We start from the raw sequence: 72,089 nt of genomic DNA, 5'->3' as shown, positions 1-72,089 counted from the left end.
ATGATAAAAGTGCCACCAAACGAGCTCAATGCAACAAGCTCGCCTTGGCCATTCGCCGCTTGGGGAATGGATGTTATTGGTCCGATTGAACCTACGACTTCAAACGGACAATGGTTTATTCTGGTAGTCATTGATTACTTCACAAAATGGGTAGAAGCTGCATCTTAAAAAGCTGTAACCAAGATAGTCATCGCAGATTTTGTCAAGGATCATATTGTCTGCCGATTCGGAGTTCTTGAGTCCATTGTTACTGACAACACCGCCAAGTTCAACAGTGACCTGATGAAAGCTATATGTTAAGCTTTCAAAATAAAGCACAAGAATTCCACAGCCTACAGACCTCAGATGAATGGAGCAGTAGAAGCCGCCAACAAAAACATTAAGAAGAAACTAAGGAAACTGGTAAAGAATCACAAGCAGTGGCATGAGAAGTTACCCTTTTCTTTGTAAGGGTACTGCACCACATTTCGTATATCAACCGAGGCAACCCCCTACATACTAGTCTATGGTACCGAGGCTGTCATCCCAGCCGAGGTAGAGATTCCTTCTTTAAGAGTCATACAGGAAGTTGAGCTCCGCGATGCGGAATGGATAAGAAGTCTCTATGAGTAGTTGGCCCTTATCAATGGAAAGAGAATGAACGCAGTATGTCACGGCCAATTGTATCAGAACAGAATGTCCAGAGCTTTAAACAAAAGGGTCAAATCAAGATAGTTTGCACCAGGGCAGCTGGTATTGAAGAAGGTTTTCCCACACCGAGATGAAGCCAAAGGAAAATTCTCTCCCAACTGGCAAGGTCTGTATATGTCACAGAGTACTAACAGGAGGAGCACTCATACTTGTAGAAATGGATGGAGGAATCTGGCCAAAACCAATCAGTTTAGATGCAGTCAAGAGATACTATGCCAAGATTATTTCGCATTTTTCTTTTCTGATGTAATTGAACTACGCTTTACCTGATTCCTATTTAAGAAGGGATACATAGGCAGCCTTATGGGTTCGGTCATATCATAATAAAAATTTCATTTCCCCCAAAAAATCAGAAATTGGGGCAGAATTTTGAGGAGGGTCCTCAAAATTTTGGAACAAGTCCAGTCAGCGCCATCACATGTTAGGAAGTCAATCATTAGTCAACAACTGGGGCAGAATTTTGAGATAAATTCTCAAAATTCCGAAGAAGATTCAACAAGGTCCGTCATCCGCAAACGATTCGAAATCGTCTACCAAACTGGGGCAGAATTTTGAGGAGGTCCCTCAAAATTCCAAAATAAGAGAGTTGCAATGCCTTTGAAGTGTGTCACAGTAGCTAGTTCATCAAAAATTACTTGATATATCAATACGTTTCCAAAACAACTCTATTTTTTTCAATAATCCCATATTTTGTCGAAAATTCTATTTCCATAACAGTCAAGTGCTACCTAGGGGAACTCGAACGGGGATTCCAGAGCGGAGCAAAGCAAGGCCGATAGACGAAGCAAGAACCGACCTCCCCTTATGAAAATTACGATTTTTCTTTGAGCGCAGACACATTTGACGATAGCATTTGTACACAAAGCAAATTCACCGTCCATCCGGCTGTTAGACGTTGAACCTATCCTAGCTAAGATATACTCTACCCTTATCTGCTATTTTCTCTTTGCATGAGTCTAATCTCTGACTCTACATTTGCATGAGTCTAATTCGTGACTCTACATTTGCATGAGTCTAAGCCCTGTCTCCAATCTTGCATGAGTCTAAGCCCTAACTCCATATCTGCATAAGGCTAAGCATTGTCTTCCATTTTCATGGGACTAAGTCTTGTCCCGAATCTTGCATGAGGTTAAGCTCTACCTCCATATTTGCATAACGCTAAGCGATGCCTTCTCCTTGTATAAGACTAAGCTCTGTCTCCAATCATGCATGAGTCTAATCCTGGACTCCATATTTGCATAAGGCTAAGCACCGCCTTCTCTCTGCATGAGTCTAAGCCCTGACTCCATATTTGCATAAGGCTGATCCTTGCCTCCATACATGCATGAGTCTAAGACTTGACTCCATATTTTCCTGAGGCTAATTATTGCCTCCCTGTTTGCATAAGATTAATTCCTGTCTCCCTACTTGCACGGGACTAAACATTGTCCCCCTTTGCACCAATATTGCTCTATTTTCTACTACTATCTACCTGCTTTTCAATCGGGCTAAGCTCTGCCCTCTACTTTGAAAGACTAAACCTTGTCTTGTTACATCATATTATTGCATACCATCGGCTGAAACATCGCCAATATGTCCAAAGATGTCATAGTCTAAAAGCACCATCCTCATAGACGGAAGACATCATGCCATGGCCTGAGGATCTCTCAAATTTGCATATCATTATTCAAAGGCGTCATGGTTCGGAGGCACCATTTTCATGGCCCGCGAACATCATTTCATGGCCTGTGAATCCCTCATTAAACAAATCATGTCCCGGGATGTCATGGTCCAAAGACGTCATCTTTAACCATCTGAAGACAACCTTCATGGTCCAAAGGGAATTTGCATCATGTTTAAATTTTCGCAAATACGTTTGTAGCATCTTTTATCTGCGGGTAACCAGTAAACAACCACCATCCTAGCAGGAGAAATCTCGCTCCGGTTCACTCCAACCGTCCCGAGACTTAACCACTCGTCATAGCCGCTTCCACGTCTCGTGTCCGTCTTACAATAATTTCATCGGCATACTCCACATGTGACTCCAGAACTACACATGGCCTGATTCCTGTAAAACCAGGGATATGTAGGAAACTTAAAAATCGGGGTTTGGCCTCTGTCTTTCAAAACATCCCATCCGGTCAAAATTGGCCATAATTTCTTTACCTAAAAACTCTTTCATCTTTCCCGGGTAAATAGGGGCAGCTGTTGATACCCAATATTTTCCTATATATTTTAAATACGCATAAATACCTTCAAAATAGCATATATATGCATATATAAGCATGCACGTGATTTGTATTATTTTTCCAATATTTTGAAGGGTTTAAATTGATTTATTTTCTCCCCTTTTATTCATAAAATCCCCAATAATCAATTCCAAAATTATTGTTATAATAATTTATTTATTTAATTTCTATACTTATGCCAAAATATAATTTTTATGCATCTTTATAATTACATTTAGTATGTTTTAAGCTAAATTGCACATAATTGTAATGTTAGCCCATTTTAAGCATAAAATTGGTCCCTATATTTTTAAAATGTTAATTATTTATTTTAAATTATTTTAGCACCTTAAATTACTTTCCAAAAATTACCTATTATTTTTTATAAATTAAAATAGGAAAAATTGGCTATTTAAATAATAGCCAAATTTGGCTTTCAATTTTAGCCTAATTCAGATCCCTCCCCAGCCCAATCGCCTATTAAATAATCCGACCCAGGCTCCCAAACACTTCCTACCCGACCCAAACCCATCAGATCCTTGCCGTTTATCTAAAAGATCAATTGCCCTCCTTTGTTCTTTCCTTTTTTAATCCTAAAGACTCCCTAACCCTAATCACTTTTCTAAACTCGCCGCCTTCAGATGCTCTCGCCTCTCGCCTCTCTCAACCTAACCCTAATCACTTTTCAACCGCCGCCTCCTTCTCTGGTCATCTCCGGTGACTACCTTTCAACCTCAAGCCTCTAATGGTCACTCCACCGCCTTGCTCATCATCTCTAAGGTTTTCAAGGGTCCTGGGCCATGCCGATTTGGATCTAGGGTTTCTGTTTCTGTTACCCATGGCTTCTCCAGTGTGATTTTTGGCAAAATCACACCTTATATGTTACGATCGGTGAAGTTTACAACAGGTTATTTCGTTCTATTTGGGTTTCCCTTTTGAAACCCTAACTCTACTTTGAATCTGCTAGATCTATGTTATTTTTAACGCTTTAAGTCTGTTTCTTCCTATGATTTGCACTATTCTCGAACTTCCTCTGAAAGATCCTCAACTTTAAACCGTTTTTACTTTCTTAAAAAAATTAGGATTTTTTCGAAGTTCTTTATACACTTGTTTTAACCGATTTTCTTTATGATTAAACCTCTTTCCTTGACCGGCCTTATGTTCTTACTGCTTTTTAATTCGCATATGTCAAAAGCCCTAATTTCTAAGATTTTCTTTGCTTTGGTTCTGTGTGTTAGCCTGTTTACTTGACTCTTGTTAATCTTCCGTAGTTACCATTCTTTGAATGTGTTTTACTGAATCCTTAGCCTACTTATGTCACTTCTGTATGACTATACTCATTTTTGCTTGTACATCTCTTGCTTCTTTTTGTCAACATGGCTGACCTTGCCTGTTTGCTACGTCTGTTTGATCTTCTCTATTTATATGTTGAAAATACAGAATCATGACTCCCTTTTGATTGATTCTGATTTCCTTAATTGATGGTGATTGAAAGATTTTCTTTTAAAGCCCTAAAAGTTTTCCCCCATCTGTTTAAGCTGACTAATTTCATTACCATATTTGCTATGATACTTTATTTCTACTGAGTTGTGTCCTTAATTAAGGTTTTATGAATTTAGTCCTAATCGACTACTCTATGCTTACTGAACCTTGACTCCTTCCTTATTTAGTCATGCACTGATTTTTCTTCTTGCCTTATATAATACTGAATCTTCCCATTTGATTTGATTCCCTTAACCTAAGGGAGTACTTCCTTGATTCTCTAATTGATTTATTCTGAGTTCTTTAATTATTATGCTACTATGATTCTTACCTTATTTCGCTACCTACTATCAACTATAAATACTCTAAGTCTTTCATTAACACAGACACGAACACTTGGTTTTCAAAACTACCTCTCTTCCTAAAAATCTCTAATCTCCCCTCTGTCTTGTGCTATTTGTTGCTATTAGCCGGCTGTAAGCCAAGGCTAATCATCTGTGCTCTCTTGTTCTTTCATTCTGCTTACTTCTCTCTTCACTAGTATGTCCTAGTTTTGATTTAAAGCCTAAACAACAACATGTTTCTCTTATTGTTTCAGTTTCTCTTATATCTAGCCTGCTTCTACTTGTGGTTCTGTTGTGAATCTCCCTAGTTAAGTTACATTATCAACATGTAATTATGTTTCCCCTTCCCTTTAGATTAATGTATTCCCTTATGTGTGTTTCAAAGCATGCCTTGTCAACTACCTTTTACTTCTTATGTGCTTACAATCCTATGAGTCCCCAAATCCTATTACCCCCTTTCTATGTGTTCTTCCTGAGTGGTTTGTGATTATGCCAGTATCAACTATTTCTGAGCATGTCCAAATATTGCGACCAAAACACACGCAAGTGTACGTGATCTTCAAGTAATATAGTAATAAGTAGAATATCGTTCCCACGAGGACTTGTGATTAACTTAACGACTGATGCAAACTCAAACAATTATCGATTCAAGATAATTCATCACAAAATACATAAATAACCAATTTACAATTTAACTAGTAGACAAACAATAATACAACGCAAAGTTACTACGCCACTTATGAATTTTTCTTTTAACAATTAATAAAAGAGATATCCCGGGGTTATGGGCTTGCTAGAGATCATGCTACGTTTTTAGCTTTAAAATGATTTATTGAATTATCTGGGTTATTGATTATAGGGTTAATAATACCCATAAGAATCTGTCGATTTCTTATGCGCCTATTCAAGTTAAATTAATACCTATATTTCTATGGTATTAATATTAACTCAAATGCATTTACAAATCCTATTTCTCAACCAAACAAGGCAATTAAGTATAGTTCTATCTTAATCGCGAATCTTTCACCCGATGCCCAGGATCCAGATCTTGCTCTATTTGATTCTATATGCAATCAAGAATTTCCTTTTTCAAGTTTAACTCAAGATTCGTAAATAGTATTTCACTGTTAGCTACGCAGTAAAATAATTAACAGCAGAATCAAATAAACAACCATTAACGATAATTTCAAGATCATCAATCTAAGCTTCAAATAACATAATCATTTAACACCCATATCCCCAGAATATTTGGGTTTTTAGCTACTCATAATGATATAAACATCAACAATAAAAATCTTAAACATAATATGAGTAAATACTAGGAGAAGGTTTAGAAAAACTCTTTTAATCCTTGCTCCAAGTTGATGTTCCTCCTTGATTCTCTTCTTCAAGATGAATCTCCTTCTTCTGTTTCTCTCCAAAAACAGGTCCCCCCAATATTGGCAGTGCTTTTGCCTTTTTAATCGTGTAGGAAGGGGTTTTGACAAGTATGCCCTTTTTAGTCCGAAATAGAATAATTTTGTGATTTTTACACACTCGCGGCGTGCCACGCGGCGCCCCGTGCGACGCGTACTTAGATTGGACAAAGGCAGAATGCATTTTAACGGAGCAAAATAATGCAGCGAAAATATTTGCACTGCCGCGACGCGGTAGTACAAAATTTTGCGCTGCTTCGTTTTTTCATTTGTTTTGCTATCCGGGCTTACTTTGCGATCCCCGAACACGATCCCAACTTGATTTATTTAGCTTTTACTCAGACTTCAAAGCCCCAAATAAATCAAATTCATCCCAAAGTTAGTTCTTAAGTCGGATTAGCTTCCTGCAAGGCATAAAGCATGAATTTAGTACAATTCATTATCATTTAAGCTCAAACCTTTGTAAAATGCAATAATTAAAGTGTTGTTACAATGACTAAAACACAAGTTTTTAGCCTATGATCAACACCCCACACTTAGACCATTGCTCGTCCTCGAGCAATTAACATACATTTCACATAAGGACGACCTTTTTATCAAACAATTTCTCTAACAACACATGCCAACACTTAAGTACCAATTCATAATAGTTCAATCCTCAAGACATGACTCATAAGTGCCATGCATTTTCATAACTTGCTCACTTACTCTAACACAAAGGTCAAAACGTTTTCTTGCTTTCACAAATCATGTGCCCTCCCACAACTAATATAGACTAGTTCCTCTCAACATAGTATTCACAAATATTTAGGAACTCAAAATAGGAAGAATTTACTAACTCTCAGAATTGAAATTCATGTGCAACAGATGACATACCATATGCTTGCCCCTAGTGTAATACTCTACTAATTGAGCTTATTCAATCAAGGATCAAATAGGACTTATAATTGGTTGTAATGCAGGCTGAGGAAGGGTGTGATAAATATAGAATGTAGTAGCTACATTTCTTTGAGCACTTCATATATACACCATTTCATTTCACAATTTCAGCATTACTCTTATGTCAAACCATCTCCAACCTTTTTGAGATTTTTTCATACTAACAACAAATCCCCTTTTCTTTAAGCACCATAAGTTAGGGACTGTTACGCACAGAAAATTCACCCCCTATATATATACATATATACACATATATGAATTATTCTTCACTCTTTTTTTTAAACTCCTTTAATAAACTAACAAATCTCTTCTCAACTTTAACAATATTAAAACAAGACTAAGTGCTCATAAGAGATAGAGGTTCAAACAACTGATATATTTACATAAATTGGTAAGGTTTATAATGCGGATGCTAAAGAAATAGGATTAACAGCTCAAAAGGTTTGACTAAGATATATACAATTAGGTGGAGATAATTATCAAACTGATTCAACAAAGAAATGACTATATCATCTCCTAAACTGAATAATGCTACTATTTCGCTTTGCAAAATACTTGAGGGCAAGTTCTAGATATCAACTGTTACGCACAGAATATTTCAACAACCTCACTTACACATTGGCACACAACTCATTCAAGCTTGGGTCTTTCTTGACTCTCTAGTCAAAGACATTAAGCATAGTTATAAATACACAATTTAAGGCACTTACTTTAGAATCAAGAACTAAGATTTGAACATCATAAATAAGGTACATATAACTTCTAAAGCATGTGCATTTGAGTAGATCAACTCTGTAAGTTAGGAACTTTTTATTCAATTGAAATAAAAAATTACACTATACCCGGTTCAAATACACCCTTGGAAAAGAATCGTGGTGTAAAGAAAAACCAAGGGGAAAGTTTTAATTTAAACCAAAACTAGCATAAACTCACTGAAAATAAAACAAAATTGCAAACTCAATAATTTCGAATTTTTCTGATGGATTTTTTTTTCGACTTGATGATTTTTTTTTTTTGAATTTCGACTTTATTTTTCAACAAGAAAATCCAGGAGGGATCTATACCGAAATTAGGATTACTTACTATCTATCAACACTATATTCTAAAAGCAATTTTAACAAACTAAACAAAATCAAACAAAATAACTAAACTCAATCAAACAAAATACGAACAAATATAAAAGTAAGTACATTACAATAGGGGCCAACCACCCCACACTTAAAAAAAATTTGCATTGTCCCTAATGCGAAAAGATCAAAAATAGATCAGAAAGACTCCCTAAGGCCATTGGCCTAAGCATCATCATCCTCAAAGGTGTGCAAATATTCTTCATCATTTGAGGGAATAGAGTTCACATCTTCATTCGGTGGGATTTGTCCATGCTGAGCCATTCCTAACCACTGTTGTGTGAAAGGAGATAAAGGGTGATTTTGTTGCAACTCTTCCAAGTTCACTTCCCCTCTAGAAGTGCGAAGGTGCAAGTCAGCAAATAATATCTACAAAGTCTCTTCCACTCGGACAAACTTTTGATCGGGGTTAAGTGCAGCTGCAGGCGGATCTATCACAGTCGTGACATCAAGCGCCCTGATAGGATATGTTACTTCTATCTGCCGATCATAGTGATACTCTTCTTCAATGAAGTGCGTCCGCAATAACCGAGTAATCATACTCGGATAGTGTAGGCGGCGTCCTCGAAAAGGTCTCACCTTTGACATGTGTTCCAGCATAATTTTCCCAAGATCCACCTGCATTCCTGTTAAAAATGCATAAATCAAGCAAACCTTTAGTTTTGATACGTCTGTATCACTTTGTGTTGGCATGAGTTTGGCATTTATTATCTTCAAAATGACTCGTGCAGGACGCTGGAATGTTCCTTTTTTCATTTCCTTGTGACACTCATTTGTATCTCTAGTCCACAAGGCAAAGGAATCTTCACCACATAGCTTTCTGCGGATGTCTGGGTAATCTGGTCTACGCACGAACCTCTGGAACAACTTATGTGAATGTTCAGTTAAACCCATTATTTGATTTATGACCTTTGACGAAAATGGGATCACTCTATTTCTGACCTGACTTGATAGCTGGCATCTAAATCACCGCTCGGTTACCAATTGGTATAAAATTCTTTTACCAAGTTGATGTTCATGCTATCACCTTGGCGAAACAACCTTTCAAAACCCAAAGCTCGAATGTTAGTATATATGGCATTATACTTACGGGCAAGCTTTGCTTCATCTATGGCAACCTCTGGGGTTGGTGACACAGCAGGGACGAAGGATTGGAACCATTGTATTGTATGGGCTGGAATAGCCCTGATGCCATATTTACACTCTGGTACCTCTTCTGCATTAGGGTCAAAGTGTTCCTCTTCCTCCTCCACTGGTGCCAGAGGTGGTGCCCTTCTACCTCCACGTCGGCTAGTAGATGCAGCCTCAGTTAGGCCAGCGTTTGATCTTTTGCTTGGGCGCTGAGACATTATACCTACACAACATGATATATTAGTTAAAGATACACAAAATTATTTTAAGAACAAGTGGAGTAAATACCCAACACTTATGTTATATTATGTTGACACTTAGGATGTATAACAGAGATTCAAACTACCCTGTTCTTCAACTAGAATGATATAATGCTTATCGGCCTACCCAATCATTAAAGAGACTTGCAACAATTAAAAATAAAATAAAAATCAAAAACTAAGCTAGATTTTACAAGCTAAATTAATATTAAACATAAACATAAAAAGAAATTTGTCTAGTTTACAAAATTCAAAAGTTTATATACAAAATATACTACATAGGCACATTAGCATGAATCTTACATCTCATTTTTACATAAAGAAAGCGAAAAAATCACGGCTTGGCCTAATGTTATAGTTGTTATCAATAATAACATCTCACAATGCAATTTGTTTCTCAATTTGCAACATTACTCAATTTTATGTCACTTAGATATTTTAACAAACACATTGTAAGCATGTCTTTTTTTCTTAGAATTTCAACTTCAAAAGAGGCATAATCACCATATCAACAACACCAATATGCCTCTCATCACAACTATAACATCACCACATCTTCACAATAATATTCAATACACAATTTTTCACTTTTTTATTTGCATTTTCGGATTAGTACACTCCTTAACAATCTTCAACAAGAAACTCACTCATTTCACCTCAACACACCTTCAAATCCTCCATAACCCCAAAAAGAATATACAAGCTAAGTTTCTAATACTATTTTTAACAATATTAACAAAAGAAACTAAAAGAAGATTATGAACACAATTCTTTCTAGGGTTTATACAAATATACTTGAAAATAAAAAAGAAATACAAAATGAAATACTACTAGTTTGAAGGAAAAGAGAGAAGAGAATACTTACCTTGCAAGAAGAAGAAGGATTTATGGATGAATCTTTGAATGAATTTGTTTGGTTGGGGTGCTTGAGTTTAGTGATAGAGAAGAAGAGAGTTTGGGGAGTGAAATAATGAAATAAAGGAAGGGGGTTAGGATTTAAGCAATAAAAATTTTTTATATAAAACTGGCCTGCCGTGGCGCCCCACACAGCGCACCCCGCGGCGCGGTAGGCCAAAAATTTTAGCTGCTCCGAAAATTTTGTATTTTGCCTCATCTGTGCAATTTTTCTTGGCGCGGTGTGTGGTACGACACCCCATGCGACGCGGTAGGCCAATATTTCACAGAGTTAGCATATTTTTTGATTTTTTAGCTCACCATTCACCCCCTACATCATTGTACACTGATTTTATGCCAAATTCATGCTTGCACCTGACTAAAAACATTATACATATAAAATCTAATAATTCTAAACTACAATTAAAAGTTAGTGATGTTAGTCATTGGGTTGCCTCCCAACAAGTGCCTAATTTAACGTCGCGGCACGATTCAACACGTCATTATGCATCAACAAAATCTATCGAGGTCTTGTGACGTTTAATATCACCACCCCAATAGTGTTTTACTCGATGCTCATTCACCAAGAATGTACCACTTGAATTTATGTCCTGCAATTCAATTGTTCCATGAGGAGTCACACTTACCACAACAAAAGGGCCTGCCCAACGGGACTTAAGATTTACAGGAAAAAACTTTAGCCTTGAATTAAACAAGAGAACTTCTTGACCCGGATCAAACTTACAATGTTGTATGTGCTTGTCATGCCACCTCTTGGTCTTTTATTTATATAACTTGGCATTTTCATAAGCATGCAACCGAAACTCATCAAGTTCATTGAGTTGTAGCAGTCTTTTTTCACCGGCTAAGTCCATATCCATATTTAGCTTTTTTATTGCCCAATAAGCTTTGTGTTCTAGCTCAACGGGTAAATGACATGCCTTTCCATAAACCAACCTGTACGTAAAAGTACCTATTGGAGTCTTGTATGCAGTTCGGTAAGCCCACAATGCATCTTCTAACTTACCGGACCAGTCTTTCCTATTTGCACTCACTGTTTTCTCCAAAATCTGTTTTACCTCCCTGTTTAATACTTCAACTTGACTACTCGTTTGAGGGTGGTATGCAGTAGCAACCTTGTGTCTTACCCCATATTTTTCTAGAACATTTTTCAACAATTTGTTGCAAAAGTGTGTTCCTCAATCACTTATCAACACCCTTGGAGTTCCAAAGCGTGTGAAAATGTGCTTCTTTACGAAACTTATCACTACATTTGCATCATTAGTAGGGAGAGCAATGGCCTCAACCCACTTAGACACATAATCGACTGCAACCAAAATGTATCTGTGCCCATTAGAATATGGAAATGGTCTCATGAAATCATTTCCCCAGACATCAAAGAGCTCTACTGCCAAAATATTTTGCAAAGGCATTTCGTTCCTCTTCGTGATTATATATGTTCTTTGACACCTATCACAATTTTTAACAAAAGCATGTGCATCTTTGAACAATTTTGGCCAGTAAAAACCTGATTGCAAAACTTTTTGTGCAGTTCCATCTCCACCATGATGACCTTCATACACAGAAGGATGACAGTCATGCAATATTGCATTCATCTCCTCCTCAAGGACACACCTTCTTACCAATTGATCTGCGCATTGCTTGTATAGAAAAGGCTCGTCCCATATGTAGAACCTCACGTCATGTAAGAATCTTCTTCTATGATCAGCTATGAATTCTGGTGGAGTCACCCCACTTGCAATGAAATTCACATAATCAGCATACCACGGGGTTTCATCTGAAGTGATGGCTAGCAAATGTTCGTCAGGAAATGTTTCTTTGATTGAATTTCCTTCAGTGACATGACCTCGATTTTCCAGCCTGGATAAGTGATCTGCAACCTGATTCTCTGTCCTTTTTCGATCTCGAATCTCCAAATCAAATTTTTGCAAAAGAAGAACCTATCGGATTAACCTTGGCTTGGCATCTTTCTTTGCAAATAAATACCTGATAGCTGAGTGATCTGTGTAAACTATGACTTTGGTTCCCACTAGATATGACCTGAACTTATCCAATGCCCATACTACTACGAGCAACTCATTTTCAGTAACAGTATAATTCATTTGAGTTGGATTAAGAGTTTTGCTTGCATAATGAATGGAGTAAAAGATTTTCTCCTTCTGCTGCCCCAAAACAACTCCAATGGCTATATCACTTGCATCACACATCAACTCAAATGGAAGTTTCCAATCTGGAACAATGATAATTGGTGCAGTAACTAATCTTCTTTTCAGCTCATCAAATGCTTTCAGACAAGCATCATAAAACTTGAAGGATGTATCTTTCTCAAGAAGCCTGCACAAAGGAGATGAAATTTTTGAAAAATCTTTAATGAAACGACGATAAAAACCTGCATCGCCTAAGAAACTGCGAATGCCTCTAACTGATGTCGATGGAGGTAATTTTTCAATTGCTTTCACCTTTGCTGTATCTACCTGCAATCCATTCTTGGACACTTTATGCCCTAGGACTATGCCTTCTCTTACCATGAAATAACATTTTTCCCAATTTAGTACCAAATCTGTTTCTTCGCACCTGGCAAATACCTTGTCAAGATTCATTAAACATACATCAAAAAAACATCCAAATACAGAAAAATCATCCATAAATACTTCCACAAATCTTTCAACCATATCAGTAAAAATAGCCATTATACACCTTTGAAAAGTCGCAGGTGCATTGCAAAGACCAAATGGCATTCTTTTAAATGCATATGTCTCATAGGGACATGTAAATGTGGTATTCTCTTGGTCCTCTGGGGCTATAACAATCTGATTATATCACGAGTAACCATCCAAAAAACAGTAGTATTCTTGCCCAGCTAATCTATCAAGCATTTGGTCAATAAAGGGGAGAGGAAAATGGTCTTTTCGGGTGGCATTATTCAATTTTATATAATCTATGCAAATCCTCCACCCAGTAATAGTTCGAATGGGAATCAGATCATTGTTTTCATTTGTCACTACGGTCATTCCTCCTTTCTTTGGAACACATTGGACTGGACTTACCCATTTGCTATCAGAGATTGGAAATACAATACCTGCATCAAGCCATTTAATCACTTCTTTTCTTACCACCTTTTTCATGTTGGGATTTAGGCGGCGTTGTTGTTCTATGCTCGGCTTGTGTCATTCCTCCATGAGAATTTTATGCATGCAAAAAGCTGGACTAATACCTCTTATGTCAGACATTGTCCACCTAATTGCTCTTTTATGCTCATGTAGTACTCTCAGCAATTTTTCCTCCTGCAATTCAGACAAGTCAGAAGAAATAATAACAGGTAACGTATCAGAACTACCCAAATAAGCATAATGAAGGTGAGAAGGTAAAGGCTTTAGTTCCAATTTTGGAGCTTCTTCAATTGATGGCTTCGGAGGAGGACCATTTGGTCTGTTCAAAGGTTCAAAGGGATTTAACCTTTCATATATTCACATGATGCATTCAAAATATGCTTCATCTCTTCAACCTCATCATTAATCTCCAGACTCTCGAACAACACAATTGCTTTCTCTAAAGAATCCTTGAAATATACACTTGGGGCAATACGTTGCTCATCCATCTCCATGACAGATATCATAGACAATTCTTCATAATGGCGAGGAAGTTGAATTGTTTTGTATACATTAAAAACAGCTTCCTCGTTGTCAACTCTCATGATCATTTTTCCCTCTCTTACTTTAACTATAGCATCACCTATAGCCAAGAGAGGTATTCCCAATATAATAGGAACTTTTTCATCTGCTTCAAAATCTAAGATAATGAAATCAGCCGGGAAAATGAATTTCCCAATTTTCAGTAGCACATCTTCAATCACCCCTTCCGGGTAAGCTATGGACCTGTCTACTAGTTGCAACATCACAGTGGTGGGTTTTGGAGCTCCCAAACCCAATTTTTTGTACAAGGACAATGGCATCAAATTTATGCTTGCTCCCAAATCACAAAGTACATGGCCTACATCAATATTGCCTATTCTCACAGGGATAGTAAAGCTGCCAGGATCCTTAAGCTTTTGAGGAAGCTTATTTTGGACCCTTGAAGTGCACTCCTCAGTAAGTGAAACTGTTTCAAATTCAGTCAATCTCCTCTTGTTAGCCACAATATCTTTTATGTAATTGGTATACTTTGGAATATCACGAATCGCATCTACCAACGGAATATTCAATTGAATCTGACTCAACATAGAGAGAAACTTGTTGAACATGCGATCATCATTCTTTTTCTGCAATCTTTGTGGAAAAGGTGGTGGTGGCCTTGGAACATTCACAGGCGCTGAAACTGTATCATCTTTCTTTGCTTCCTGTGTTGCTTTGGGAATCAATTCACCCTCAGGCATAGGTTTGTCTTTTCTCTTCTTTGGAACTTCTTCTAATTCCCTTCCAGTTTTAAGTGTAATTGCACTAACTTGCGGATTTTTTCTGTATCACTTGGAAGAGCACCTGCAGGTCTAGTGTTTTGATTTGTAGCTAGTTGTCCCATTTGCCTTTCAAGATTTCTGAAATCAGTTCTAAGTTGTTGATGTCATGCAACAATTTCTTCAACAAATCATTTGTACTTTCTTCTACCTGCTGGGGTGGCCTTTGAGGTTGATTAAAATTTCCTTGGGGTCTATATTGATTCTGATTTGATTGATTTCCACCCCAAGAGAAATTAGGATGATTTCTCCAATTTGCATTGTAAGTGTTCCCATATTGTACCTGTTGGTTCATCGGACCTCTGCTTTGTTGTCCCACATAATAAATAGATTCAGGATTCGTTGGGCACATGTCACTTGTGTGATTGTCACCACACATTTCACAACAAATCAACATTTGTTGAACATGTTGCAATTGTTGTGTCTGGTTCATTGTCATTCTATTCATTTGATTTGCCAATTTTGCTATATCTGCTCTCATGGCTGAAAAATCATCAAGTTCAAGTACCCCTGTTGCTTTCTGTTTCATTGATCTCCTTGGTTCTCCCTCACCTTGCCAATTATGATCATTAGCAGTGAAGTTGTTTAGCAGAAGTTGTATTTCACTATATGGTCTCGCCATGCAACTACCTCCACAAGCTAAATCAAGATTCATCTTTGAAGTCTCATCTAATCCATCAACAAAAGTATGGCCCAATACCTCATCAGTTTGACAAAGATGTGGACATCTCAGAGTAGTTTCTTGTATCTTTCCCAAGCTTGGCGAAGAGTCTCACCATCCCATTGTTGAATCCCAAGAATCTGGCTCCGCAAAGACTTTGTCTTTTTAGGGGGAAAAACTTGATTAAGAATTTCTTTGCTAAATCATCCCAAGTATGGATTGAATTAGCAGGCCCTTTCTGCAACCATTCTTTAGCTTCCCCCAACAATGAAAAAGGAAACAAGGTTAGCCTGACATAGTCCTTGGAAACATTTGGATAGTTGTAAGTATCCGTGATTTCCAAAAAATTCTAAATGTGTCTCTACGGGTCTTCATGAGATAGACCTACATATTGCCCAGTGGACTGAATCAGCTGTACCATGTACTATTTAAGCTCAAAGTGACCAGTGATATCAGGCTTGACAATAGCCTAGGTCATATTAGCAAGATTTGGCCTTGCAGTTTCTATCACCGGACGCCCTCCATTACCTGCCATCATTGTTGGTTGTGGTTGAACTAAAATGTCCAACTTTCTTTCTGTTTTGTATCTAGCTTCCAACTCCTTCCTCGCTCTATGAAGTGTTCTTTCAATTTCAGGATCAAGAGGGAAGAGATTGCTTGTGCTTCTACTCCTCCGCATTCAAGAGAAGAGCCTGCGTGACACAAACAAAGTGAACTGAAAATTAATACTTAAACCAATAGCTGATAAAAGCTTAACTTAGTCAAGTAGCTAATTTCCAAGTCCCAGGAAACGGCGCCAAAAACATGTTGCGACCAAAACACTCACGCAAGTGTACGCGATCTTCAAGTAATATAGTAATAAGTAGAATAGCATTCCCACGAGGACTTGTGATTAACTTAACGACTGATGCAAACTCAAACAATTATCGATTCAAGCTAATTCATCACAAAATACATAAATAACCAATTTACAATTTAACTAGTAGACAAACAATAATACAACGCAAAGTTACTACGCCACTTATGAATTTTTCTTTTAACAATTAATAAAAGAGATATCCCGGGGTTATGGGCTTGCTAGAGATCATGCTACATTTTTAGCTTAAAAATGATTTATTGAATTATCTGGGTTATTGATTATAGGGTTGATAATACCCATAAGAATCTGTCGATTTCTTATGCGCCTATTCAAGTTAAATTAACTCATATATTTCTATGGTATTAATATTAACTCAAATGCATTTACAAATCCTATTTCTCAAACAAACAAGGCAATTAAGTATAGTTCTATCTTAATCGCGAATCTTTCACCCGATGCCCAGGATCCAGATCTTGCTCTATTTGATTTTATATGCAATCAAGAATTTCCTTTTTCAAGTTTAACTCAAGATTCGTAAATAGTATTTCACTGTTAACTACGCAGTAAAATAATTAACAGCAAAATCAAAAAAACAACCATTAACGATAATTTCAAGATCATCAATCTAAGCTTCAAATAACATAATCATCTAACACTCATAACCCCAGAATATTTGGGTTTTTAGCTACTCATAATGATACAAACATCAACAATAAAAATCTTAAACATAATATGAGTAAATACTAGGAGAAGGTTTAGAAAAACTCTTTTAATCCTTGCTCCAGGTTGATGTTCCTCCTTGATTCTCTTCTGCAAGATGAATCTCCTTCTTCTTTTTCTCTCCAAAAACAGGTCCCCCCAATATTGGCAGTGCTTTTGCCTTTTTAATCGTGTAGGAAGGGGTTTTGACAAGTATTCCCTTTTTAGTCCGAAATAGAATAATTTTGTGATTTTTACACACCCGTGGCACGCCCTGCGGCGCCCCGTGAAATGCTTACATGGATTGGACAGAGGCAGAATACATTTTAACGGAGCAAAACAATGCAGCGAAAATATTTGCACTGCTACGGCGCCCCCCGCGGCGCGGCAGTGCAAAATTTTGCGATGCTTCATTTTTTCATTTTGTTTTGCTATCCGGGCTTGCTTTGCGACCCCCGAACACGATCCCGACTTGATTTATTTAGCTTTTACTCAGACTTCAAAGCCTCAAATCAATCAAATTCATCCCAAAGTTAGTTCTTAAGTCAGATTAGCTTCCTGCAAGGCATAAAGCATGAATTTAGTACAATTCATTATCATTTAAGCTCAAACCTTTGTAAAATGCAATAATTAAAGTGTTGTTACAACGACTAAAACACGAGTTTTTAGCCTATGATCACCAAACCATTCCTAAGACCCTTGATGGGTTATGTGTTTGCGGTCAAATGTCTGTGTATCCCCAAACCTCTTGACCCCTATGTGACTACTAAATTCATTTGGATTCTGTAAACTAATTGTGTCTGATCATATCTTAAGGTGTTTGAGCTTTATTCACTACTCCAACCTCTTTTCAAACAATCTCTATTACTTTACTAATTGCTTTCAAAACAGACTTTCAAATCCAATCTTTAATAAACCTCTTTCAACTTGAGTCCTGCACTTTCACTTCACTCTTAGTCAATAAGTTATGCCCCCTCTAGTATGTGTACTACCTTGGGATCCTCTTAAGAGCCCTCTGAACTCTGGCATACTGAGGCTGGCCTTTCCACACTGCATTGGTTCAACTCTTGGATACTAAGACTAGGTGTAAGCATTGCCCAGGGTCTTTGAGACCCTTAGGGAACTTTGATGCACCTAGACTCTGATTTGTCTATGGGAATAAGGCTTGTGAGACCATTGGAGGCTTTGGGGAACTTGGGCCTAACTACAGGCTCCCTATAGAATAACTTCTTGATTTCTATTTCTACTTATGTAATTCATTCATTGGCCTATAATAATTTGTAAGCAGATATTTGGGGTATTTAGTAAAAGGGTAGGTAGATGTATGCTTTAAAGGGTAATATGGGTAGAAATCCTACACTTAGGACCTTATTTTTGAAGTCTACCTTCTTTACTCAATAGAAAACATGCTCATATGGTTTTCCTCTTTTAAATCTGATTGCTTTGTCTAATAGAAATCATGCCTATAGGATCTCACTTCCCATTTCATTTGCATCATGTAGAAATCATATTCGTAAGGTTCTGCATTTTGTCATGTTAGAGATCATGCTTATAGGTCCAAAACAATCGTGTTTAAATCAGTTTAAATATTGATTTCATGCATATAGGACTCAACTCCGATTCAGTCCTAATAATTCTTTCTGTATGTTGCTACAAATTGTCTTAAATCAGTAATATGCCTAGATATCATGCCTATAGGGATCCCTACTCGCAATTCTGTCTAGTAATTTAATTAGCCTTATTAATCAACTTCATTACGCCTAGTTCATTTTTTAAAAAACTGGTCTTATTAAGTGTCAAATATTTCCTGAAACAAGTTCTTTCAAAATTGCTTTAATCTCATTAGATATCATGACTATAGGTATTAAAGGGGCTATTTCGAAAACCTGTTTGTTCCTGCATTAACATAGACACAGTCTACTGTATATAGGCAAGCCTTAGGGCATTTTCAAAAATTGTATTTCCCTGAAGCTGCTTCTGTCATGTAACGTTTCTGATTCTAATAAGCTTTTAAAAGGAGTCCCTAGGCAACTACTAGGTTATAACTTCTGGGTATAAAAAGGTTTGTGTGTTTCTGCATATTCACTTAGATATCCTGCTTTAGGACTTTGATTAATAAAGACCTTAACTATGTTTGAGTTGTGCTTCATGTATGTTTGTTTTTGAGGAGGAAACTTTGAGCCTCTTAATTGCTCATATTATGTGAAAGTCCTAAGTGTTTTGACTATCGCCTTAGAGTTTTCGCCTTTCTAAACCTTAGGGGTACGTCTAGAACTACCTATAGGTAGAGGTCCTAACTCCCTCCAGGACTATTAAGAAGGGACGGGTAGCAGCACGCAATAGGTATCAATGACCAAACACTCGCTTTGCATGACTAATAAGGAGATGGGAAGGGTAGACATGGGATATAATGACTACGTGTTAATGTTATGTGTAGCCCCTTATCAAGGAGTGTTTACCGGACATCGCGTGGGGTGATCCTATAGGACAAACAACCTAGGACCCCTCTTTACCAAATCCTTTCTCTATTCAAAACTTTTCGTCTTTTACAACTTGTTCTTACTACTTGAACTATACAACGTGCTTTACTTGCAACTTATTTGATTCAACTATTTATATGGACTAATTTGTAGATATAAGTTCAGTCGGGGCCCACAGTTGTGGACTAAGAGGGGTGCCTAACACCTTTCCCTCGAGGTTACTTCGAGCCCTTACCCTAATCTCTGGTAATGCAAATCAACCCAAGAGTTAATCACTCTAGTTGTCCTAACGCACCACAATCCATTAGGTGGCGACTCTTCAAATACCAAATTCCCAAAAGGGAAATGAATCATTACACCCCGTGAATGTCGAAAACCAAACTTTCTATATGGAGGAAAAAAAGGGGGGGCTCGATATGTGGTCATTCCATGGTCATCGCGGAAATTCTTACCGATATTGTCCCCCTTTGAAGATGTTCCAACAGCCATATTTGTTGTAGCAAATTACAACCATCAAAATGCCTATATCCTTTCTTGCAGCGGTCCAAAGCTCGGTATATCTCTACTACGATCATTGGGACAATAGTGTAGGTCTGTCTCTCAATTCCTTCCACTGGGGTCTTGGTAACCATAGCTAAGTGAGTGTGAATCCTTTCTCCTTGAATTGGGAATACTAGCATCCCCAGAAAATAGACAATGAACACAAAAATCCGACGGTGGGTCCAATCCAAAGAAGTAATGCAAACTCATCATGGTAAAGGCGATATGATTTCATGTGCCCATAACATTCATAAAGGAAGTAGAAGTGTATATAAGACTTCTTCAGGTAGACTAACTCATCATTCCTTCTAAAACCCATCATTTTCAAAAACCCTCGAGAAGTGCAATTTTCCGATACCAATAGACTAGGGCTATCCCAGGGAGGTCCACCAATACCCCATATTTCCTCTAGAAGGGGAGTCATTTCTATATCACTGAAATGGAAAATAATCCTCTTTTTATCCCAGAACATAGTAGCGACCTCGATCAGTACATTGTTTGGCTGAATGTCTAGCAAAGAAGGTAAATTCCCAAGAACTCTTTTCACATGGTTTTTGTCTCTTGGTGAGAGATTTTCCCACCAATCCAGAACCAAAGGTGGGATACTTCAAACCATGTCGAACCTGGGGACTTCGTGCCTCCTTTCTGCAAAATAGATAAAGTTAGCCCTCCCCCTTCAGATTCGACTATTTATACATTAATGATTGGCATATCGGCACATTTTCTCCAAATAATGCACATATCATGATTGTGCCCATTGGGATTATGGAAATCCCGGCGAACTTTGGACAAAGCATGTCTTAGCGAGTTGTTACACAGCGTTTTAACCCGTACTAGGTTTAGACATGATGCATGAATAGTTAAAATCAGAGTGGGGTTTCTATAAGAGTTTAGACTGGTACCATCAAGCGGATAACTTGAGAGGTAAAGGCACAAAATGGTTGACTACATCGTAGATCGGCTAGTTTTACCGCAAATAAGCCTTTCCAATTTAAAGGGTGGTTTAGGAAGAGCGCAAACACTCATCAAGTGTCGCTATGGTATTAATTACGCACGAGTGGAGTATGATGGAGCATGCTTTATGTAAAGATAAAACAGCATGTTGTCAAGTATTTTGCATGATAAAAGCAGTAAATGCAGTATTAAATAAACATAAAGACTTAAAAGAAAGAAAAATAGGGAAGAAGTTATTTTGCGTAATGAAAGAATTATAATAAAGCAAATAAAGGGGTAATGTGACGATCCGGCCAGTCGTCTCATGAGTTACTGCTCTGTTTCCCCCATTTCTGCTTCTTTATGCTTTTTTCATCTATGTTTTGTGGTATCATGTTGGTCGGATCGAATCCGAAATGATTTTGGTAAGATTTGAGACACTTAGTCTCTTTTAAGGAAGCTTAAGTTGGAAAGGTCAATCGGATGTTGACTTCTGTGTTATAGGGCTCGGATGTGAGTTCCGGAGGTTCGGTTAGCTTTGAGAGGTAATTTGGGACTTAGGAGTGCAATCGGAATGGGTTTTGGAGGTTCGTAGTTGATTTAGGCTTGAATCGGCGAAGTTGAGATTTTGGCGATTTCTCGTTGATAGGCGAGATTTTGATATAGGGATCGGAATGGAATTCCGAGAGTTGCAGTAGCTTTGTTGGGTCATTTGGGATGTGTGTGCAAATTTTCAGGTCATTCGGACGTGGTTTGGTTGGGTTTTTTATCAAAAGCGGAATTCGGAAGATTTTAGAAAATTTGGCTTGAATCCGATGTGTTTTGGGTGATTTAATGTTGTTTGAGGTGTTTTGATGATTGGAACAAGTTTGAATAAGGCTTTAGGATATGTTGGTGCCTTTGTTTGAGGTCTCGGGGACCTCGGGTGAGTTTCGGGTGGTCAATCAGATCATTTTGGAGTTTAGAAAATTGCAGAAGTTGTAGGTCAGCTGTTGCAGATTTTTACTCTTCGCGTTCGCGGGTAGACCCTCGCATTCACGAAGAGTCAGAGGAGGTCAATGGAATTTTGGCCTTCGCGTTCACGAGAAGGGCTTCGCGTTCGCGGAGAGATGGGAAGTGATGCATCGCGTGAAGGGCTTTGTGTTCGCGTAGAGGAATTTGGGTCAGCTGGGTTTGAGGTCAAGTTGTTCATCGCGTTCGGGGGAGGGGGAGCGCGTTCGCGAAGGTTCGTCTGGGTAAAGCATCGCGTTTGCGAGGGCTTGGTTGCGATCGCGTGGGAGAAAAATTGGTAAAAGTAAATTTGTGCTTCGCAAATGCGAGGGTTTGACCGCGTTCGCGAAGAAGGAATAAATGCCTGGGCAGAATATTTTTAAGCTCGTCTTGTCCGCGATTTTGGGGCTTATTTCCTCCATAGTTGATCTCTTTTAGAGTGTTTTGAAGGTGATTGAAGAGGGATTCAAGGGAAAACGTTTGGAGGTAAGCATTTTGGACTAAAAACTCGATTATTATGTGAATTCCACCTAGAAAATCATGGAACTTAAGCTAAAAAAATTGAAGAACTAGGGCTTGGAAATTTGGACTTTTGATTGGGGATTTGGAGGACCATTTGGGGTCGTATTTGAGAACTTTTGAAATGTATGAACTCGTGGGAAGATAAGGAATCTATTGGTGTAAAAATTATTAAATTCCGAGACGTGGGCTTGGGGGTCGAGTTTTGGTAATTTCGGGATTTGTGCCATTTACTGATTGTTTTCGCTTGGGCTTCGTTCTCTTAGCATATTTTGATGTCCTCATTCTAATTTTGGATAGATTCGATGCACGTGGAGGCTGATTCGAGGGGCAAAGGCGTCGCGAGCTAGAGATTTAGCCGGTTCGAGGTGAGTAATGATTGTAAATGATGTTCTGTGGGTTTGAAACCCCGGATTGCACATCGTAGTGCTATATTGAGGTGAGGCACACGCTTGATGACGAGTGTGGGGTCATGCACTATTGGGGATTGTGACTTGGTCCATCCCTATTGATAATTTTACCGCGTATTTGATTGAAAACTGTTTGCTATCATCATTATTTGGGTTGAATGCCATATTAGGGCTTCGTGCCAACTGTTTGAACCATTTGGGGCTTTTTACTGATATTTCCTTACTATTTGACTTTATATTTGAACTCATTCATGCTATTTTCCCAATATTTTCATACTCAACCATGTTTACTCAGTTTTATTACTTAAATAATATTTTAAATGATGTTTGGGCCGAGGGCCTATATTGTGAGGTAACACTGATACTAATTTGAGGTCGAGGTCCTGAGATATGTACGCCACAAGGTGTCTTGATTGATTTGAGGCCGAGGGCTTAGTTTTGATGCCACGAGATGGCTTGTTATTGCGCTTGGGCCGTAAGGGGCCCCTCTAGGAGTCTGCACACCCCCAGTGAGAGCGGGTACCCATTGTGATGTGAGATTGAGACCGAGGGGCTAGTATTGTTCTATGTGATTGCCCGAGAGGCTGGTACTGTTCTAAGATGTTGCCCGAGGGGCGGATTTGTTGATACTATGCCCGAGGGGCCCACCTTTATGGGTTTACTTTTCATAATTGACTGTCCATTTACCTGCTTAAGTATTGAAAAGGTATTTTCATGAAAACACATTTGAGTTAAAAAGCTTTACCTATCTTTCACTGATTTACTGCTTTTAAATGGTTTTACTGCTTCATTATAGAATGCTCTATGCCTTACCTGATTTCTTGCTTTCAGTCTTTATTTACATTTGTTACTCACTGAGTTGGAGTACTCACTTTACTCCCTGTACCCCTGTGTGCAGACTCAGGCGTTGCTGATCCTGCTAGTGAGAGTTGAGAGCTCCCGACGTATATTTGGAGTTCACGAGGTAGTTGCTTGACGTCCGCAGACCCGTGTTTCTCCCTCTTTATCTTCTCTATCTCTTATCAGACATTTATAATAGTTTATAGACTTATCGGATTTGTAGTAGGATTTATAGATGCTCATCACTAGTGGCACCCCGATATCGGGTTGTGTTGGGTTGTTCTTCCGCGTATTTATGATATTATCTGCTACTTTGGATTATTTTATCATGTTTCGACTATTTCTAAATGCTTAATTTTGAATAAAAATTGGAAAATGGGAAGTGTCTGCTCGCCTTGTCTTCACGAGAGGCGCCATCACGACTAGGTCCGGGTTTGGGTCGTGACAGGTAAGGATTGGGGAGAGACATGATATAGCAAAACTAAAAAGTTTGGAGCAAGTGAACATAATTAGGAATAAGGGAAAATGCACATTGTAATCAATTTAAGAGAAGAGTTGCGTACGAGTTCATATAAAAGGGGAATAGGGAAGAGGATGTGCATGTAGCAATAAAAAGGGAAGATGGGAGCGGGTTATTCAACTAACAATAAAATAATAAAGACACGTTTATCAAGAGAGACTAATTCATGTAGACCAAGTTCGCAATGGTAAGATCCTAAAAATATCCCCAGTAGAGTCGCCATACTGTCGCGCCCCTTTTTGTCGCGAAATCGGGTTTCGACATTGACAACTCTTTTACGGAAGGGTTTTAAAAAGAGAGAGTCGCCACCTAACGGATTAAGGTGCATTTGGGCACCTATTTGCAGATAACTCTAGATTAACTAATTGTGCCACCAAAGATCGGGTAAGGGCTCAAATTATCTTGAAGAGAAGGTGTTAGACACTTCTCAAGATCCACAACGCTGGGTCCCGGCCAAACTTGAATTATATGAATTAGTCTAGGTGGAAGGACCAATGAATAAAATAATTGATTTTAAAACAAAGATGGGGAGGCCTAAGTTTTTTAGCCTAAAGGATCACCCCGTGCAACATAAATAATACTTCGTAACTCCCTCAAGGTGGGGTTTTACTTATATTATTCAGCGGGCGCAGACTATCATCTCTTGCTACCCGATTACTATTTTTAAGTTGTTTACCTAAAGCACACAAGTCAATTCTAAGTCGTGCCCTACGCGTGCACTACCGTCCCATGCCTATGGTCCAGGAAGCATTTGGACCTCAATCTCAGGGTGGTTCTAGACCTTAACTTAGGCTGCTCAAAAATGAAAAATACTAGGCGACATACAAAATATTTTGAACTTTCACTTATAAGCAAATAAGGGCTCAAGTAAGCCTCCGCACTTAGACAACAAATGCACGCAAAACCTGATTAACAAAGACAGTTGCAGATTTTAACAAGTTGAAGTTGGAGGAACCTATAGGTAGGATCTCTATATGATTCTGGATTTAATGAGTGGGCAGTTTACAATCTCTGAAACCTACATGATTGCCTACTGATTACAGGTATAAGAGATTAAACCTATAGGCATGATATCTAGGCATTTTTATGCAGTAACTAATAGTGGTAATCACAGGATTACGTTCAGTGTTGGTTAATTGAGTCCTATAGGTATGGTTTCTAGTGATGATAATTAGCACATCAATTGAGGATTCTTAAAGAAACGAGTAGGACAATTAAACTGATTCAAACCCTATAGGCATAAGTTCTATAATTGAAATTGATTTTAGATCCTATAGGCATGGATTCTGTAATTAAACTGGTTTTAAATCCTATAGGTATAATTTCTAACAAGCAGGCATAGAACATATTTGAACCAAAGGAACAACATATAGGCAGGATGGCTAACATATAAGAATTGAACATTATGAGCATAACAATATACCTATAGGCAAGATTTCTACAATAGCTGGAAAGTAACATGTTTTGAGCAGAGATAAAATACCTATAGGCATGATGACAGCTGAACATGTTTGAACATAATAGCACATTTTAACCAAGTAATGAACCTATAAGCAGGATTTCTACCCATTTCAGTGCAAGTATAAGATTTAAGCCCCCCTCCCAAATTTCACTAATACCCCAAAATATTATTACAAGAATTATTACAGACCCAGAATGAGTAGAATAAATTACAAAGTAGAATAGCTATAGGGAGCCTACAGTAGGCCCAAAGGTACACCTGGTCAGGACAGGCCTTCATCCTCACAGTTCATAACAGCCCCAAAATTACGTGTTCATGGACATAAGGCAGTCAGGACCTGAGGGATTCCCCAGTGGTCTTAAAACAGAATTGAGCATATAGAACTAAGACCCTAGTGCGTCAGAGTTCCCAAGGGCTTCAAGAACCCAGGGCAGTGCTCACACTAGGGAGGTTAACAGAAATAATTCAGAGGAGAAACTAGGAACCAAGTCCTAGTGTGTCAGAGTTCACAAGGGTCTCAAAGGAACCCTGAGCAGTGCTCATACTAGGGAGGTCAAAGGACAGAACCTAAGTAGCCTTGGCTTTCAGCCGACTAAGAATGGGATTCAAAGAACTTAGGCAACAAGTGAAAGAGGGGACCAAAGTTGAGAAATAGGGATTGAGGGATTTAAATAGACACGACCAAATTGAGCATATCAGGCAAACAGTTGAACAAATCACAGAATTTAAAAAGTAAGCTTAATGTAAATTGAGAAACAGGTTCAACATTTAGCACAGAAGCAGCCACATGCTAAAGGAAAAGTTGAGAAAAGAACACGTTTGCAGGATTGACTAAAGTTGTTATACACTAATGCAAGACAAGTTAAAACATGGTTGAATTATGCCAATTGCACAGCCTAATGTTATTACCAAGGAAACAGGACAGCATTGTGATGAGTCAAATAATCATAAAAAGAGTAAGGTATCATGTTAGCAAAGGGGTGAGATTACAATCATAAATTAAGACACATATACAAAATATTACTCATAATAGAAGGTAAAATCATGTCAAGTAGCAAGCATAGGCATTCAAGCATTGTTATAGTGGTCTAATTAACAAAAGATGATCCAGTTTGTATCAAAGATTTAGCCTAACATCTCAAAGCAATGATTCAAACATGATGAGATAACTATTCCAAATCACAAGCAAACACTAGAAAGGATATTTGAGTGACACCATAGCAGAGAGGCAAATTATGACTAACAATGCAGGTCTTAATACAGGTTAACACAAATGTGAGGCATCCATTAGAGGGATTCAAGACAAAGTAAGTAAACATGTTCATGAGCATTCAAGAGTTTAACATACTAACTGAATAAACCTCAAAAGAGTCCAGATTAACTAGGCTAGGAATAGATAACTTCAGAACTAGTAGCATTATGAGCAGTTAAGTGTTAAAGAGGCTAAAACATGTAGAGTTGATAGAATAATATCTAACGGGACTCAGAAGCATATTGAACCATAAATTCAGAAGTAAGAACACGTGCAAATCATAGACATATAAGAATGAAATTGATGAAGTCAAGCAACTCACCAGTTAAGCAAAAATGCACAAAAATAAGAGAAGTCCACAATATTTTGAGTAGCAAGATCCCAGAACTAAATGGCCTTGGCTTCCAGCCGGCTAAAATCAGAAAATAGAAATCAAATCAAAGTAAAGCTTTAGATTTAGTGAAGCTGTTGAGTTCTAGAAAGTCCTCCTTTAAAGGGAATGGGGGAAGGGGTTTATATAGTGGTAGAAATTAACAAGTAAACAAGGAAACACTGTAAAATTAAACATAAATAAGGAAACCATAGCATGCAGAATCAATAAAATTGGATTTAGGGAAAAATAGGTAAACCCTAATTTTAGGGAAAGCAAATATTGACAAAAATTTAACAAATATCGGTCACACGGTAGAATATAGGACGAACATAGACATAATAACACTTAAAATCAGAGAAGCGAACCAATTTTGGTTCGATCGAAAAAGATCTAAAAACCCTAATTTTAAGGTAAGTAAGAATCAACAGAAGATATACAGATATTTATACCCATAATAGAACAAGAGTGAATATAGACGGAATAGCAGAAAGGTCAAGGAAACATGGGGACTTGGGGGAAGGGAGGTGAGGAGAGTAACATAGAAAAATATTTTCACTCACCAACCAAATAAGAGAAAATAAACTATTCGTTTTCCATGAAAATATTTTCTAGGAAAATAGAAAATATTTTCCATGGAAACATTTTCCTTCGTACCAACACACCCAATATCTTATCACATTTTCCCCTGAAAGTAACTACTAACCACATCGACATATCTAATTAATAAGTAACAAAATGATATCTCATTACATTTTAATTAATCTTAGTAAATTAATTTGACAGTAACCCTCAGTTTCAAAAACGTTAAACAGATTAACCTAAAATATTATTTCATCTTCATATGAATTTAAGGATACATCTTTCATTTTTTATAATATGGTTTTTATACGTTAATGCATACCCACGATTTTAAGTCGACCATGTCAATTTTATATATATATATATATATATATATATATATATATATATATATACACTTTATTTATTTATAGATAATATATTAATTTATGACAATAATGGTGTTTACTGTTTACACCCGGAACCTACCAGTCACATCTGTTCCGGATTAGGTGTTGTACTAATCACTGCTAATGTTATGTGTTCGATATGAATATAAATATTTTCCACAGAAAAAGTTTTGCAAAAAATAAAAAATAAAAAAGAATTGATTTTTCAGTTTAGTTTTCAGTAGTTGATTGAAAAAATAAAAACTATTTTCCATGTTTGATTTTCTCTGCCCAATTTATATTTTATATTTCCTGAAATGGTAAATCGCATTTATACTTTTGCAGTAGCACATTTTTCATGCAGAATCAAAGAGAGTGAGGAGATGAGACATATTTTGGACCACTAAAATATAGCTCTAATATTTAGATATTGTTCAGTAGTCAAAGGAAAAACATTTTTTTGAGGAAAATATTTTCCTAATTATTAAATTTAATCTTTACACGAGAAATTAACATTTTGCTTCTTACTAAACACACTCTATAGGATCGTTTAATTGAAAATAAATTATTCAAAGATTAATTATCTCGAGATTAATTATCCTGAGATTGTTATTTCATCCTAGCATAGGAATAAAAATAATCTTACAATTCATAAATAAGTAATTCCAGGATTAGTTATATTACAATTTTGTTCCGACCAAACATGAAATAAACTTATTTCAAATTTAATCTCGAGATTAATTGTCCGTTATCACTCAAAAGGGCCCTATATTTTACTTTTTTGTTCTTCTGACACTGCTTATTTTGTCATAGGCTTTAGAATAAACAGAGTTTCACTTACATTTTCAAACCTTTAATCATGCTGCCCGTTTGGATCTATAAAATTTTTCACTTTTTTCGACATATTTTTATTTTTTTCAAAATTAGTGTTTGGCTATAAAAATTTTAATTTTCACATGAAGATGAATTTTGGAATTTTTCAAAAAACTGTTTTTCAAATTTTTCACTCAAATCACTCGCAAAAATGTAAAAACAATCTAAAATTTTACACTAATTTTCAAATACCATTTTTACTTGAATTTTTTTTTTTTTTTAATTTTACTATTCTTATGTTCAAACGCCCACTTAATCCGTGTCATATGAATGGTCGCCACATGTTGAAGCAGTTGGATTGAGAAACCAAAGATTTATTAATAGCTCCAACTACATTCTTTAAAAAACAACAAAGGGATAATCAAAAAAATAATGGTAAATTTAGTAATATATAGTATTGACCTTTTGGATTGTATTTAATGTCGTCTTATACACTTGTAGGATCCCTCTACATAGTCAAAGTCTTTGGTGTTTTTTTTTAATATTGTTAGTATTTTCTTCTTTTTATATATATTACTATTTTGACTATTTTGAAAAGCGCATTTTCAAGTTGGGTTATTCAATTTGAGGGGTGTGTTTGGTATGAAGGAAACATTTTTTGGAAAATACTTTTCAATTTTCTCATGTTTGGTTGGCTTAAGTGTTTTGAAAAACATTTTCCTTATGAACTCATTTTCCTTCTCAGAAAACATTTTTAGAAACTCCTTCTCAATCTTTCTCACCCTATTCTCCATCCCCACTAACCCACCCTCACACCCCACCCCCACCCCCACCCTAAATAAAAATATTATTAATACTACTTTCTTTTCATGTTATAGATAGAAAAAAAAAAAAATTGCATTTCAACAAACGAGTAGTTTTTTTACATGATATAAAAAATATTTTTTTTATTTCAACAAAAAAAAGTACTTTCTTTTCATAGAAAAAGTCGTTTCTTTCATTTCAACAAAAAACGTATTTTCTTTTCATGATGCAAAAAAATATTTTTTTTTTCATCTCAACAAAATGAGCACTTTATTTTCATGTTGTAAAAAAAGTACTTTTTTCAACCAAAAAAAAGAGTATTTTTTTTAGTTATGGAGCACAAATTTTAACATTATTTTTTGCGTAAAAAAGTAAAACAACACATTAGTTCCTTTGGGATTTTGTGAATTTTTAAAAAAATAATTAAATTCTTGAAGAAAATAAAATCTTAAAAACGTTTGGTATTTGGGGGAGGGGGAGGGGGAAGGAGGGGGTGAGCAAGGAAACATGGGGACTTGGGGGAATGGGGTGAGGAGAGTAGCCTAAAAAAATATTTCCTACTCTCTAACCAAACACTAAAAAATATTTTCCGAAACAAGTTTTTCACTCACCAACCAAACAAGCGAAAATAAGTGATAAACCACTCATTTTTCATGAAAATATTTTCTAGGAAAATGTTTTCCGTTCGTACCAAACACACCTGAAGTCACTCTCAAATTTCAGTATGGTGTCCTCCATAATACTCGAGGTACATTCTAGATTTAAACTTTATTAATTCAAAATTTTAAAATAATGATCTCAAACGTTAATAATTGAGTTCGAATTTAATAGTAGCTATTCATTTTATGGATTTTTAAATACAATAAAAAGTTAAATTTTTTTATTTTTAGCCCGCGCGAAAAAGTTTGGATCAATGTTGATGGATTAGACTGCAACAATATAATACACTTTACATTCGCCCATGAATGTGGACATGGACTTATGATTAAGTCCCAAAAATTGAATTCTCATCGACGAGAAACTTTAAAATGCATGATTGGATTTTTAACTTTTATTGGCTTCGCTTATTGTTATTTTTTGATATTAGCAAAAATAATGCATACATTAATTTTAGTATTCTTAATCCTTTGTTTGTATATTTTTTTAAGCTATGTACAACTAATACAAGTTATATACCCTATTTGGTATTATCCTACGTATAACTAATACATAGCGCTAGCAAACCATGGTATTAGTAATACAAAAACTATTACTACATGCATAAGTATGGTTAAAGACAAAATTATCCTTAAAATCCCGCAAAGCTAAAGTATGCGGAGGGTAATTTTGTAAAAAGATATGATTTTTAGAAAATATATAATGCATGTCATTTTAGTACACCACATCAAACAGTCATAAAAATTAATCTCGACTTAAAAAAAACAGCATAATTAATTCCAGCATTACTAATCCTCGCATTGCTAATACATCATATTCAGTACTATTACCAAACGACCCCTTAATATTTTCGACGATCAATTAATATTATTTCAGTGCTTTATCGAAAAATTCAGCAGCTTTATTGACCAAACAAGCAAACTAAAGTCCACTTTATCGTCCCAAGAATTTTTATTTATGGATATCTGATCTTAATCTCGTTTGTCAAAAGAAACTTATCGTGATCGTTACACTAAATCAATAAATTTGAGTCATATATCATGCTTTGCGTTAAAGTTTGATAAATGAATTATGATATTAAAATGTATAATATCTAAGGATATCTTAAGTACCGTTTAATGTTGATTTAGTTACTTAAAAAATATTAAATCTTGACAGCTTGTTTTAGCTACGCTTTGAAATATAATTGAAAGATAGTCACTTTTTATGATTAATGAAGTTGGATAAAAATATTCTTAGCTAAAAGATGAAAAAATTCTAGCACAATATAATGTTCATACACTTGTAAACACGCGAAAATCCAATACACTATGTTAGAATTTTACTTGTAGGAAATTCTCGAACTCAACCATTGTGTGTTGAAATTCACTTGTAAAAATTTCAAACTTTAGTATATTTTCGTATTTTTGCTAGGGGTAATGTTGCTCCAATTTTATTATCTATCTATTAATATAGAAAAGGAAAGATGGTTGACCAAGGGCATATATGTCATTTCCTAAAAATTTCATTTTTGCATTTCTTAAATGCAAAATACACGTGGATCCCACATTTCTCTAGCCACAACTCTCCTTTAAATGCACTATGTATGTGTTGATTATACTGTTTGTACTCATTTCCAATCTTTTTCTTATTTTGGAAATTTATTAATTTTGTTTTATTCAAATAGAAGTTTCCATAGAGAAATTAAAATTAATTTTTAAATAATACAGAAACAAAAAGAAGTATCGATATCTACAAATTTTTCATATTTACTAATACTATCTTAAAGCAATTTAAAAATAAAAATTAAATGATTTTCATCCATCCATATTATTTGAAGGCAATTTCAAACTAAATAGTTTCATATTCGTATACCGGGCCTTTCCTCATCTAGTCGTATTAACATGGGGCTAAATGTTAATATATATCGGTGAATATATATCGATTATGGTCTAAAATGGCTATTTGTTATTTTACCCAATAGAATTGAGTATTATCATTTCGGCCGAAAAGTTTTAGAATGGGGTGTCCACACTCCACATCAGAAATAGCTACTCTGAAAGGCCTGAGTCGACTTTTGAGCCCATGAAAAGATTTATACCTAAAAACGATGAGAAAATGACATTGTATAGCCGCTATAAAAATAATAGCTGAAAAATATATAAAATTTATATATTTTTTGTATATTTATACATTTGTATGTTATATATAAAATTTATACACTTTATCAGCTACTAGGTGTAAATAAATTCTGATGCGGGCTAAAAATAATAATAACCCCAAAAACAAAGATGCTAGCACTAGCCTTAATTAATTAAAGGTGTGTTATCTTTTAGAATTAAAGAACTTAATTCTAGAAGAATTAACCCAAATGATCGCACATTCAACCGCTTAAATTAAAAATATCGACACACTATATACAGTATATAAGATCGCTAAAATGATAAATAGTGAATTTGACCAATTATTGCATAAAAATTCCTTAATTCTATCCATTGGTCCAAAACGACTAACAGAAGTTCATTGGGGCAAGTGCATAAATTGCCATTCTCAGGGATGCGATTAGAGATAAGCCGGTACTTATTTTGTCCTAAAATTTCAAACTAAAAATCTTAGGGAATCTTACAGAAATGGCCCAAATAAGTCCTAACTTAACAACATCTAGCCATTGATCGTAGACTTACCAAAACTAGTCAAGCATATAGAAAAATTAAAAATCCAAATAAATAAAGTTCTTTCTCTCCAAGAATCACACGCGAAGATCTCGTTCCATATTTTTAAGTGTGATTAGCAACATTAGATGTAAGACGGAAAGAAAATTTCATGGATGAGGTAGCAAACAAGGTGATAAAATACAAAAAATATATATACAAGATTCAAAAAATCTAAGCAAAAATGACTATTTTCAATGGTTATGGTTGAAATTCATTGAAAATATATAACGAGACAATATACAAAAATTGAAGAAGATTGGCGGTGATTTGGACTGATTTGGTATCAAAATTCGTAGTTAAAATCGGGTTCAAAAAAATTCTTCTGCGACACATGTACCAAAAATATATCACGCATATATCACACACACAGGTATACATGTGATACACATTTGATACAAATATGATACATATGTGCTACACAAATAATACACAGTGTGATATACGTATAATTGTTTTCATGTTCATCTTCTACTTCAAAATTTCAATTCAAACCACCCCAAAACTCCATCAAATTATCCCAAAATTGAGATTCAAGCTCCCTAAGATGTACCTAATCTATTCTGATAACACTCATTCAAAAAAAAAAAATTATAGCTAATTGACTAATATTAATAATATCTTATGAATTGATTGATTTTTATAATAAGCTACGTATAAAAAGAGATATTGATGTTTCCTAAAATCTTATGATTCAATGATAAGAAAGGCTTCGGATTGGGCGATCCCAGCCCAACAAATGCTTAATCCATTACCCATAACCTTAAAAATTTTAATAGCTAGAGAAAATATTAGTTAGAGAAGCTGAGAAGGTGGACTTGATAGCGGTGCTTGCGGCGGAGAAGCTAGATTCCATGGATATGCCAAACAGAAGCAAAGGAACACACAAAATTTTGCACAATCGCTTTAAGGTTTTAAATTCATATTTACTTTATGTGAGCACCTGATTTTTGTCTTATGTGAAACACTCCTACAAATTAAAGAAATAGATTTTTTTAAAATTGTTTGCAATTTTTTAAGATTTTTATTAATTGTTTGCATTTCTGTGCATGTTTACTCTTATTACAATCATGAAAAAATACCATACATTGCATTTAGATTTTGTGTTCACATTTTAGGATTAGTTAATTAATTAATTGCTTTATTAAAAATAAAAATCACAAAAAATGGCTCATTTTTACATTCTTAGTTTCTAATTTCGGATTATTAATTTTTCTCTCTTAATTTAGGATCAACTAATTTTTATAAATTTTATAGTTAGATAATTAGCTTAATTTTACAATTTAAATTAATTTAGGAATTTAATTTAGGTTTTTAGTTAATCAAAAGAAAGAAAAGAAAACAAAAAGAAAAAAAAGGGAAATTGAAAAGGGTTGTTTTAAATTCAATTGGGCCAAAATTGATGCTAAGCCCAAATCCCACCCCAATTCGGCCTCAGACCCAAACCTAATATACTTTACCCGGTCCGGCCCGCCCCACTAAAGCCAAACGACCTCGTTTCTGATCCATTGAATCCCAGCCGTTGATCTCATGTGATCCAACGGCTGGGAACTAGCCTTGACTTAGCATATAACTGTCTGAAACCCTTCATCCTCCCCCCATTCGAACCCCTTCTTTACAGTCTCTCACCCAAAACCTAGCCAAATCCTAGCCGCCCTAAAACTCTCTGCCATCTTCGTCGCCAACCGCCCACCGGAAATCGCCTCACGGCTGTTCCGGTGCTTCAAACTTCCCCAAATCTTTACCAGGCAACCACCTTTCACTCCCCTTGCCAAATCCGAAACCACTTCTCCAAAATCCCCATCCAAATCCTCCAATTTTAGATCTAAGAATCAAACCCCAAACCCTAGTTGCTCCAAACTTCCTTAGATTGATACCAAGCAACCCCTGTCCCCTCCTCTTCCTAAATCCATCATCAATTTCCCCAAAAATACCCTCAAATTTCCCGAATTTTATATCTGAGAATTGGAAGAAAATCCTAATTCTTCTAATTCTGATTCTTTGCCTCCCAGAGCTCGATTTGACTCAAGACTCGTGTTAAGCAATCGTTCTCGTTGAGAACCCTTGACTAATACGAGTTTTGGCTTGTATCGAGAGTCACAGTTGCTTGACCAAACCACTGTACCCCGCCGAGTTCTTTGCCCTCCTTTGTTCGTTGGTTCAATTCAGTCACCAAGCTCTTTCCGGTTAGCCAGTACTTCACCTCTTCCTCTTTGGTTTTGTTCTTTGATTCTGTTTTTTTTTTATTTTCTTGTAATTCTAATTGTTTACTGGTCCGAATTTGTTTAAGTATTTATTTGTTCCAATTAGTTGTTATTGTCCACTTGTTTGAATTAATTGGGCGTTATTTGTTTTACCATATACTTGCTTATGTTAGTTTCTTAGTTGTTTAGGTTAGATTTATCATGAGTTCTGTTTTTATTCTAGTTCTTCTTGATTTTCTATTTCTTTTTCCTTTATTTTAATTGCATGATTTAGAGTTTAGGGTTTTATGATTCAATTTGTTAAATGCTCAGTATCCATTCATCTTTCATTGTTCGTCTCTTAGAGTTAAGTTTGTCACTAGCCGTTAAAACTGGATTTTTGAAGTTTATCATGAAATTAAATTCTTTATTATTTGTTTTAAGAGTCCAGATGTTCACCCTTTCAGTGTTGTTTACTGTTTGATTGGTTATACTCATATTTGCCTGCTTTATTTTATTTGTTAGGATTTGTAATTGTTAAACACTCCTAGGGTCTTAATTGAACAAATGAAAACTTAGGGGTTAATTTGGAAAATAGAAATAGGACTTTCAGATAAGTTTAGTGTTAGAAGCTTCTAGAATTTGGGGCAGCTGACTCAATTTTGGCCAGCACAAATGCTAAAACCAATCAAAAGCTGCCAGCTGTCCTAATTCTGTTAAAAGATGCTTGTGTAAGGGAATAATTCTTTTTGTGTTTTTGAGCACATAGCACTTGAGTTGCCTATAAGTAGGACCCCTCCCTCACTCCTTAGGCAGAGATTCAGAACCCTGGAAAATACAAAAAAGTTTCTGCATTACTTTCATTGAAAATTGGTTGGAATTGTTCCCTGATTTCTCTTTTAGTAAGAACTTAAAACTTTCTTGGGATTTCTGGATTTCTGGGTGTAAAGATAGTCTAAAGAGGCTGAATATTGATGTTGACTTGCTGCTTTGCTCATACTTCTGTTCTTGCTGAAATCCTCACTCCCTTTTGCTTTGTTTTGATATCCAGGTACTTCTTGGACCATGAATGATCACTGAAGTGCAAGCATGTATTCCATTTGAAATATGTAATTGAAATGTGAAGATCTAATGACAAATGTTGCCCTTTTAATTTTATTCACATGTTTCTTTTAAGTTCATCTAGCCTCTTTATTAGTTTTAGCTTTCTTTTATGTGTTTCTTCTCATTTCTCTCACTGTTTGTTTCCCACCTTTAAGTCTGGTTTAGGATCTGGTCTTAAGCATCTATGTTCCTTTTAATAGCTGTGATTTGAACAAAAGGTTGCAACTGTTGTTTATGAACAAAGGGACACAAAAATGATTGTGAAGTAAGGCCTTTGGCATTTTGAGGACTCTTACTGTTGAATTAGCATACTAAAAGGCCACTAGTGTGTGTTTGGAAGTGGATTGTTTTTATACGTATCTAAGGGATGCTTGATTCACGTATCATGTACGTTTGAAAGGGTGTTATCTGACTGTTGTACACTTTTAATTTAATTGCTTAGAATCTCAGTATTGTTAGGATAGTTGTACATGTAAATTCAGTATAATTAATGAGTAGTTTTAAATACCAGATGTATGCTGCTAACATTAATAGTAAAATAATGAATTAAAAGTGCATAATATGGTTGTTTAGGTGTTGTGATTTTTTGGAACATGCATATCATGTTGTTATATGTCAATTATAGTCAGTAGGGCCTCATTAGGACCTTAATGTTTGAATTATCATCGCCAAAGCATTTGGGGTTTGGAGTTGGCCCAAATGGGACCACCTAGGCTGTGGCCAGTTTCGTTTGGCTTCAGCTATTTCCGTCCTTCATTTGGGCTCAATCTCGAGCCCAACTTTCATCAGCTCTTATTTCCCCAAAACAGCTTATCTTGAGTAATGCATTGGGCCTGTTGTTAGCCCAAGTTTATGTAATTCAGGATCTAACCCCTCCCCCCCCTCCACACACATACACCAATGTATTTATAATCAGTAGTCTATATCAAAATTTAGAACTAGTTTAGATACGAGCACTCTCAGTTCGTTTATTTTGCACTTTTTCTTTAAATAAGCCGAGGTGTGTCATCCAGTCACATAGCCTATGGCCCTCACTTCAGTACTATAACTTAGATATATAAAAAATGAATGCTTGTAGTTTGCTTTATGCACGTTTAATATATCGTCGTGATTGTGGACACGTTCGCGTGACATAATTATGATTCTAAAAACAAAATTGAAGTATGTGTTCGTGCAACTTCGGTCAAACTTTCTTAATATTAACAAAGCGTTATTAATTGTGGACACGTTTGCATGACATGATTTTTGACGCGCCAAACAAATGGGTACACATACGCGTGACCTGTTTTCAAGATAATTTCTTAATTAAAATAGGCAAATATACATAGGTTCTAAAATGAGTAATTAGATAATTTTAATAAGCCAAGTATGATCAAAGCGGCCGTGATAGAACCACGGAACTTGAGAATGCCTAACACCTTCTCCCGAATTAACAGAATTTCTTACCCGGATTTCTGTGTTCGCAAACCGTAAATAGAGTCAAATTTCCTCGATTCGGGATTTTAAACCGGTGACTTGGGACACCATAAATAAGGGGTGTGCATTCGAATCGGTTTATTGATAAATTGAATCGATTATTTGTTATCGGTTTATCGATTTATCGATTTAGATTTCGAAATTTTCCTTATCGAGTTATCGATTTCGATTTTGTCCTCTTCAGTTATCGGTTTATCGATATACTATAATTTTTTTTACCTTTATTCTATAATACTCTTTCCTTTACCCTAAGTCTCTAACCCTATTATTTCATCTACCATATTTAAGAAATGATCATATTTAAAGCTCAAGGGAATGAAGTTCAAATTAATGAAAAATAGAACTAGGCGTGATGATGTATTTTTTTTATATACCGTTGGAGTGTTGGTGGCATATATTTGATCCCTTACTTTAGTTTCATTGCATGTGCTTGTTGACACAATTTTTATGTTATAAACGGTGTCCGTCTTATTTTAGCTTCTTTTTGTCCATATTAGTTAGGTGTGTTTATAGCGATATACTTTCCATCGAATCCCGCAAATTTTCTTATTGGTGTAATCGATAACCGAATCAATAAGCCCAAAAAATCGATAAATCGAAATCGAAAAAATCGAAACCTTATTGAAACGATAACGATAAGCATATGTACAAATCGATAAGTAATTATTGATAAGGGTCAAAATCGAATCGATAAATCGAATGCACACCCCTACCATAAATTATCTCAAGTAGTGACTCTGAATTTAATATAAATAATCTCGTTTCGATTATTGTCACTTTAATTGAAAAAACTCCCTTTATACCCTTTGCAGGGTAGTAAAAAGGAGGTGTGACACTTTAAATTAATTTTTTTAACCGATGCCGATGTGTTGTATATGTACTTGTTATTTTATTGAAAAATATTAGTTGCACACTTGAATATATTAATTATTTTTATTTAATTTAGTTGATAGTTAATTGTCCGATCAATTCATGTGTATCCTAAAAGGTGCCTTAAATATTGCAGACCGATATTTAAATATCCAAGTGCAGATAAATTTACCTCATTGATATAATTTAATTATCATAGTGTAGTTTAAATATTATTTTTGTTATACTTTATGTGTCATATTAAAACTTACTATTATTCTAACTTTGCATAATAAATGGGACATGTTCATAACATTACAATTCTTACATGATATTTTACAAAATAAAGTAGCGAAATTGACCGAAATGTATTGACATCAAAGGAATATCAAAATGATTGGGATAATTTTGAAAAGTTAAATTTTAATTATACACAGTAAAATAATATTGTAAGATATAAACTTCATTTTGCTAAAAATAAACACCAAATATAAACAAAAGATAAATATACTCCTAACACTACTATTTACCCTAAAGTTTGGATAACAATTAAACTTATAATGTGGTTTTAAGAATATGTGATTTCACCAAATACCAATTGATAAACGTAAAAATAAGTGATGCAAAATAACAATAATATAAAGCAAACCAGCGTTTGTACTTAGCCCTCGAGCTTGGACACCCTCGAGCTAGTTATGCAAGAATAGTTAAAGGCACAATAAGCTGATGAACATGAAAGTAAGCTGAGAAATATTATATTGCTTTGATATTCGTGAATGTAAGGTGTTTACAAGATGATTAGGGCCCTCTTTATATAACAAAGGAGTCCTAGTTATGGTACAATTCTAATTACGGAAGTAAATCCCATGATTAACTAGATAATCGCCCTGATTTGATCTGTTCCGCGATTTACACCATGATCTCCGGCCAATCACGGATATCTCGCTTTTCTATTACTGCGCTTTGCTCGAAGTTTGTCATATTTGATCTCGATCGCTGCTGGCCTCGATCTCGACATGCATCTCGATCTTCGAATTGGCTACATGTCTTCGTGCTCTGGTCTGATTCATTCCAAGGCTGACCCTCGATCCAATTAAGGTGCTCTCGATCAAATAGCATAATCGGGTTGGCCCCGCTTTAACCGTATATAGATAGTCCCCTCGTTTCTTGGAGTGTAATGAGAAGAAACTAACTGAGCTTTCGATTTTATACCTCGACCAATTATGACATCACCCTCATGACATAAGCGACAGAAGTGACCGAAGCGTTGCGTCGGTACGATTCCCAAAATCATTAATGAGTGTCAGTTGGCGGTCGGCCACTAGTGCCTTTGAACCATTGTCGTGAATCCTTAAATAGGTCTTCTTCTCACTTTCTCAAACTTTACTTTAGAATTTTCTAATACTAATCTTCAAAATCTCTTTGTGTTCTTCATGTTTGTCTGCAAATCTTCAAAGCTCTTCACATCTTCTAAACCTTTTCGTTCTGCTCTATTGCCAATTCTTCTCCAAAACACAAAACCTTGTCCTCTTCTTTTTTCTTTACACAAAAATGGCGAAGACATCAAAAACTGTTCCTCAAAAAGAAAATGCCTATTCGTCGTGGCCGGCCAGTGATAAAATGCCGGTGGACCCGCGCCCTGAGGAGTGTGTTCCCGAGGGAGGGTGTGACCTCACTTCTGACTTCAAAGTCGAGAAAACCTCCTCTATTGCCAAAGTCGAGATACATATGCTCGATAACCGAGAGTGACCTCGAGTAGGTAAAAAAGGACTGTAATTGGGACAAGAAAGAGGTGGTGTTCCCGACCCTTGAGGAAGATATCAGTACCTACATGAATGAGTTCCTAAGTGTTTACACTTACCCATTCACGCTGGGCCATGTCGACCCCGTTATCCTCGACTTCTGCCGCCAGTACCAGATAAACCTAGGCCAGATTCACCCTTCCTTCTGGTGAATCATCCTTCTATTCCGGTCTTTTACGAACAAAAAGGAAGGGACGCCTTTCACCCTTGATCATCTCATAACACTGTACAAGCCTCGTCTTTTTCGAGGCAGACTGATAAAGCTCCAACGTCGAGCTACCAAGGTATTGTTCTCGAGCATAGACAAGGACATGGACAGAGGGTGGATGGGTCGATTTATCTAAGTGAAGACTTCCAACCTAATTCCTCCCAAGAAGATGCCATTTCCTGAGAAGTGGAACATGAAGCGTAAGTTCGATCCTTCTTCTAGCTTTTTATTTACTATTTTGTTTCCTTTAATTCCTCTTACTAGCATCCCTTTCTGTGATGTAGTGGTTGCTTGGATGCCCAGCGCGATTCCAAACCTCGAGATCTGGGTTCAGACCCTAGCCTCGACCTCTTCATATGCTGAGCGCTCATGGCGTGACTTAGCAAGGGGTCGATGGGAGGCCAAAAATCACGGCAATCCTTCTTCTTTATGTACATAATGGCCTTAAAACGTTTTCCTCTTAAACTTACCTAGCTCCCTTCCGTGCAAGCCTCGGTAAAGATGCTGTTATGAGGCCCCCATCTGGGGAGGAGGAGGTTTCACCCCCGGTCCCAAAGCCGTCGAAGGAGAAGAAGAGGAAATGTTTCTCGCCCTATGATACTCCGAAGCCTAAGAAGAGCAAGGCTCATAAGTCGAAGAAAGACACTACCGCCCTGCCTGCTAATGTAGCTCAGCAATTAAGGGATGAAGAAGAGGAAAAAGAAGACGCCGACTTCGAGCTAGTAGCTCCAAAGAGGGGGAGCGTCGAAGCTTCAAAGGCAGTTGAGTTGGTGATGGTCGATGAGGCTCAGCTTCGACCAAGGGGATCTCGAAAGAAGTTCCGTGCAAAGTCCCCGAGTCATCGGAGACCGAAGACGTCTCCTGTCGTGATGAACAATCGACAAGTGTGCCCGAAGGTTGTTGTTCCAAGGCCCTTCGAAAAGGAGAGAACACCCCAAGCACCTCGCTTGGGGCAATCGATATTGATGATTCGCCGCCCCTCCCCACATTTTCTGGGGGGGAAATTCAGGAGGCCCAGGCTATGGAGACCCCCAATGTAGGAACGACCCATGAAGGGGAGTACTTATTCCGTGGTTGCTTCTTGGGGGTCGAAGATATTTCCGATCTGGATGCATCGATCATTTTTTATGAGGCTCAGCGACTCCTGAACCAGGTATACTTCAGCTCCCATTATTTAGTTTTACGTTTGCCTTTATTTTCTTTTTCCTGATTTCCTTTCTTTCTCCATAGGCCATAACGCTTCATCGGGAAGCATTTTCCAAATCCTGGGCCGAGCTGAACCGATGTGAAGCAATCTCAAAGGGCTCATGGAGGAGAGAGATGCCCTCAAACTCTTCAGCGGGCAAAAAGAAGAGGAGATCAAGGACCCCTGAGCTGAACTAGCCAAAGCTCACAAAGAGCAGACCGACCTGATCAAATAGGTAATGAAGTGTTTTCTTAGAAGTTTGATGTATCAATTCAGGGATGACGACTAATAATTTGATCCTGCAGGTTAGCAGAAGGTCGAAAAGATTGAGCAGCTTCTCGAGGAGGCCAATATGAAGGAGGCAGAGACTTTGGGGTGGAAGCAGAACATGGACCGCCTTGCCTCGGATAAAGATACTGCTCGAGTCTAGCTATCTTTGGCTGAGCGTCAACTCCAAAGCATGAAGGAGGAGAGCTTGGACCGAGCCAAGAAAATTGAGGAGCTCGAGACTCGGTTGGCCACTGAGCTTGCAAAGGCCATATCTGAGGCAAGAAGAACAAAGGTTGTAGTTGAGGCGATGGTGGTCGTCTATCGAGCTGATGCTGAAGCTACTCAAGTTCGAGCAAAGGCAGCGGCTACACAGCCCAGACTAGATCATACTGGGCCGTTGAGCATGCCAAGTTTCAATCTCGAAGATAGATTCTCGAGGAGATTCATGATCGTGGCTTCGACCTTGCCGCTGATATCGAGAATGCAAAAATACTTGAGGCCAATGCTAGAGCGCTGCTTTCTTCTGACGATGATGACTCCGGGAGCTCGAGCAGATCCAAGAGCAGAGAAGATGAAGATGAGGTTCCTGGGGAAGATTAGTCATTTTAGATTTTTTTTTGGATTTTCAGTGTAAGACCATGGGTGGTCTTTGTAAATATTTTTGCATATATGAAAGATCCCTTTTCTTTCCGATTTGTTTCTGATTTCTGTTTCGCGAAAACTCTGTTTTGCTTTTGCCTTATAATAATTCTGATATACTTTAGATCTTGTGAGAATTTTGACTCACTTCGTTGCCTTGCGAAAATTTTGTCTAAATCAGATTGGTATTCTCTATAGTCGAGTGAGTACTCGCTCGAACTCGGAGTAGAAAAAACCCTTAGGTTTCGATTGAGCGAGGGTGGATCCTCGAACTCAACAATATAATGGCCCTTGGGCTCTTGAATCGAGCCAAGATGGCCTTAAAGGAGTGGTTTTTCCCTTTTTCGGCTTAAAAAGTTTTTATCATATAAAAGGTTGTTATGCCTTAGCACGAGATAAATCTGTACCCATTAGGATTCAGCGTTATCGAAACTTTGTTATGCCTTAGCATAAGTTTGTTCGAGAGTTCGAACAATTTGGTACCTCTTAAGGTTTTTGAGGGTTGATGTTATCATAACCCTTTGTAACTTTGCCGAGGGTAGCCTTTTCTAACCGGCTTTATGAAAATATTTGAAGGCCTGTTTGATTACAGAATTCGGACGTCTCCGAACCCTCTTGGTTTGGCTGTAGCCTTTAACTCGAGATTTCGCCTTTTTAAAGTTTTATGATTTTGAAGTTTAATAATTCGAGCATGTCGATTTTCGGACGGCAGTCCTCGAGTACGGGATTAATTGCTCGAGCTTTATTTGCAATTGGCTCTTGAGCCGGGTTCCGCAATAGATCATAAGTATGAAATTGTAAAGTAGAAATTTTACTAAGGCATGGAATATCCGATAAGGAAAAAATACTTCTTTCAATAGATCATTCATGCGTACATGTTTTGTCATTAGGGCTCGGGTAATCTACATGAGCACGACTCATTTGATCGTTTTGCCCTTTACAAAATTTACCTATCGAGACCCGTTGACACGAATCATTTTCCTTGAAAACATAACATACGAGGGTGATGCCCCCCAATATTCAAGGTTGATTGTGAAGAGGCCTAGGATACTGTTGAATTGCTCTAAGTTAGCACGAACAATTGCCGGAAAAACCCATTTGGGATAAAAACCGGTCGAAGAGAAAAAGAGTGCAACACGTGCTTTCAAGCCTAAGGACTTTGTTTTCGGAGAGATCTTCGTCGTCTTCGACCAAAGACCTGCAATAAGTTAGTATAAAACACGAATGAAAAAAGGAGAAAACCATACCTTAGCAATAATATCTTTTGAGGAGTGATATGTTCCAATTATTTGGTAATTGTTCGTCGTTCATCGTGCCAAGTTTGTAAGATCCTTTTCCAATGATGCTAAGGACCTGATACGGTCCCTTCAAATTTGGACCGGGCTTTCCCTCATTTGGATCTCGAGTGTTGATGGTGACCTTTCTCAAAACTAAGTCCCCAATTTTGAAGTGTTGAAGATTGGCTATTCGATTGTAATATCTTTCGATTTGCTATTTCTAGGTGGCCATTCGAACGAGGGCCACTTTTTATTTTTCATCTAGCAATTCGAGGCTTGTATTCATAGTCTCATGATTTGATTCTTTCGTTGTGTACCGAAACCTGACGCTTGGTTCCCCAACTTCGGTCGGGATCAGAGCTTCGGCGCCATGTACTAAGGAGAACAGTGTTGCCCTCGTACTGGATTTTGTCATTGTTCGATATGCCCAAAGGACTTTGAGCAAAATTTCTCTCCATTTTCCCTTAGCGTCGTTCAACCTTTTCTTTAGGTTCTGAATGATGGTCTTGTTTGTTGATTCGGCCTGTCTATTCCCACTAGGATGATATTGCGTCGACAATATCCTTTTTATCTTGTGATCTTTGAGGAACTTTGTTATTTTGATGCCGACAAATTGTTTTCCATTGTCGCATACGATCTCGGCGGGTATCCCGAATCGGCATATGATGTGATCCCAAATGAAGTCTATGACTTCTTTTTCTTTGACTTTCTCGAAGGCTTGTGCTTCAACCCACTTAGAGAAATAGTCAGTCATAAATGAATGAATTTAGTTTTACCTGGGGCTGATGGTAGACGGATGACGATGTCCATTCCCTATTTTATGAATGGCCATGGGGATATGACTTAATGAAGTTGTTCTCTGGGCTGGTGGATCATTGGTGCATGTCTTTGGCATTTGTCGCATTTTCGAACGAACACTTTAGTATCTTTTTCCATATTGACCCAATAGTACCGTGCTCGGATGAACTTGTGAACCAGTGATTCAGCACCGAAATGGTTCCCCCAAATACCCTCATGAATTTCTCGTAGGACGTAGTCGATGTCTTAGGACGTAGTCGATGTCTTCTAGACCCAAACATATTGCTAATGGCCCATCGAACATCCTTCTGGACAATGTTCCATCCTAGGCCAATATGAATCGTGCAGCTTTCGTTCGCAAAGTCCTTGATTCCTTAGGGTCCGATGGAAGCTTCGCGTTCTTTAAATACTCGATATATTTGTTCCTCGAATCCCAAGTTAAACTTGTGGAGTTTATTTCGGCGTGGCCTTCTTCGACTACTTACTTTGAGAGTTGTACGACAGTCCCCAATCTAATTTCATCGTCTTCGACCGATGACCCCAAATTTGCAAGGGCATCGACCTCACTGTTCTGCTCTCGAGGTACATGTTGTAGGGTCGATTCTTTGAACCGGTGTAGGGTTACATGCAATTTGTCCAAGTACCTCTGCATTCGATCCTCTCGAACCTCGAAGGTCTTGTTGGCTTGATTAACCACAAGTAGGGAATCACACTTGGCCTCGATGACCTTTGCTCCTAGGCTTTAAGCCAGCTCGAGACCTGCAATCATGGCCTCATACTCGGTCTCATTGTTAGTAAACTTAGGGGTTTTGATAGATTGTCTAATTGTACTTCTTGTGGGCGGCTTCAAACTGATGCCTAGACCGAACCCCTTCACATTTGAAGCACCATTTGTGAAAAGGGTCCACACCCCCGAAGACGTACCTGCTTTTATCAAAAGTTCCTTTTCGACCTTGGGTATGAGGGCTGGCGTGAAGTCGGCCACGAAGTCTGCTAAGATTTAAGATTTGATGGCCATTCGAGGTTGATATTCGATATCCTACCCACTTATTTCGACGACCCATTTGGCCAGTCGGCCTGAGAGTTCGGGCTTGTGCAAAATGTTACGAAGGGGGTAAGTGGTTATGACACAGATTGTGTGACACTGAAAATACGGTTTTAATTTCCTAAAGGCACTTATTAGAGCAAGTGCTAATTTTTTTAAGTGTGGGTACCGGGTCTCAGCTTTACCTAAAGTTCGGTTAACATAATAAACAAGAAATTGTATACCTTGATCTTCTTAAACTAGGACACCACTTACTACAACTTTCGAGACTGTCAAATATAAGTAGAGCTGCTCATCCGCTTTTGGAGTATGAAGCAATGGCGGGCTCGAAAGATACTGCTTTAGTTCTTCCAATGCCTGTTGGCATTCCGGAGTACAAGTGAAATTGTTCTTCTTTTTGAGCAGTGAGAAGAACCTGTGACTTCGATCCGAAGACCTTGAGATGAATCAGCCTAAAGCGGCTATCCGCCCTGTTAATCTTTGTACGGCCTTGACGTTGTCCACAACTGTGATGTCTTCGATTGCCTTGATTTTATCGGGGTTGATCTCGATTCCCAGATTTGACACCATAAAGCCGAGAAACTTGCCTGAACCGACTTCGAATGCACATTTCTCGGGGTTAAGCTTCATGTTGTACTTTCTCAATATGTTGAAGGTTTCCTGCAAATGTTTAAAATGTTCCTCTACGTGAAGGGACTCAACTAGTATGTTATCAATATAAACCTCCATTGATTTACCTATTTGTTCTTCAAACATTCGGTTTAATAGGCGTTGATAAGTAGCACCAGCATTTTTTAGCTCAAATGGCATTACATTATAGCAATAAGTACCATACTTAATATTAAATGAAGTTTTTTCCTGATCCTCTGGGTTCATTTGTATTTGGTTGTACCCGGAGTAGGCATTGAGAAAACTCAGGATCTCGTGGCCGTCCATGGCATTGATCATGCGATCGATATTCGACAGAGGAAAAGAGTCCTTAGGGCATGATTTATTTAAGTCCTTGTAGTCTACGCACATTCTAAGTTTATTCCCCTTCTTGGGGACTATGACTGCATTTTCTAACCATTCGGAATATTTTATTTCCTGGATGGATCTTATTTTGAGAAGTTTGGTTACCTCGTCCTTGATGAATTTATGTTTTACCTCGGACTATGGCCTTCTCTTTTGCTTTACCGGTCTGAACTTTAGGTCCAACTAAATCGATGAGTGGTACTCCGGTGTGATCCCTGTTATGTCAAGGTGGGACCAAGCAAAACAATCTATATTTTTAATAAGGAATTTAACGAGTTTTTTCCTGAGCTCAAGAGTTAACCCCATGCCTAGGTATACCTTTCGATCAGGCAGATGCTCGATCAGTATGACTTGTTCCAGCTCTTCGACCGTTGACTTCGTGGCATCGGAATCATCGGGAATTACGAAGGTTCGAGGTATCACATAATCATCATCCTCGAAGGTTTCCTGCTGTTCCGATCTGGTCGAAGCTAGCGACTGTGGTTACTATTTGACTTCCTGCTTTTCTTTTGATTCTGATCCGTTTGGTGATGTTAGTGTCGATACTTGTATTACCTCATTAATTGCAAACATCTCATTAGCCGCTGGTTATTCACTGTACACCATTTTTATTCCTTCCGGTGTTGGAAATTTCAAGACTTGATGAAACGTTCAAGGTACCGCCCACATATTATAGATCCAAGGTCTCCCGAGCAGCCGTTGTACCCCATATCACCTTCGATTACATGGAACTTTATTTCCTAGATAGTTCCGGCCACGTTTACTAGCAACATGATTTCCCCTTTGGTGGTTTCACTTGCCATGTTAAAATCGTTGAGCACCCGAGCTGCAGGCACAAATTGATCCTCGAGGCCAAGTTGCTCTACGACTCTTGATCGGATAATATTTGCCGAGCTACCTGGATCAACCAACACACGTTTAACTTGAATTTTATTCATAAGGATAGATATTACCAGTGCGTCGTTGTGAGGTTGTTCTATTCCTTCTGCATCCTCAGAGTTGAAAGATAAGGTGTCCTCTAGTAAGTAATCCCGAGTACTCTCCCTTGTGATCGTCACTTTGGTGCGTTTGAATATCGGGCCTTGAGAAATATCGACCTCACCAACGATCATATGAATCATGTGCTGCAGTTCTTCCTGTTCGTTTTTCCTGTTTGCGTCCCTATCTTTGAAATGATTTCTAGCTCGGTCACTCAAGAACTCTCGAAGGTGACCCTCGTTGAGAAAACGAGCTACTTCCTCCCTTAACTGTATGTAATCTTCGATTCTGTGACTATGGGTTCCATGGTACTTGCACATTTGATTTGGATTCCTTTGAGCTGGATCGGTCTGTAGGGGTCTGGGACATCTAGTATACTTGATTCGTCCCAATGGCTTACACAATATCTGAAGCATCGACGCTCAAGTTGTATTCCGATAACCGTGGTGCTTCTTTAGGCTCGACATGTTTATCGACGCCACTCTTACTCATGAGCCCTCGGGAATTTTGACCTCAATCATTCCTTCGAACATTTCGAACAGAATTACGTCCCGGTCCGTTGCTTCTACGAGCTGTACTATATGGTTGGTACTGATCTCTGTTCGATCGAGGCTCTTTGTCGATGTTTCTTTGAATCCTGCCTTCGGATCTATTCAGGTAAGCAGAACCGGAAGGGGCTCCCAACTGATCATCCTCGACTCTGACCTTTGACTGGCATCGATTATGCACATCGGCCCAGGTCACCGCTGGATATTCAATCAAATTCTACTTTAGTTGATGTGATGTTTCCGAACGTTGCTCGTTCAAACCCTGAGTAAAGGCTTGGACAACTCAATCATCGGTAACCGGGGGTAGGTCCATGCGTTCCATCTGAAATCGAGATACGAATTCCTTTAGCATTTCATTGTCTTTTTGTCTCACTTTGAAGAGGTCTGACTTCCTAGCCGCGACCTTTATTTCTTTATGAACGAATCAGCAACCATGGCGAAAGAATCGATGGAGTTGGGCGGCAAATTGTGGTACCATATCATTGCCCTACTCGATAAAGTTTCTCCAAATTTTTTCAATAGAACATATTCAATTTCATTGTCTTCTAAATCATTTCCTTTTATTGCGCATGTATAAGAAGTGACATGCTCATTAGAATCAGTGGTTCCATTGTACTTGGGAATTTTCAGCACACGGAATTTCTTCAGAATGGGCTTCGGAGCTGCACTTGGTTGAAAAGGTTTCTGTACAAACTTCTTTGAATCCAAACCCTTCAGAATCGGGGGTTCCCCCGGTATTTGATCGACCCGTGAGTTGTACATTTCTACATTTTTATCATTAGCCTCGATTTTCTTTTTTCCTGATTCAATCCGTTTAGTGAGCTCCTCGAGCATCTTCATGATGGCGGGGTCAGCTTCCGATCCATTATCGTTCAATTTCTCCTGTACAGTCTCGACCATATGAACAACTTCCTGTGATGTATCGAGTTCGATTGTGTTTGGTGCTCGATTCAGATTTTGGAGTTGCGCTATCGCAGCCTGCTGAGTTTGTAACATGTCAAATATCATTCGAAGGCTAATCCCACCTTCTTCACCATCTTGTGTGTTCTGATCGACTACCCGGGCGTCTCTGCGGATGCTACTTTCATATTCGACGCCTAAATCTCCACGAATGGCAACACGAGAACTGACATCGAATGGATCTACGACCTATGGTACGTCGGGATTGATTGGAGGTACTCTGTTTCCCGGAGCGACTACGTGTATGGAGACCAAGGCCAGTATCTGTGTGTGTGGGTACTGCTTGAGAGTTCGACATATCGATTTTTAAAATCAAAAACACTTACGAGAACAAGCATAAAAGCAGTGTATGTTATGAGGATTAATACTAGGCAATCACTATTATCCTTAGCTCCACGGTGGGCGCCAAACTATTTACCCTAAAATTTGTTATATTTGGATAACAATTAAACTTATAATGTGGTTTAAGGATATGTGATTTCACTTAATACCAATTGATAAACGTAAAGATAAATGATGCAAAATGGCAACAATATAAAGCAAATCAGTATTTGGACAAAGCCCTCGAGCTAGTTATGCAAAAATAGTTAGAGGCACAATAAGCCGATGAACAAGAAAGTAAGTTGAGAAATATTATATTGCTTTGATATTCGTGAATGTAAGGTGTTTATAAGATGATTAAGGCCCTCTTTATATAGCAGAGGTGTCCTAGTTATGATACAATTCTAATTACAAAAGTAAATCACATGATTAACTAGATAACCGCCCTTAATTTGATTTATTCCGAGATTTACGCTATGATCTCCGGTCAATCACGGATATCTCGTTTTCCCGTTATTGCACTTTGCTCGAAATTTGTCATATTTGATCTCGATCGCTACTGGCCTCGATCTCGACAGGCATCGAGAATCTTCAAATTGGCTACATGTCTTCGTGCTCTGGTTTGATTCATTACGAGACTGACGTTCGATCCAATTCCGTGCTCTTGATCAGCATAATCGGATAGGCCCGACTTTAACCGTATACAATTACGAATGTAAATATACATTTTCGTTTTTCTTCTGAGTATGACTGGAAAGTACATAAACAACTCTCCTCATCCGTTACCCGTAGAATACCTACTACACAATCTAGTATCTATCATCTCGCATCAGAAATGTACAATAAACCGGCCCCGACTCCGGTTCTTCCTTTTTCCCTCTAAAATTTCTACTACTTCACTAAAATAAAAAGTCCACAAACCTACTTTTAATTCCAATAAAAAAAAAACCCTACCATGTTAAAGTTAATTCTTCAAAAATTCTGAACCGGATAGAGCCAAACCGCCGCCTTCTACTTCCATCTTCCGCCGCATCTCTAAAACTTTCCGGTGATTGTTGGAATGTAGCTCGCTCGAAAACGTCGGGCTGCAAGCCGGCCGGTACTCCGGCAAAAGCCGACCGGATTTAAACCGGACCCCACATGCATTGCAAAGAGTTTTTGCACCCATTGGACCGGCCCGCCACTGTGGGGTCTTCTGAACACCGCAATGGCTACACCGCCGTGGTTGAACCACACCTCCCGCCGTCTTCTTCCTCCTCTTATTCACCGCCGCCGGCTTCCGTACTATCGACTCAGCTGTATGAATGAAACAAGGTGATGACAAGAACGATGTCGTTGTAGTGGAGGAAGAGGAAGTGGAAGTGGAAGCTGACTCGGTCAATGGAAGTGACCAAACTCGGGCGGCGGCTGTATGTTTGGTTCTTGCCCCGGTTTGAACCGGAGTGGCGAAGCATGATTTATTGTCTTGGACCGACTGGTTCAGTAATTTTCCGGCAGTATGCGTGAATGAGTCTTCAACAAAATGAGCTAGCCATTCGAGGTTATCCTCGTCATTTTCCTGAAAAATAAAAACAGCTCTCATTAATTCTTGTAGATAATAAAAAACGTTTCTTTTCACAAAATAAACCGTAACGTAAAATAGTTCTTACCGGAAAATTGAGTTCACTAAACTCTTGTTTTCCAGATAAATTGGTAATATTTTCAGCTTCAACTTTCTCTGGTTTTTTACCGTTATACCCCGGTGGGTGTTCTTCTTCTTCGTCTTCAGCGGAACCATTATTGGAGAAGTCAAGGAATTCGTCAACCAAAAATTCATCGAAGGTACCGTCCATGCCCTATTCAACGCCCAAACCAAAAAACCATTACATATGCAAGGGTATGCAGACCTTACTCCTACGTTGTAAAAGAAAAAAATTTATTTTCGATAAACACTAAACTCAAAAAAATCGTTACATAAATTCACAACAAAAAAATCATCAAAAGAGAAGGAGAGATTAGAAAAGTACCTCTGCATAGAAGAAGAGTGAAGGGAAGGTAAAAGAGAGAAGTAGAGAGTTTGGTAAGGAATTCAATGAGAGATAAAAGAGTGAGGTAAAATGATTGTGTTGCTTTCTTAAAAAGCGTTCCCTTATCGTACCCAAAAAAATATTTTCATTTGTCTTTTGCTTTCCCGCTCTATGCTTTTTCCAATTTGCCACAGAAGGCATATACGTTAGCAAAATCAAACCAGATTCACTGTAATCTGATTTCCAGTAATAATTTACTCCTTTATCCAATTTATGTGAACATGTATGATTGGATAAGAAGTTTTAAAAAAAATTAAGATTTCATTTGACTATGAGTTTTGCCAAAATAAATTTGGAATTTATTTTCAAAACTCATGTTTGGCCATAAATTTTACTCACATTTTGGTAAAATCCCAAATCCCAAAATCACCCCAATTGCTGATTTTGGGCCAAAATTCCAAAACTTAGCAATTATACATGTTTTTCCAAAATAAAGTTAGAAAATATGTTTTGAAAACGTATGTCGAAACACATTTTCATCTTCAAACCAAACTTCACCCAAATCAGATTTTTCAAAATAAATTTGGAATCTATGGCCAAACGCTAGCTAAGACTTTTGAAATTTGTAGTTCTAAACAAGTCAAAAAGGGGCCAAAATATTTATGTGATTATAAAAGCTTCTCATTAAGTGTAGAATAGGAATTTAAGTTAAATTGTTTCTAAATTTAGAAAGGGGTCATTCTTTTTGGAACGGACCAAAAAGGAAATAAGTTCACATAAACTGGAACGGACGAAGTATTACTTATAATATACTTAGGAATCGTTTGGCAATAAAAAAAGATTTATTTATTTTGAATATTTTTTCACTTTTTTTCAGAATCAGTGTTTGGCCATGAAATTTTCAAATTCACTTGAAATTAAATTTCTTAAATTTTTCGAAATTTGAAAAACTCTAAAAAGTTATTTTTAAAAATTTTCAATTTAAAACACTCACAAAAATTTAAAAACAACTCTAAATTATATTCATGTCCAAACACAACTCTAATTTTCAAATACCCTTTTCAACTTGACACTTTTTCATTTTTTTCCGGAATTTTACAATTCTTATGTCCAAACGCCCACTTAGGGCCCATTTGGCCATAAAAATCACTTTTTTTCGAAATCAGTGTGTCGCCATAAATTTTAATTTTCACTTAAAAATGAATTTTGATATTTTTCGAAAATTTGAAAAAAATCCGAAAAATTATTTTTCATAATTTCTACTTCAGATCACTTACAAAAATTCAAAAATATCGTAAAATTGTATTCATATTTAAACACAACTCTAATTTTCAAATATCATTTTCAACTTGAAATTTTTTTCGCTTTTTCCCAGAATTTTACCATTATGTCCAAACGCCCACTTATTTTACAGCACTAGACATCCATTGAATTATAGAATAATATTGTCTTGAACTCCTGTTTACATTAATTTTTTATTTAATAAATTGAAAACCCAATTTAAAAAATATCAGGACCAACAACCAAAATTTCAATGCTAAGCAAAATAATTACTGTTAACGACATTGCTAATGGTTGGGGAATTATGGAAGTAAATGGTAATCCATAATAGGAATACAAAATAGTGTGAGCGTAAAAAGTTACTCACACAGAGTGTTTTGCACATAAACTTTTTTATATTGAATATTGAACTACAGTTAAGTGATATATATTTTTCACTTGGATTTTCTTTTACCTTTAAAATTAATTATTTAGGTAAATTATAAACATCTAGCGATTAGCAAAGTTTGTTAAAATTAGATTATGGAACCAATGACTTCACTCCAGCTTTTATGTCTCCTTCTTTACCCACTAAAATGATTCTATTCGGACATGAATAATTCCATCTAAAAAGTAAGACTACTTTAACTCATTGAGTAGGAAAAGTTTATTTTGTGTCTCATATAACTGATACTAGTTGTATGCGATAATTTTTTTGTCTCACAATTTTGTGGACCCAGAAGTGTAAGATTGGGGTCCACATATTTGTGAGACAAAAATGAGTCTCATACAATTAGTGTCGTAAAAGTTACAATACACATTTTTTAAAAAACTTGTAACTTGTACCCACTTTTTAAACAACTTCAGTTCTCTTTCTCCTCCCCTTCAGTACCTCACCAGAAGAAAACAAGGTTGTGTTTTAACATTTATAAATAACGATGGAATAGTAGTATCAACAAAGTGAAGAGAAAATGCAGTTTTTTATCTGCATAAATACTAAAGGGGAACTAGATTTTGATAAGAGTTGTATCCAAGTTCTTTGTGCATTTATTAATCTTTCTCTTTCTGATATTTTTTTCATCTACAGATATTTCTCTACTGGACAAAATGGTGATATATGATAATGAGAAACAACGAGTTGGATGGCTTCCAGCAAACTGCAACAGGCTACTACTACCAGATAAATTACTTATAAGCATGAACAAATACTTTATGACTAAAAATCTCAACGAGAATCACCAAAGTTATAGCGGCTATCTAACGAAATATCAATTTGAAGCTAGCTTAGAAATATCAAGCTAGCTTAGAGCTGAAGTTTTCCAGTTACAACACAAAAAGTTTCCAGTTACAACACAAAAACTTCAGATCTAGAGCTGAAGTTCGCAGTTACAAAACAAAAACTTCAGCTCTAGAGCTGAACTTCAGGTCCGGCTACTAGAATACTGAAGTTTTGCGTGATTGCCTTTGCTACTTCAGCCCCGTGTGCTGAAGTTATGTGAAAAAGCGGGTACGCTTGTAATTTTTTTTGCAAAAGCAGACACAATTTAAAATGTGACACAAAAAGCGGGTATAGATGCAAATATCCCACTAATATCAATTGTATAAGACACAAAATAAAACTTCTCCACTGAGTATGACAAGAGTCGAGAGTACCAGAACTGTACGGGCGTTTTGTGTAACTACATACTTCCTTTGTTCAATTCATGTGTCATTTTTACTTTTCAAATTCAAATTATAAAATATTTGATCAATATTTTAAAATATATTTTTTCATATTAACGTGAAAAGAATTATAATTAATAATACTTTTCATATAATTCTTGAATATTCAATTGATCTAATTCAATTTAACTTCAAAAATTAATTAAATAAATTCTCCGACAACAAAAATATGATATAAATTGGGACTGAGTGAATAGTATAATTTTCTTCTAGTACTTGTATGTACTCCTAGTGGGTAAACTTTGTTGGACTTTAAGCCATTGGGCTTTAAAAGAGAAGAAGTGTGAATTGGAAATGGAGGGAAATAAAATGGAGGGAAAATGAAAATTTGAAGAAGTGAACTTTTGTCTTGCACTTTGTCCCTCATTGGTGAGGGACAATCACATTTATGTGCTTATATATAGATTCACTTCTTAAAGCTCTTAAAAGGAGTTGAAGAGAATGAACCCTCGCGCCGTCGCCGTCGCTCGCTCGGCTCGGCTTTGGCTTTGGCTTTGGATTTGTTAAATCGATCGATAAGATTATTTTTGGACAAAATTTATTTAATTATTTAATAATTAATTAAATTCCAAATCACTACTGAACGTTCAGAGGGCCTCACTGGCCGCGGTTCTGCCGCGACCGCGGTAGAATCGCGGCAGTCAGATTCAGAGAAGCTCTCTGGCCTATAAAAGGCTCTCTGACCGCGGTAAAAGGCACCTTTCCAGACACCTCTTCTGATATTTGCCTATAAATTATGAGGCAAGGCTGCATCTTCCAGATACGAAAAAAGACTCTACAACTTCTTTCTTTCTGAATATACTGCATCCTAATTCGCAGTCTCTCTCTCTCAAATTCGTAAGTGTGATTTTGCTCCGTTCTTTGAGTTCGTTGGTATCCTGCAGTTTGTATTGCCACTGTTGCAGGAAGGTTTATTCCGTTTTATCCTGGGAGGATTTAATCCATTACCTTGGCAACGTGTGAGGGGATTAAAATTCCTTAAGGACGCACAAGAAAATTGTGGACTCGGAATATTTCTGATTCTTTACTATTTTATATATTTCATTATTCTTCTAACAGTTTCCTGAATTTTGTTTTAACTCAGTAACGTTCACAAGCTTAAGGAATTTTATTTTTACTAACGTTTCTGTGTTGATTATTAAATTATTTTCTTTATACTTTGTTGGAGACTAAAGCCTTGTTGCTTTCTACTCCTATAATTGTTTCTGTCCGGTTTAAAGTACATAAAAACTTTGCCGGAATAATAAACGTACGGGTTTGAAGTATATAAAAACTTCACCATTGTTACGTGTTGTATGGTTGGTTTGGTATTCAGTTTGAAGATATCAAAAACTTCACTGATTAACAAGTTCTGTATTGTTTTCAACTTTACAGAAATATGACGAATGAAAACCAAACTAATGGAAGTGTTGCGGGAACGGTTGCTGCTGTTACAAGCCGTTCTACTCCTGCTCATGCTATGGCACCGGCAGAAAAACCCGGAAAGTTTTCCGGGATTGACTTCAAACGTTGGCAAATGAAGATGCTCTTCTATCTTACTACGTTGAGTTTGCAACATTTCATCAAGGAGGATCCTCCGGTCATGGCTGAAAATACTCCGGATGATGAACGACTTGTTGTAACTGAAGCATGGAAACATTCTGATTTCTTGTGCAAAAACTACATATTGAGTTGTTTGGAAGATGGCTTGTACAATGTCTATAGTGTCATGGAAACTTCAAAAGCATTATGGAATGCACTAGAGAAGCATTATGGAATGCACTAGAGAAGCTATGACCCGAATCAATAATTTTATTAATAAGATTTATCTTATTATTAATTATAAATTTATTATTGAAGGTATGGTCATAAATGAGGCCTTTCAAGTCGCTGCTTTCATTGAAAAGTTACCTCCGTTGTGGAAGGATTTTAAGAACTATCTTAAACACAAGCGGAAAGAGATGACACTAGAAGACTTGATTGTTCGTCTGAGGATAGAAGAAGACAACAAAAATGCTGAAAATAAGTCACGTGGAAACTCAACAATAATGGGGGCAGACGTTGTTGAGGAGGCGCCACAAAATAAGAAGAGGAAGAAGGCTTCCGGACCAAAGAATTACCCAAGCAGGAAAAAGTTCAAGGGTAATTACCACATCTGTGGAAGATCTGGGCATAAGGCCGTGAATTGTCGTGCGCCCAAGAATGATAAGAAGAAAAAGAATCAAGCTAACATGGTTGAAGATGAAATGGAAGACTTATGTGCCATGTTGTCTGAATGCAATTTGGTAGGAAATCCAAAAGAATGGTGGATAGATTCTGGAGCCACCCGCCATGTTTGTGCTAACAAGGAGTTATTTTCTTCTTATGCCCCCGCAGGACCCAACGAGACAATCTTCATGGGAAATTCATCTACGGCCAAAATTGAAGGAGTTGGCAAGATTGCGTTGAAGATGACGTCGGGAAAAATAGTGACTCTAAATCAAGTCCTCCATGTTCCAGAAATTCGCAAGAATCTTGTGTCTACCTCACTTCTTGTCAAGAATGGATTCAAATGTATTTTTGTTTCTAATAGTGTTGTACTTAGTAAGAACGATGTATATGTAGGAAAAGGTTACCTAAATGAGGGCCTTTTTAAGCTAAATGTAATAGCAGTTCCTATCAATAAAGTGAATGTTTCTTCTTACTTACTTGAGTCAAACACTTTATGGCATTCGCGTTTAGGTCACGTAAACTTCAAAACATTGCGGAAGATGATAAATCTAGAAGTATTGCCAAAATTTGATTGCATTAATTCCAAATGTCAAATATGTGTGGAATCAAAGTATGCTAAGCATCCTTATAAGTCCGTTGAAAGGAATTCAAGTCCTTTAGACTTAATTCACACAGATATTTGCGACATGAAGTCAACACCATCTCGCGGTGGGAAAAAGTATTTTATTACTTTTATTGACGATAGCACGAGATACTGCTATGTTTATTTACTTAATAGTAAAGATGAGGCAATTAATGCTTTCAAGCAATACAAGAGTGAAGTTGAAACGCAACTAAACAAAAAGATCAAAATGATAAGAAGTGATAGGGGTGGCGAATATGAATCTCCTTTTGAAGAAATTTGTTTGGAAAATGGCATTATTCACCAAACAACTGCCCCTTACTCTCCACAATCTAATGGAATTGCGGAGAGGAAGAATCGAACATTGAAGGAGATGATGAATGCATTGCTAATAAGTTCTGGCTTACCACCGAACTTGTGGGGGGAAGCTATACTTACAGCTAACCGGATAATCAATCGTGTACCTCATAGTAAAACACAGTCCATTCCTTATGAAAAGTGGAAAGGAAGGAAGCCTAGCTTGAAATACTTCAAAGTGTGGGGGTGTTTAGCTAAGGTACAAGTTCCTAAACCTAAAAGAGTTAAGATAGGTCCAAAAACGGTTGATTGTGTGTTTATTGGATATGTAACCAATAGCAAGGCATATCGTTTTCTGGTTCATAAATCAGAAAATCCTGAGATTCACATTAATACGATAATAGAATCAGATAATGCTGAATTCTTTGAAACTATTTATCCGTATAAAAAGGAAAGTGAAGTGACCTGCCAAAAGTCAAAACGACCTCGGGAGGAAATAACAGATGGTATGTCTAATGAAGAAAATCCAAGAAGAAGTAAACGTCAAAGGATATCTACTTCATTCGGTCCAGATTTTCTGACTTTTCTGTTAGAAAATGAGCCTCGTACCTTCAAGGAAGCAATGTCTTCCTCAGAAGCACAATATTGGAAAGAAGCTGTCAATAGTGAAATAGAATCCATATTGAGCAACCATACCTGGGAGTTGGTTGATCTTCCTCCGGGTAATAAAACATTGGGTTCTAAATGGATTTTCAAGAAGAAAATGAAAAACGATGGTACTATTGACAAATACAAGGCAAGACTTGTTGTCAAAGGATTTAGACAACGAGAAGGTCTTGACTATTTTGACACATACTCGCCGGTAACAAGAATTACATCTATTCGGATGCTAATAGCGTTAGCCGCCTTGTATGGTCTTCAAATCCATCAAATGGATGTAAAAACAGCCTTCTTAAATGGTGATCTTGAGGAAGAAATTTACATGAACCAACCTGAAGGGTTTGTGGTTCCGGGAAAAGAAAAGAAGGTGTGTAGACTTGTTAAGTCTCTTTATGGATTAAAACAAGCACCCAAACAATGGCATGCGAAATTTGACCAAACAATGTTGTCAAATGGTTTTAAGATTAATGAATGTGATAAGTGTGTTTACATTAAGAACGTTCAAAATCATGTAGTCATTGTTTGCTTATATGTTGATGATATGCTAATAATGAGCAAAGACATTGCCGACATTCAAGCTACTAAGCGTATGCTTGCTAGTAAGTTTGATATGAAAGACTTAGGAGTTGCCGATGTAATTCTAGGAATTAAAATCCAGAGGACTCCTCAAGGTCTAGCTTTGTCTCAATCACATTACGTGAAAATGGTACTTGAAAAATTCAAACACTTGGAATTTAGAAGTGCAAGGACTCCAATTGACTTAAACCATCATCTTATGAAGAATAAAGGCGAAAGTACGTCTCAATTGGAGTATGCTCGTGTGTTGGGAAGTCTAATGTACATCATGAACTGTACCCGACCTGATATAGCTTGTGCAATAAGTAAACTTAGTCGATTCACAAGTAATCCCAACAAGCATCACTGGGTGGCTATGAAACGAGTTCTGGGATATTTGGAGTATACCCAAGACTATGCTTTGCACTATAATAACTATCCTGCGGTTATTGAAGGATATAGTGATGCTAATTGGATAACCGGCTCATCAGAAACAAAGTCCACAAGTGGATACGTGTTTACTGTTGGTGGAGGAGCAGTATCTTGGAAGTCTTCCAAACAGACATGTATCGCTCGCTCTACAATGGAATCAGAGTTTATAGCATTGGATAAAGCCGGTGAAGAAGCTGAATGGCTTCGGAATTTTTTAGAAGACATTCCGTTCTGGCCAAAACCTTTGGCTCCTATTTGCATACATTGCGATAGTGAGGCTGCAATAGGACGGGCAGGGAGCGTTATGTATAACGGAAAGTCTCGTCATATACGACGAAGACATAATACCGTTAGACAACTACTTTCTAGTGGAATTATCACTATTGATTATGTAAGATCAAAGGATAATGTTGCGGATCCACTTACAAAAGGCTTAACTAGAGAGGGAGTTGAGAAATCATCTAAGGGAATGGGACTATGGCCGAGGACAAGTCAACATGGCGGTAACTCTACCTAAAATTTTGGATGTTCCGAGATCTAGGTTCAAGGAGCTCAAACAAAGTTGTGATTGACCGGTTCAACATTGTCAAAACAAAATCTTTGGTCCATTCTCGTGATGAAGACAATGTTCAGTAACAAGGATAGAACTTTACACGTTCTTTAATGATTACCTAAGTTTGATGAGGTATTTATCAAATAATGTCAATCTAAAGGATTACACGTTTAGGAATCACCTATGTAAGTGTGAAGAAGAAGCCGCTTCAATGAGAATTCTGTAAGGACAATTCTCTACGCACTTATGATACCAAACGGTGTTCATGGCTAAAACGAACACAACAATGAGAACCAAAAGACGGTTAAGGGTTGGTTGTGTGACATATGGTTGTCTAGGTATACACTAAAGTTCGACGGTTCAAAGATATCAAATCTACCGATTGACCGAGTATATCCGACATATGTTCACTACGGAAAGTTCAAAGGGAAACCTACTTATCCAGATGCAATTAATCCTTACTTGCAAAATCACATAGCTTTCATCTATGATCTTTCTTGATACAACCATTCCCATTCATGTGGGGGATTGTTGGACTTTAAGCCATTGGGCTTTAAAAGAGAAGAAGTGTGAATTGGAAATGGAGGGAAATAAAATGGAGGGAAAATGAAAATTTGAAGAAGTGAACTTTTGTCTTGCACTTTGTCCCTCATTGGTGAGGGACAATCATATTTATGTGCTTATATATAGATTCACTTCTTAAAGCTCTTAAAAGGAGTTGAAGAGAATGAACCCTCGCACCGTCGTCGTTGCTCGCTCGGCTCGGCTTTGGCTTTGGCTTTGGCTTTGGATTTGGATTTGGATTTGGATTTGTCAAATGATCGATAAGATTATTTTTGGACAAAATTTATTTAATTATTTAATAATTAATTAAATGCCAAATCACTGCTTAACGTTCAGAGGGACTCACTGGCCGCGGTTCTGCCGCGACCGTGGTAGAATCGCGGCAGTCAGATTCAGAGAAGCTCTCTGGCTGCGGTTCGGCCGCGATCGCGTATTTTCTGAAAAAGGCACCTTTCCAGACACCTCTTCTGATATTTGCCTATAAATTATGAGGCAAGGCTGCATCTTCCAGATACGAAAAAAGACTCTACAACTTCTTTCTTTCTGAATATACTGCATCCTAATTCGCAGTCTCTCTCTCTCAAATTCGTAAGTGTGATTTTGCTCCGTTCTTTGAGTTCGTTGGTATCCTGCAGTTTGTATTGCCACTGTTGCAGGAAGGTTTATTCCGTTTTATCCTGGGAGGATTTAATCCATTACCTTGGCAACGTGTGAGGGGATTAAAATTCCTTAAGGACGCACAAGAAAATTGTGGACTCGAAATATTTCTGATTCTTTACTATTTTATATATTTCATTATTCTTCTAACAGTTTCCTGAATTTTGTTTTAACTCAGTAACGTTCACAAACCTGTAGGATTGGTTAGTAAAGTAGTAAATAATTATTGGGTTGCCAGTTGGGATAGACAAGGATATCCATGGTTTGGGATATGGAATTAGCTGTCCCACCTTTTTTATGGGATAGTTAATCCCACTATTTTAATATAAAATTTATTCAACTACTTGCTAATAATTATAGCCAAACATAAGATAAAAACAATTCCCACTTGCTTTAGGCACCAAAAATTTGAGAGCTGTTATAAAATAATAAAAGAAGAAGAAGATTATTGCAGAGAAAAGTAGAGAGAGAATTCTTATTGATTTTGGGATAAATTACAATGGAATAGAATCCCTCTATTTATAGAAAAAAAGTGGTTTAGCCACAAAGTAACAAACCTTAGAATCTCTCAAAAATATAGACATTCACCTTAAATACATTTCTATTTATAACCCTCCCCCTTGAATGTCTATTCAACAGATAATGTACCTCGTTAAAACCTTAACTAAAATAAAACCCAGTGAGAAAATTTCAGTAAAGGAAAAAAAGTACACGTGTTTAGAAATACGTCTTTTAGTTGTCTCGTTAATAATCTTGCAAGAAAAACCCAGTAGGACAAAAACTTATAAGGAAAAAGGAGTACAACTAGTATTAACTCTACCTGATGAGAGCATCGATTCACATTTTTAAGCCTTCGCATCCCGATCTTGTACACTAGCTTCTTGAAGGTTGACGTCGGTAAAGATTTGGTGAATAAATCGGTCATATTAACTCCAATGAATATGTTGCATCTTGAAATAATCATCTTGATATATAATGTCATAGAATGACATTTTCAATATCTCCAGAGAGGTAAAAATTATCGCTATCATATTATCATGCTTATAGTTATAACAAGATGCAAATGTACACAAATTGCACTTATGGTACTTCAGGACCAATAATGTCATGACCCGAATTTTCACCCTCGGGAGTCGTGATGGTGCCTACTAATACGAGCTAGGCAAGCCAATCATTTGCACAATTTACCTTTTTACCCATTTTATATTCATTAACAATTTAGAAGTAATAACATTTTAAACAACAAAATTTTACATAAGCGGAAGAAAAAGCAATAATCTATCAGAATATGAATCCAATACAACTGTTTGAATCTCGACTACCCAGAACTGGTGTCACAGTTTCACAAACGGTCTAAGAATACTACAAATAAAGGTTTGAAAGAATTAAATACAACACTATCTTTGGAAATACATGTAAGACACAGGAAAGTAGATGGAAGGAGACGCCAAGGCCTACGGACGCCTGCAGGGCTACCTCGGGTCACCTGATGAACAATAATCAGCAATCTCATTGCGGTCCGAAGTCTGCAACACTGGGGTTTGCACAAAAAAGTGCAGAGTGTAGTATCAACACAACCGACCCCATGTGTTGGTAAGTGCCTAGCCTAACCTCGACGAAGTAGTGACGAGGCTAGGACCAGACCACCAAATAAACCTGTGCAGTTATATAATATACAACGAGAAGTAAAGCAGAAATAAACAAGTAAAGATGGGAGGGGGAAACATGCTTCGGGGAATAATAGGTAAAAACAGAATATCAAGAGAATTATTAAGGAATCAAAATCCAACCACTAACATGAATAAGGAAAACAAAGACAGATTTCACTTTCTTTTCACATCTTGTTGCAGGTGTGCAACCCGATCCCATTTCCTGTATCTCGTGGTAGGCGTACCACCCGCTCCCATTTCATCATATCTTTATTGCGACGTGCAACCCAATCCACATATAACATTGTTGTGGTGTGCAACCCGATCCACATATAATATTATTGCAGCGTGCAACCCGATCCATATATAATATTGTTGCGACGTGCAATCCGATCCATATATAATATTTACAATTATAACGAGAATCCCGACAAGGGGTCAATAAGGTCTACACTATCCCGGCAAGGGATTCGACAACATAAGTAATACGTCCTAGCAAGGGAGAAACAACTATAACCAAACTTGTTACAACACCTAACTACCTCATCTATAACCAAACTTGTTACAACACCTAACTATCTCAGCTACAAGCAAACTTGTTACAACACCTAACTACCTCAGCTATAACCATAATCCTTACCCAACACAAAGAATCATTAACCTAAGCATCCGTAATATCAATTAAGAACACAATGCAAGGGAACCACAACTCAACAATAGTCCGACAAGAGGACAACATAATGATCTCTTCTCTTTCTCACTTTTACTTCACATTTCACTTCACAACTCGAGCCAATGCTCTAGAGTTTCAATTATCACTTATACTTTCACAATCTGTTATACAACTGGAGCCAACGCTCTTCAATGTTCATAGGTCACAATTCTTCCACAACTTTACACAACAAATAGAAATCTTCACCAAGGCATGAATAATACAACGAAATCATGAAAATCACAATATAAGACTCACGGTTATGCTTGACACCAACGTATAGATACTCGTCATCATACCTATACGTTGTACTCAACAAGAAACAAATAGCAAATAGGACACAACTTCTAATCCCTCAAGCTAAGGTTAGACCAAACACTTACCTTGAACTTCCACGGCCAACTCAATCCTCAAACACCACCTTTCCTTTCGAATTCGGCTCCAAATCAATTGTATCTAGGCATAATCGACTTAATAACATCAATAAATGCTAAACAATCCAATTCCAATACTTAATTATAGCTTTCTAATCATTCTTCCCAAAAATCCAAAAATCGACCCCGGGCCCGCTTGGTCAAAATACGAGGTTCGGACCAAAACCCGATCACCCATTCACCCACGAGCCTGAATATATAATTTGTTTCAAATCCGACCCCAAAACGAGGTCAAATTCCCAAATAATTAAAAAGCCCTAACTCTACCCAAATTCCTAATTTTCTACCCTTAATTACATGATTTAAGCCTAGAAATCTAATGGGTGTTGATGGAAATTGAAAAAATGAGTCTAATGTTGCATACCTATGAATTGGTAGTGAAATTCCCTTTTAAAAATCGCCCAATTTGGAGTTGAAATGAAGAAGTTATGAAATTTGGTAAAAATCCCGTAATGCATTTTGTTTTTGAACCTTAAAAATAACTGGGCGGATTTGTTCATCGCATTCACGATGAGTTAGGTCAGTCAGATCTTCGCGTTTGAGGAAGACAGCTTGCATTCGCGGAGCTTTGGCTCCTCAAGCCTACGCGTTCGCGGGCCAGTGGCCGCGTTCGCGATGCATAAAGTGGTGACCCTCCCCAGCCCAGGCTGTAAGCCTTCGAGTTCGCGATACCAGGCCCGTGTTCGCGAAGGGGAGACCCCCCAATGCTTCGCGTTCTCGTAGAAGGAAATTCCTTCAGCATAATTAACACATCACGTTCGCGAGGGCCATCCCGCGAACGCGAAGAAGAAAGCATCCGTACACCAGATCGGCTGTTTTCTGCAACTTTTCTTAAGGCCAAACTTTTCGAAACACACCCGAGCCCTTGGGGATCCTAAACAAACATATGTACTAACTCAATAACATCATATGAACTTATCCGTGCGATCAAATCGCTAAAATAACCTCAATAACAATGAATTAAACCTCAAAATGAAAGAATTTTTCTTAAACTTCTTAAAACATCAACTTTGGCAATTTAGGTTCGAATCACGTCAAATGACATCCGTTTTTCACCAAATTCCACAGAAACATCTTAAACTATATATAAGACCTGTACTGGGTGCCGAAACTAAAATAAGTGCCCGATACCATCATGTTCTAATCAAAATTCATTTCAAATTCCTTTAAACAAATTTCAGAAAATAATTTTCTTTAAAAATTCATTTCTCGGGCTTGGGACCTCGGAATTCGATTCCGGGCATACTCCTAAGTCCCATATTTTCCTACAGACCCTCTGGGACCGTCACATCACGGGTCCGGGTCCTTTTACCCAAAATGTTGACCGAAGTCAAATTAACTCATTTTATAGTCAAAACTTATCATTTTTCATAGATTTTCATATTTAGGCTTTTCGGCTAAGTGTCCGGACTGCGCACGCAAATAGAGGTGATGCTAAATTAGGTTTTCAAGGCCTCGAAATATAGAATTCAATTTTAAAACAAGTGATGACCCCCACAAATAATTGTATATGCTTTGAACTATTTAACTCCTCCAAAAATTGTCATATAAGTTAAGTCATATAAGCCATATAAATAGACTTTAGATGCATATCAAGTTTTCATGTCATGCTAGACATGTAAGATAGATGAAAGTGACTACACACACCATTGACTTTATACTTTTGAGTGTTTGAGCTACAGGTCCAAAACTACATGTCTTTTATATGAAACCAATTCTACTTGAATCGTTTCTCCAAACTTTAGATCCTCATATATATTTACCGTTATCATAGATGTAGTCGGCGAACATTTTATATCGGTTTCAACCTCTTTTGTTTTTCAAGAAGACATAACATAAAGATATCTTTATTTATATTTTCAAGTACCTGAACCTCTCTTGAAATTTTATGAAGTGTTATGTCATGTGAACTCCTGGATCATTTTCCTCCTTATTATGATCATTTCGATCATTTTCTCATCTTCTTTATCAATAATTTTATTTGAAGTCGATCTGTCTATACGCTTTAAGCGTACCATAGACTTTGTCCTTCTAAGACTTATTCTAATAAGAGCATTCACAGTGAGAATATAGTTAGTTCTTTGGATCAACAAAAGCGTCTGGAATGCTTTGCAATATATTGCAGATGAATTATCTTTTTATGAACTTCAAGTTTATATTATCTTATTCGAGTATCTAGATTTACAAATGATAATTCTTTCTACGCAATTTTTTCTCAACTGTTTATCTTGTCTCCTCCTCATGTTAGAAAAACTAACTTGATTCCTCAACTTTGAAAACTCACCTTTGTGTGTTATGGTGTTAATCAAAATATACACTGTATGTCAATAATAATAAGATGCAATTACTTGGTTTCTGACCTTGAACCACTTCTGAGGGGAGAATGTAATATACTTTCGTATATAATATATACCAAATTGATATAGATAACTGTTCTCATAAGTAATAGTTTAGCTATTGAGTGGAGGCACTCAATAAATTATTTTGCTAAACTAACTGTGATATAAACCAACTTTTTAAGATGACCTGTCTTGAATAGAAAATATGAAAATTATGCTCTAAATTAAATTATTGAGCAAGTTATCACGCAAACACCAGGTTGCGGGTTAATAATAATTGCACATGTAATTATCTCATAGATGCATCTTATGTGATATATACGACAGATGAATGGGCTTATATTCACCTTTGATATTTTTAACATTTATGGGATTCAATCCTAATTTTAATTGGTCTATTAATTTGTGAGAACAAGTAACGTAAGAGAATTCGTAAAGAACTTTCTAGTTCTTTAATATTTACCCATGTGAATTCTTTTTTATTTTTGCATATCATACTTACATTAACATGGCTAAATCAATTATGCCAACTGGATAAATTATCAATATTGATAAACTTCAGGTTTATACCATAGTGTGTGCAATTATGAATAAACTCCAAATTTATTATGATATATGTTTTTATATCAATAAACTTCTACTTTATTGTGGCATTCTTTTATTTGTGTAGCACAAACTAGAGAATAAAGCGGATAACTTTTCACATATATATTACCATGCTACAAGTTGTAGTAATAGAAGATAATAAATCTTTACTTTATTTTTAGTCTCAATATAACCAACCACTTTCGCGAATATTTTAAAAACTCAATAAATTTCTTTGAGACTTACTACGACACAATATCTTATTGATAATTGTATACGGTCAAAATCGGGCTTGCCTTTTTTGTATGATTAATCGAAACCGGGGCGTGGAAGGACAAGGTTCGACCCCATGTCATACCAGACTGTGACACAAAGTTAGATTCCCAAGCTCGTGACTTAGGGACCGATCGAGACCGAGATTAGTCAAGACCAAGACTGAGGGAAGCCTGTCGAACCATATAACGGAAAGCCAAAATATCCGCAATCGAGCGAGGATTACGACGAAAATCTCGGCACGTATCAAGAAGGGGCCGATTAATTAGTTAATCATGGTATTTCTTACTGTATTTAGAATTGTATCAAAGGTAGGACTCCCCTACTATAAAATGGGGGTCTGATCACTTGTAAAAGGCATCATATTCACGCAATACAAAGTAATATACTACCTTTCTCTTAAGCTTTCAATACTCTGTTGCTTTGTTCATATTTTCCAGTAGAATATTTGTTGGTTCGAGGGCGTCCCAGCTCGAGGGCCAAAGCTATACGTTTATTTCGATTTGCTTTGATTTCTACTTGCAGTCAATTTCATATTTTCTTAGTTTGTGCCAACTAAAATCACGTATCCTTAAAACCACGAATAACTTCAATTGTTATCCATTTTTAGGGTAAATAGTTTGGCGCCCACCGTGGGGATAAGGATAATAGTGATTGCTTGGTACTAACTTTCGTGACACACACTATTTTATACTTGTTCTTATGAGTATCTTTGATTCCAGGATCAGCATGTCAAACTCTCAAACAACACCCATGCACATAGACAATGGCCTTGGTCTCCATAGAGAAAACGACAACATAGCCGCTCCAGGGAATGAAGTGCCTCCAATTGACCTCGATGGAGTCCCGACCATAAACCCAATCGACGTCAGTTTCCATGTTGTCATTAATGCAAATTTGGCCGTCGATCTTGAGAGTAACGCCCGTAGAGATGTTCGATCAAACGGTCAGAACGCATAGGGCAGTAAAGAGGGTGGGATCAGCCTTCGAGTAATATTCGAAATGTTGTAGGCTCAACAAGCTGCAATAGCATAACTCCAAAATCGGAACCATACACCGAGCAAGATCGAGCCCGAGCCATAACAGGAAGTTGTTCGTACGGCCAAATCGGTGGCAAAGTGATCGACCGGAGATGAATCAGGGACCGATGCCATAATCCTGAAGATGCTTGAGGAATGAACGAAGCATATTGAATCGGGGGAGAAGAAAATTAAAGCAAATGACAAAATGGTGGAAACCTATAATTCTAGGGTTGATCAAACTCCGGGGGCACCACCGATTTTGAAGGGTTTGGATTCAAAAATGTTCATGCAAAAACTTTTCCCCCTCGAGCGCAGCTCCTAAACCAATTCCCAAGAAGTTTCGCATGCCAGAAATTCTCAAGTATAATGGAACGACTGACCCCAACGAGCACGTCACTTCATACACATGTGCGATTAAGGGGAATGATCTGGAGGATGATGAGATCGAGTCCGTATTATTGAAGAAATTTAGGGAGACCTTATCAAAAGGAGCGATGATATGGTGCCATAACTTGCCACCCAACTCCATTTATTCTTTTGCTATGCTTGTAGATTCCTTCATTAAAGCACACACCAGAGCTATAAAGGTCGAGACTAGGAAGTGGGCCTCTTCAAGGCAAGGTAGAAATATAACGAGATGCTCAGAGAATTTGTGTCTCAATTTCAAATGGAATGTATGGATCTACCACCGGTCACCAATGATTGGGCTGTTCAGGCCTTCACTCAAGGATTAAACGTACGAAGCTCGGTGGCTTCACAGCAACTAAGGCAGAACTTGATCGAATACCTAGTTGTTACCTGGGGCGATGTGCATAATCGATACCAATCAAAGATTAGGGTCGAAGACGATCAACTGGGGACTCCTTCCGGGTTCGTTCATCCTATCAGGATCATTGACAGAGTCAAAAGGGACATCGACCGAGAGCCACACTCGAGCAGGGATCGCTACCAGCCATACAACGGAGACCGGAGAGGAAACAGACCTGGGCGCAACCCTATTCGAGTGGAAAGGAGAAATGATCGAGGTCAGATCTCTTGGGGGCTCATGAGCAAGAATGGTTTCGATAGGGATGCCGAGCCCAAAGAAGCACGCGACTATTAGAGTATAACTTCAATGTTGATGTATCTACCACCGTATCAGCCATCGTACGTATCAAAGATACTAGATGGCCTCGACCTCTGCAGATCGATCCAGCTCAGAGAAATCCCGACCAGATATGCAAGTATCATGGCACCCATGGCTATAGAACAGAAAATTGCAGACAACTAAGTGTAACGACCTGGCCGGTCATTTCATGAGTTACCACTCCGTTTTCCCCATTTATGCTTCTTATTGCCTTGTTCAGCTATATTTTGTGTTACTAGGTTGGTTGGTTTGGGTTTGGAGAGGTTTTGGTAAGGTTTGAGATACTTAGTCTCTTTTTAGAAAGCTTAAGTTGGAAAAGTCAACCAGATGTTGACTTATATGTTCAAGGGCTCGGATGTGAGTTCCGATGGTTCGGATAGCTTCGGTAGGTGATTTGGGACTTAAGAGCGTGATTGGAATGTGTTTTGGAGGTCCGGAGTAGATTTAGGCTTGAATTGGCGAAATTTAAATTTTGGCATTTTCCGGTTGATAGGTGAGATTTTGATATAGGGGTCGGAATGGAATTCCGGGAGTTGCAGTAGTTCCTTTGTGTCATTTGGGATGTGTGTGCAAAATTTTAGGTCATTTGGACATGATTTGATATACTTTTTGATCAAAAGCGTAATTCGGAGGATTTTTGGAAACTTAGGCTTGAATCCGATGTGTTTTGGTTGATTCGATGTTGTTTGAGGTTTTTGAAGATGGGTATAAGTTTTAATGGTGGTATATGATGCGTTTGTGCTGTTGGGTTGAGGTCCCGGGGGCCTCAGGGTAATTTTGGATGGTTGGCAGAAAGTTTGGAAGTTGGTTTTGGCAGCTGAAGATGTGCCATTTGCAGTCATAACCGCACCTGCGGCTAGGGGACCGCAGGTGCGGTCTTGCAGAAGCGAAAAGGGAGCTGCAGATGCGGCCAAATGGAAGGTTGGCAAGAACCGCAGAAGCGTTTGAGGAACCGTACCTGCGATGGCGCAGATGCGGAGACTGAGGGGCTTATGTGAAAACCACATAAGCGGTTCATGGACCGCAAAAGCGGCACCGTAGAAGCGGTTAAAGGGGCGCAGATGCGGAATCCCTGGGCCAGAAGGTATATAATGTTTTCTTCGCGAATTTTTGGCTAAGTTCTCCATTTTTGAAGACGAGAAGCGAGCTAGGGCAGTGAATTCAAGGGAAAATCGAAGAGAATCAGTTGGGTAAGTTCCCTAAGCTTCATTACTTGAGTTTATGATCATTTTTCCATTGGTTAATCATGGTATTAGTGGGGATTAAGGGTTAAAATTGAGGAAACTAGGGCTTGGTATTAGAGATCTAGACTTGAAGATTTGAGGGGCTATTTGTGGTCGGATTTTGGGACTTTTGATATGTATGAACTTGTGAGGAGATAAGGAATCTATTAATGTAAATTTTATTGAATTCCAAAATGTGGGCTCGGGGGTCGGGTTTTGGTTAATTTCGGGATTTATGCTTTAACTTGATTATTTTCGCATGGGCTTTGTTCCCTTAGCATATTTTGACCTCGTGATTCTGATTTTAGATAGATTCAACGCGAGTTGAGGCCGATTCGAGCGGCAAAGGCATTGTGAGCTAGAGTTTGGACCGGATTGAGGTGAGTAATGATTGTAAATGTTATCCTTAGGGTATGAAACTCTGAATCGCACATCGTTGTGCTATATTGAGGTGACGCACATGCTAGATGACGAGCGTGAGGTCGTGCACCATTGGGGATTGTGACTTAGTCCATCCCGAATGATTGTTTTACCGCGTATTTGACTGAAAACTGTTTGCTATCCTCATGTTTTTGGTTGAATGCCATATTTGGGCCTCGTGCCAACTATTTGAACCCTTAGGGGACTTTTCCTTATATTTCCTCACTGTTTTGACTTTATGCTTGTACTTAGTCATGTTATATTCTACTGTTTTTATAACTCAGCCATGTTTGCTCTGTTTCAACACTTAAAATGATATTTTAATGATATTTTGGGTTGAGCATCATGCTTTATTATGCCCGAGTGGCTTATGCGATTCTGATTGAGTAAAGCTGAGGGCCTCTTTTGTGAGGTTATTGAGCTGATTCATGATTATGAGACCGAGGGCCTGAGATTGTACGCTACGAGGTGGCTTGTTGATATGAGGCCGAGAGCCTACTGATTATGCCACGAGATGGCTTGATATTGCGCTTGGGCCGTAAGGGCCCCCTCCCAGAGTCTATACACCCCTAGTGAATGCGGGTACCCATTGTGATATGAGATATAGCCCGAGAGGCTAGTGTTGTTCTATGATATTGTCCGAGGGGTGGATTCTGTTGATATTATGCCCGAGAGGCGGATTTTATGTGTTTATTTGTTCTAGCTGCTTTTCGTTGAATTT

The 72,089-nt window shown here is 37.4% G+C and overlaps 4 protein-coding genes across 4 annotated transcripts in view; 1 reads left to right on the top strand and 3 right to left on the bottom strand.

Annotated features, from left to right (window-relative positions):
• LOC138878590 (uncharacterized) overlaps positions 1–168 on the top strand; it is a 1,564-nt gene extending 1,396 nt beyond the window's left edge. Inside the window, exon 5 of the mRNA XM_070158282.1 lies at positions 1–168. This exon is cut by the window's left edge and continues 39 nt beyond it. Coding sequence (XP_070014383.1) covers positions 1–168 — 168 coding nt within the window.
• A 13,509-nt stretch (positions 169–13,677) lies between these two features.
• Positions 13,678–14,882, bottom strand: LOC138878589 (uncharacterized). The gene is made up of 2 exons (XM_070158281.1): positions 14,044–14,882; positions 13,678–13,939 (listed from the first exon to the last, which is right to left on the bottom strand). Exons 1-2 carry the CDS (start codon positions 14,880–14,882, stop codon positions 13,678–13,680), a joined length of 1,101 nt encoding a protein of 366 aa, XP_070014382.1.
• A 33,118-nt stretch (positions 14,883–48,000) lies between these two features.
• LOC138878588 (uncharacterized) lies at positions 48,001–48,558 on the bottom strand. Its single transcript, XM_070158280.1, has one exon. It carries the CDS (start codon positions 48,556–48,558, stop codon positions 48,001–48,003), a length of 558 nt encoding a protein of 185 aa, XP_070014381.1.
• A 1,801-nt stretch (positions 48,559–50,359) lies between these two features.
• LOC104246769 (GATA transcription factor 5-like) lies at positions 50,360–52,162 on the bottom strand. Its single transcript, XM_009802650.2, has 3 exons — positions 52,074–52,162; positions 51,717–51,902; positions 50,360–51,625 (listed from the first exon to the last, which is right to left on the bottom strand). The coding sequence occupies exons 2-3, from the start codon at positions 51,897–51,899 to the stop codon at positions 51,032–51,034; spliced, it is 777 nt and encodes a 258-aa protein (XP_009800952.1). The 5' UTR covers positions 51,900–51,902; positions 52,074–52,162; the 3' UTR covers positions 50,360–51,031.
• Between the last annotated feature and the right edge of the window lie 19,927 nt (positions 52,163–72,089).

Source organism: Nicotiana sylvestris, chromosome 9 (assembly GCF_000393655.2).
Source record: "Nicotiana sylvestris chromosome 9, ASM39365v2, whole genome shotgun sequence".
In the NCBI taxonomy this organism is placed as follows: domain Eukaryota; kingdom Viridiplantae; phylum Streptophyta; class Magnoliopsida; order Solanales; family Solanaceae; genus Nicotiana; species Nicotiana sylvestris.
Note: the sequence above shows the minus strand (reverse complement) of the source record. Positions and strands in the feature narration are given on the sequence as shown.

Bases quoted from the DNA above. Each gene is read 5' to 3' on its own strand.
- LOC138878589 (XM_070158281.1), bottom strand. From the start codon at position 14,882: ATGCCTGAGGGTGAATTGATTCCCAAAGCAACACAGGAAGCAAAGAAA. The intron at 13,940-14,043 runs GTTCGAGAGTCT...ACCTTTGAACAG, and splicing joins TTAGAGAAAGCAATTGTGTT to ACCAAATGGTCCTCCTCCGA.
- LOC138878588 (XM_070158280.1), bottom strand. From the start codon at position 48,558: ATGTGCAAGTACCATGGAACCCATAGTCACAGAATCGAAGATTACATA.
- LOC104246769 (XM_009802650.2), bottom strand. From the start codon at position 51,899: ATGGACGGTACCTTCGATGAATTTTTGGTTGACGAATTCCTTGACTTC. The intron at 51,626-51,716 runs GTAAGAACTATT...TTTATTTTTCAG, and splicing joins TTAGTGAACTCAATTTTCCG to GAAAATGACGAGGATAACCT.